Raw genomic sequence first — 72089 nt, forward strand, 5'->3', positions numbered from 1 at the left:
TCTCCTCTCCTTCCTTCCCCTCCCTTTCTCTCTCCTCCTGTCTCCTTTCCTTCTCATTTCTGACTCTAATTGTGGCTATCCTGCTTCTCATGCACCACTGTATGTAGAGTGAGATGGGGGTGAATCACTCAACTTGTCTCTTCTTGGTCGTTTGGCCATGAGGAGTCATATTAGGATCTGATGGAGGGTGCTGCCTAGTGCCATAGGTTCTGGACTTCTGGTGACCTGCAGTGACTGGGCAGATCTTTACAGTGGAGAGGGTCTGTGCGTTCTGTCTGATTAGAAGAGAATACATAAATGTATGGGGAAGACTGTGGCAGAAACTGTTAAGTTAACATCCAACATCTGGATCTTCTCTTTTCCCACAGTAATAGGATCCCTGGTGTTTAGGTGGCTCAGGGTGGTGCAAAATAAAGACCATATTTCTCAGCATCATTTGAGGGCTGCTTTAGTCATGTGATGAATTCTGACCAATAGGATGTGGTGTTTTGGGGAGTGCAATGCCCACGGATTGTACTGAAAGAGTGCAGGGGTGCCTTATGCCCTCTGGGTTCTTGCGGGCTGGAATGCGAGCATAATGGCTGAGGTTTCAGGGGTCACTGTAGATCACACTTATCACTGATGTTCAGGACGTGAGCCTGCATAGCCGAGCAAATGCACAGATGGAGCTTGGGTCCCTGACTCTGTGGAGCACCCTACCAACCCTTAATGGCTACCCCAAGGCCTTTAAACATCAGGGAGAAACACACTTCTGCTTTCTTCAAGCCATTATTACACTGGAGTTTTCAGTTACCCCAGCTGAATGAAATCCTCGCTGACAGAGCAAGCAAGCCTTGATGCAGAAAGAGTGGCCAGGAATCTATTGCCCCGGTAGGGAACTGAAAATGAGAGCCTGAACTAAGGCAATAGCAGTTGAGATGGTGAGGACAATATGCTAATGAGGTCGAGAGGTAGCACAGACTGGATTTAATTAGTAATTGGACAAGGAGATGACAGGTAAAGTAAAAGTAGAGCATTATACCTGGGTTTCTAGCTTGGATGGTGTGGAGGAGCAATGGGCATGGTTAAGAGTCCTCAGAAGGAATCTACAAAGTCAAAGAAATCCAAAGATAGAAACTTGAAGAACACAAACAATTTAAGGAGTGAACAGCAGAAGAGACCAGTAGGTAGAGGTGTCACCAGGACCACCTGGTTGAGAGATTAATAATGTCAGTCGTGAGAAATCAAATCTCATGAGGAATGAAATCCCTGGGGATCTTTTCATAAAAATCACCATGACATGGTAGACACGAAAGCTGGGTGGCTTAGAAGCCAATGTGAATCAAAGAGATGGACAAATTACCTGGGGTTGTATTTTACTTATTTTTTATTTAATATTTTAGAGACAAAGTCTCACTCTGTCACCCAGGTTGGGGTACAGTGGTGTGATCATAGCTCACTGCTGCCTTGAACTCCTGGGCTCCAGCAATCCTCCTACCTTAGCCTCCTGAGTAGCTGGGACTACAAGTGTGCACCACCACATCCGGCTAATCTTTAAATTTTTTGTAGAAACAGGGTCTTGCTGTGTGCCCAGGCTGGTCTTGAATTCCTGGCCTCAAGCTATCCTCCTGCCTTGGCCTCCCAAAGAGCTGGAATTACATGCGTGAGCCCCGCTCCTGGTCCAACATGGTTCATGAGCCTGGAATGTTGAGGGTGCCTAGCACCAGACATGTTCATCCCAGAGCTGCTCTGCACGGGACGTCTGGCTTCACAACAGTTTTTGTCTGGTGGCCCAGATTCTCAGCCATGTTTTTCTCAAGTGCTGACTCTGGGAGGTTGGAATTAGTTTCTTTCAGGCATTCTCAATTCACTCTGCCTCCAAGATTCAGAATTATTTCATCTGATGAACTGTGACCATCTCAGCATGAGGACTCTAAGGAGTGTAAATGTCATTTGTGGTCTGGTTTCTATCTTGGCATCTGTTATGGTCTGCATGTCTGTGTTACCCCAAAATTCATATGGGATGATGTGGGACTTTGGGAGGTAATTAGGGTTAGATGAGGTCAAGAAAGTAGAGCCCTTATGATGCAACTGGTGTCCTTAGAAGAAGAAATAGGTCTTTCTCTCTCTCTCCACACACACACACCAAGGAAAGGCTCTGTGAGGACACAGCAAGTTGTCCACAGGCCAGCAAGAGAGCCCTCACCAGAAAATGAATCAGCTGGCACCTTGATCTTGAACTCCCAGCTTCCAGAATTCTGAGAATTAAATTTCTGTTGTTTAAAGTACTCAGTTTGTGGCATTTTGTTATGGTGGCCCCAATGGACTAAGACAGCATCACAATGTAAAACTACACACACACACACACACACAAACACACACACAAACACACACACACACACACGGCATGACACACATTTTTACCCAGCAAAACTCCATCTTACACCAAGAATTCTTCTCTGCTTTGGAGCAGCTCAGTGAGTACAAGATGCTGGAAGATGCGCCCTGCAGGGCAGAATGCCCAGGCATGGGGCACAGCCCTGGCCCTGTGTCCTTCCGTTTCCTCAGGCTGGCTTAGGTGTTGGGCTCTTGGTCACGGCTTCATTAGGACTAAATTTTGGATGGAAAAGGGCATGACACACATGCCAAGAGCACTCCTTGCTCCCCAGGGCATTAAATCACCTTGTTATTTAGTGCCCTCTAGAATCCACTAATTTACATGTGGTCTCTTCTCATAGAAGCATCTCAAGTAAATCTGAATTTGTTTAGACAATTTTATGGGTATTGTAAAACCACAATTGAATTTCAGGCCTTTGTCGCAGTCCAGCCAAGATGCATTCCAATTAGAAATAATTGCTATTAATGCTGTTATGATGTGGGCGATGCCTGCAGTGCTCCTGGACCTTTGTTGTACTGAATCCCTGAAGAGTCTGAGCTTTATTCTTTAACTAAATAGACAGGACCCTAGAAGATACGCTTCTGGAATTGTAATATTACAGCAATATTGTGCTTCTCTCTTAATTAACCTTGTTAACCAAGGATTTGGAACATCAGTGGGTGACTCTAAGAGGGCCTTTGATCCTCTCAGTACACATCTACAGTGGAATAAGATGTCACTCTGTGATAAAACGCCTTTATTCTTTGGCATACACCAAATACCTTCATCCTTCTTTGAGTAATGATTGACAGTCTCGTTTAATGAAATAACATTTGTCAAATACTTAATTTGCTGCCGGGCACAGTAAATGTTAGTTATGATTGTTATAATATTATCATAAAACAAGTTGTTTTTTTTTTAAGGCTTTCTGAATGGAAAGGAAATACAGGTCAGGGCTGTCATGTTTGTGCAGGCCACTCAAGGTAAATCAGACCACAGTGGATTCCAGAGTTTATGCTCCCTGAGACCGCTGCCCCTATGAGAGCATTTTACCCCCAAGATAGTAAAATTCTCAATTCTTTAGACTTTTACAGGGTCTCCCAAGGTACTGCTCATCCCTTCCTTGCTCCCCACAGAGGGAAGAGACAAAGGCTGCTGTTTCTCTTGCAAGGCTGCCCCCACCAGCCTGAGAAGGAGTTCTAGGGATATGGTAATTAACATATTTTTCTTAATCTTGCTTTTATAGTTAATCTCCAAAGCATGAAAGCACTTTGCCAGTTGATTAAACTGTAAGAATACAATAGATCCAAAGTGAGGGCAGCACTGATGAATATAAATGCATAAAATTGCCCATTCTGCAGGAAAATGCCTCAACCTGAATCCCAACTTGAAATACTAAGTTGAACACTTAACATTAATTGCACAAATATATTTTTTGGATCAATAGATAGCAAAAAACCTAACTTGGTAGAATTTCATCTTCAAAGTAAGAAGCAACCACTCTTTGATCTCTTCTAGGAAACAAAAGTGATTCTATCTAAGAGTTTGGTCTAGGATCACTGCCTATGAGGGGGCTTCAGGGAATGCCCAGTAAGGCTCTTGGGCACAATAGCGCTGGATGGGCCTTTAGCCAGACTGCCACTCTGTCTGCGTATCCAGGGCATTCAGAAGTATTTGTGTAGCTGTTTTGGAAAGAAGGGCACTGGAGGCGGGCCTTTTCTACATTAGGTGGTACAGGTTCAAAAAGGCCAGAGAGGATAGCAAGGGGGTAGGAATCCAGAGCTGTGTATCCTCTGGAAAGAGGGCATTCTGGCTGGATACCCACATGTCCTCTTCCCCCTCAGCCCTGCTCCCCAAGGCAGGTCAACCTCAGCCGATGGCTCCATTTGAGCCACCTCCCCAACGACCAAAGCTCAGGGCAGCTCGTGGCCATGGCTTATCACTTTCTTACATCTGTGGTAATGGAAATGACAAAAATGGGCTGTCTTTATTTTTGGAAAAAAATAGAAAAAGAAAAAACCAAAACTCAACCACATAGGTGATAGCAACATTATTTTCAAACACATTGGTTGAAAATTCTAGTCCAGATAACAGAATAGGAGTGGTACTTGTGGTCTCCAGATATATTCCACTGTCAGACAAAAATACTTTTCTTCATTGAAGTATGCATTATGTAACATTGTGTATCAGATGACCTTAGCCATAGAGTTGGTCTTTAGAGCTTCTTCTTTTGGTCAACAAACCCATCCACTGCATGAAGGATGCCCAAATAGTCAGCTATAAGCAGTGCTGTCTTGAGGGGCAAAAAGCTAAAGAGAACACAAGAATAAACTTCCTTTATTATCATTCATGAAAGCCTCTTTACCACCTCTACTGAAAAGCAGTGTCACCTCTTGTGGCAGATGAAGTCACTCACTCATGCACACACTATGCAGCCTGAGTGCTACCTGCCTCAGGGTCACTGGGCCTTGTTCACTATATCGGAGGACACTTGCCCAGGGCCTTGACAGGTCTTGTGGCTTAAGTTATTCAATTCACTTCTCATTTCGGTTTCCAAAGCATCACTCCACTGTACAATGACACAGAGGAAGCAGTGGAGTCTTGTCATGTAGGCATGGGCTTTGGGGGCAGATGAGCCTGGCTGGAATCCTACCTCTGTCATTTGCAGTGCCACCTTAGGCAATCGACTCAGCTCATAGACCTCAGTTTCCTCAACTGTAAAATGAGGTCATCAGTCTGCCTTTCTGGCACTACTGTGAGGATGAGATGCAATAGCTCCTCAAACCTTGGGCAAGACCCAACTAACACTGTCCATCTTCTCCATCCATGCCTGCCCCTCTGCAAAGCCATATACATGCATGATCATCATCCCAACAGAGCACTCTGCTCCACTGGCCTTTGCATTCAATACTGCAGAGCAAGGAAACAAAGCAGGCACAGGAAACCTGAGACTTATCCTAAGGTGGGGGTAAAGGAAAGGACCCCATGATCCTTGTTCCCGTTTGGGCACCTCAAGATCTCCAGGTGGTTCATCCCTTCCACAGCTTCAAGTCTCTGGTCAAGTACTACCTTCTTTATGAGACTCCCTCCACCCACCAAACACCATTCTTAAAATTAAATCTCACCGGCTGGGCGCAGTGGCTCACGCCTGTAATCCCAGCACTTTAGGAGGCTGAAGTGGGCAGATCACAAGGTCAGGAGTTTGAGAACAGCCTGGCCAATATGGTGAAACCCCATCTCTACTAAAAATACGAAAATTAGCCAGGTGTGGGGGCGCATGCCTGTAATCCTAGCTACTCAGGCGGCTGAGGCAGGAGAATTGCTTGAACCCGGAAGGTGGGGGTTGCAGTGAGGCATGATCGCGCCACTGCACTCCAGCCTGGGCAACAGAGCAAGAGCCCATCTCAAAAAAAAAAAAAAATTAAATCTCACTTAGATGTGGTGGCACATGCTTGTAATCCCAGTGCTTTGGGAGGCTGAGGTGGGAGGATTGCTTGAAGCCAGGAATTTGAGACCAGCGTGGGCAACATAGCAAGACCCTATCTCTAAAAAAATAAAAATAAATTAGCTGAGCATAATGGTGCACAACTATAGTCCCAGCTATTTGGGAGGCTGAGGTGGGAGGATGGCTTGAGCCTGGGAGTTTGAGGCTGCTGTGGGCTATGATCACGCCACTGCACTCTAGCCTGGGTGACAGAACAAGACCTTGTCTCCAAAAAAAATTAAAGAAGTAAAATAAAAAAAAAAAACAACGTAAATCTTGGCTGGGCGTGGTGGCTCACGCTTGTAATCCCAAAACTTTGGGAGGCTGAGGTTGAGAGTTCAAGACCAGCCTGGCCAATGTGGTGAAACCCCATCTCTACTAAAAATACAAAAATTAGCCCGGCATGGTGATGGGCACCTATAATCCCAGCTACTCGGGAGGCTGAGACAGGAGAATCACTTGAACCTGGGAAGGAGGGGGTTGCAGTGAGCCAAGATTGTGCCATTGCACTCCAGCCTGGGTGATGAGCGAAACTCCATCTTTAAAAAAAAAAAAAAGAAAAAAAAAGTAAAATTGAACTTGCACCCATCTACCTCCCACTGTGGGGTTTCCTTTTTTCGCTTTCCTGCTTTATATTTCTTCAGAGCACTTATGGTCTTTTCTTTTACCTTACTTTTTTGTTTGTTTCTTTTCTGCCCCCTCACCCTACAGGAAGTGATTTCCACATGGGCAGGGACCACTGTTTGTCTTGTTCTTTGTTGTAACCCTAAGCGCAGATCCTTGGATGGTGGGTGATTCATGACACACACAGCACTCTCTGAATATTTGCTGAATGAATGTTTGGTGGAGTGTTTGATGTGATTGCCTTTACTGAGCTTCTTCACCTTGCCTTTAGCTTACTCAGCAGTTATCTAGCCCTCTCTCAAAACATGTCCCATAACTAGTATGTCATAAAACTAAACATAATCTCCACAGTCATTCAAAGTGGAAAAATTAAGTTCCGCGTTCTTACCATTGGCATTACTATACTATAATCTGCTATCTATTAAGCAAAAAGAACTTAGTGTGTTGTGAATGCACACCCTGCCCAAAAAACATTGCATTACATGAATCTACAAGCTACGACAAACATTGTCTCTACATTGTAAATGAAGAAGCCAAGACCTGGAGAATAAAGGGCATGCTCAGAGTCACAGACTTAGTGTATAGTGGGATCATAAGCCTGAATTTCGAATTGCTTGTCAAGGATCCCTTTGCTCTGTCCCACATAGCCTCAGTCAGGCACTCTGACCCATCCTGTGCCAGGTGAAGCCTGGAAAAATGATAGTATGCAAGAATGACATTTGGTTCATTGCACAAAGTAGATATAATTAGCTAATGAGAAAAGAAATTTCTGTACACAGGATGGGCAATGGCTGCTGGCCATGTAGTGGATGTGAGGTATAATATCTATCTTCAAATAACTAGGAATTGTCATTGGCAAGACTGATGGAATTGCACATGGAGCTGGGGGAGAAGCACAAACCAATGAGGGGAAGTTCAAATGAGGCAGATTTCAACTCAAGGTGCTTCCTCACATAGCAGAAAGCCCAGTGAGGAAAGATTTAATTAGATGACCTGTTACAGTCTAGAAAATGAATTGAGATAATAGGAATCAGCAGCTCACCACTATCCTTGTAACTGGGTCAAATGTTCATTCAGTGCCTATGAATTTCAGCACTGAAACTCCATGGAGAGCAGGGAAGGGTGCACAAGAATGCTTTTTGTACTTCTTCTTTTTTTTCTTTTGAGGTGGAGTTTTTGCTCTTGTTGCCCAAGCTGGAGGGCAATGGCGTGATCTCAGCTCACTGCAAACTCTGCCTTCCTGTTTCAAGCGATTCTCCTGCCTCAGCCTCCTGAGTAGCTGGGATTACAGGTGTGCGCCACCATGTACTTTTTTTATTTTTTAAGAGACAGGGTCTCACTCTGTTGCCAAGATGGAGTGCAGTGGTCTGGTCATGGCCCACTGCAGCCTCAAACCCCTGGGTTCAAGCAATCCTCCTGCCTCAGCCTCCTGACTAGCTGGGACTATAGCTATATACCAGCCTCAAACTCCTGGGCTCAACCAATCTTCCCGCCTCAGGCTCCTAAGTAGCTGGGACTACAGGCGTGCACCACCATGCCTAGCTTATTTATTATTTTTGGAGAGGTGGGGTCTTGCTTTGTTTCCCAGGCTAGTCTTGAACTCCTGGCCTCAAGCAATCCTCTCACCTTGGACTCCCAAAGTGCTGGGATTACAAATGTGAGCCGCTGCTCCCAGCCTGTTCTTTTGCTTTTAAGAGGTGGTTTTAAGTTTTTTCCCTCAAATTCTTTAACCATCCTAAGAGCTCAAATTTATTATATATTGCTAATTGTATCCATACGACAAATTTCTATAGCACTTGGCTTACTGTCTAGCCTTGACTTTTCGACCCTGTACTTGAGGAGGCATGGATACAATATCTATTCCAACAGGATTATTTTATCATGAGCACAAGAAAATCTCTCCTAAAAAAATCATTTCAATCTTTCCATCTATCAGTACATCCACTTCTTTTTCAGAATAATTCGATACTAAGGTGGCAGGAAGGGTTAGACCCCATTTTCTTCACTCACGGTGGGCACTGCAACTGTGTAAATTTGGTATTGTGTCAGCAATGGGCACAATGATAGGACTAACAGGACTTAATAGAATTAAATTAATGAATTTTAATTTATCAGGTATTTTTAAAGTGGCTTCTCCTAGTGGGATTTGGAGTAAACTGTAGACTGGCATGTTAGGGAAGTAATAGAAGCTGATGTAATTACCTTTTAAGAAACATCATGAAGTATAACAACCTTGGTATATACAAGTACATTTTTTCTTGTAGAATAGCTTCTACTATTTTTTCAACTGCATATTTTGGTTCCAGAATTGGCAACAGAGAAGGACAGCTAGGATATAAAATGACAACAATTAAAAAAAACCCCAAAGGCCAAATTCACAAATAAAGATAATTTTTCAAATTAGGGATAAAAGGTTTTAAGACGTTATCACTTATTTCTTTCCCTTTCAAATTTTATTTATTTTTATATTTACTCCTTTATTATCAATGTGTCAATGCGGTAAGTAGTAACATAACTAAAATATGAAATGAAAAATGATTATTAATACACTGATATTACAATATACATATACGTGAAACCATATTAAACAAATATTCCAAATATTTGTAAGGCAAGTTGTTGAAAACACATTGCCTGTAGTCTCCATGAGATACAGAATTGGGCATCTGTGACTGCTACGGACTGGGTATTTGTGTCCCCCCAAAAATTCACGTTGAAGCCTAAACTCCCAATGTGATGGCATTTGGAGGTGGGGCCTTTGAGGTGTAGCTAGGTCACCAGTGTGGAGCCCTCATGAATGGGATTAGTGCCTGTCTGAGAAGAGCCTATCAGCACTTTGGTCTTGGACTTCTAGCCCCCAGAACTGTGAGAAAGGCATTTTTCTTGTTTAAGCCACCTAGTGTATGATACTTCATTATAGCAGCTCCTTCTATATGACCAAGACAATGTCTCTCCAATTATTTCTAGTCCTCCTGGAATCAGAGAGGGAGCAGAATGGGATTGGATGGCAGGAAGGAGATGTGGCCCTGAGAGCCTGGGAAATGGAGGAGCAGATCCAGGGCCTGGGGGGCTGAGAGACACTGCCTTGATAAACCATTCCCATTCAGCTTGGTATCCTTCACACAAACACATACTAAGAAAGACAGAATTCTAAAACCATTTATAAATCATACTGAATCCCAGAACAATCTATTTTAAACAACTTTAAAAAAAAGAGCAAAATAAAATAGCAAAACATTTTTAAGAGTGTAGATTCAAAAAAAAAAAAAAAAAGAAATTAAAAAAAAAATAAGAAATTAAAGGACATACTTACCCTGTAGTACAACCTTCAAACATTCCAGTTTTTATAAAAAAGGGGCACACAATCGTGGTTTCGATCCCCTTTTGTTTTTGGACAAATGTTTCTATAAATACAGATTCAGCAAACCCAAAGGCTGCAAATTTACTTGCACAATAATCTGAAAAAGACAAAGCATGATAATGTATATTCCAAAGTTTTAAAATGGCATTACATTAAGGTTTACCCGTAACGCTAACAGCGACAGAAAATAAGACAATTTCAGAGTTCTCCTTTTGTGTAATCTTGGTCTACTCCCACTGCAAGAAGTGAGCAGGGAGTGGGAAGGGACATGGTTTACTGAAGATCAGGGTCAGTTGACAGTGACCAAGTAGAGCCCAGCACAAGAAGGGTTGCAGAGATCCTGTCTCAGGTCACACTGCTGGACTTTACTTACAACTCAATGCATTGTGAGCCCCTGTGCTAGTTCTTACATGGGGCCTTGTCCCAAAAAATTGCAATCCCATTGGGCATGAAGACATTCAAAAGAAGAAATAAAACACTAACTGATATAGGAATCTAGGCAAGAGAGGCCAGCATGGGTTGTGATTCTCAGATCAAGTTTTCTTCCAACTATAACACTTTCCTTCACTTCCAGAAAAAAAAAACAAAAAAAAAACACAAAGGGCTTGGTAGCTTCAACCTCCACCTCTTAAATACCTTGAAAATGTAGGGTGAGGGCAGACGGAGGAGTGGAAAGTGGCATTTGTGTCCATTTTGAGCTTTTTGTCTTTAATCATACTTGTTTTAACAAAACATCTGACTATTCAGTTGACTAAGTGAAAAAGTTTGGAGAAGAAATGGCATTGAGGTGCATTAACACTTTCTTTTGCCCCACACATTCAGAGGAGGCATATTTAAACTTGCTATGTTACGGTGCAGCTACTGCAACTGGCAAGAGCCAGTTTATAAGTGCCAGGCATGGGGTTGTCCAGCCCTAGTGCTGTCCAGACAGTGGGTCAGAGGCTAAGGACTGGGAAGGGGGACGAGGAGTCCAGAGCAGCTTCTAGGGTCATTGGAGTCATCAGGTATAAATGCAGCTAAGTCCCTTGACCCCTGAGATTCTGATGAGCAGATATGGCCCATGACCCAAGGAATCTGCATGCGAAACTGGCACCCCTGGTGGTTCTGATGCAGGGGGGTAAAGACTCACATGGTGGGAAATACAAAAGGCTTATACTTGTTTCTAAGATGAGCTGCGGGTGCGAGAGTCCTGTATCTCAAGACAGGAATGTTCTGTCTGAAAAGGATTGATAAGGAGCTGTAAATATACCTGAATGATTTCAACGGCCCATGACAACAGATATATAAGAGGGAGGTAAGAATAATACCTGATAAGTTCTAAGAAGGAGAGAGGAAGGGAAGTCCTGGGTCATAAGGAGGATAGACTGGTGATATTTGGGGTGACTGGTGGTCCTGAAAAACCTATTCATGTAATAGATATACTGAGCTAAGACTGGTTTTGTGAATCTTGAACTACGCCACTTTGCTTCCATAGCATTAGGAACCACCCAACTGGCAAACTGGCTTATCTATTATCCGAATGTTGCTGCTACAGTTCTGTTGGATGAGTTTTAGCAATCCTTGTAAGCCAGGACCTGGGACATTTCCTCTAGGGGATGCTGCGGTAGGTTAGGTCAAGGTTTCTGTTCCTTCTAGAGCCAGCTCCCAAGTTGGGCCTCCTTGGTTGAGGGTCTTGAAGGATCTCTTTGCCCCCTCCCCACTGCTACTGTCAAGTCAGTTGGCTGTTGCAAGGGAGATGAAAATGCCCACCACTTGCTGCAGGTCTTCAACCAGTGGAAAAACAAAGCAGTTAACTTTAGGTTTCTTGAGGTGTAGAAACTTTATCCAAACTCACAGCAGTGGGGAGACCACTTAAAGGAAACTTCAGGAGAAGACAGGGTCATCCTCCTTACCATCCTGTGACAGTGTCAGTGTGAAGTTTGGGGGGACAGTTGTTATGTTGATCACTTGTGCAAAAAATTTATCAGTGAGGCCTCTCTCTCTTTTAAACACAGGGGACTGCATAAGACCTAATGATTCCAAAGGGCATAGTCCAATTTCATGTAAGCCTATCTGATGGGCAGTTTTGCTACATGATGAAGTTATCAACCACTTATTGACTATACTTTTTAGTTTATTATCCTTTATCTTAAGGCATCAAGTCAGTGCTAATTATTCAGAGCTATTAAGTAAGTTAAAGTTATAGGGAATTTTGCAATTGTAAATTGCTATGTTTTTCTTACCTGCCAGCCCATTTATTCCAGCTAATCCAGCTGAACTTGAAATGCAAACCAAATGTCCATGGTCATTAGCAATCATAGCAGGTAGAAAGGCTTTATAAGTCTAAGAATACAAAGGAAAACTTTTAATGTTTAACGCCACATTGTATAATTTTCTCAGATATTTATATACTCATTGTGATTAAAAAATCTTTTTTTTTCAGCCTGTAAAATATCTGAAGGTATGGCGATATAAAAACTTAAACATCTAGAAAGTAATCATTTTAACTTATTTAACCTGTTAAATCAGTTTTTTATGGCAATTCCAGTATTATTAAAATAATTTATTCAGACATGTTTTTGCTCATATTTGACTTTTTTTTTTAGTTTTATTTTTATTTATTATTATTATACTTTAGGTATATCTCCCAATGCTATCCCTCCCCCCTCCCCCCACCCCACAACAGTCCCCAGAGTGTGATGTTCCCCTTCCTGTGTCCATGTATTCTCATTGTTCACTTCCCACCTATGAGTGAGAATATGTGGTGTCTGGTTTTTTGTTCTTGCGGTAGTTTACTGAGAATGATGATTTCCAATTTCACCCATGTCCCTAGAAAGGACATGAACTCATCATTTTTTATGGCTGCATAGTATTCCATGGTGTATATGTGCCACATTTTCTTAATCCAGTCTATCATTGTTGGACATTTGGGTTGGTTCCAAGTCTTTGCTATGGTGAATAGTGCCGCAATAAACATACGTGTGCATGTCTTTATAGCAGCATGATTTATAGTCCTTTGGGTATATACCCAGTAATGGGATGGCTGGGTCAAATGGTATTTCCAATTCTAGATCCCTGAGGAATCGCCACACTGACTTCCACAATGGTTGAACTAGTTTACATTCCCACCAACAGTGTAAAAGTGTTCCTATTTCTCCACATCCTCTCCAGCACCTGTTGTTTCCTGATTTTTTAATGATTGCCATTCTAACTGGTGTGAGATAGTATCTCATTGTGGTTTTGATTTGCATTACACCTTATACAAAAATCAATTCAAGATGGATTAAAGACTTAAACGTTAGACCTAAAACCATAAAAACCCTAGAAGAAAACCTAGGCATTACCATTCAGGACAAAGGCATGGGCAAGGACTTCATGTCTAAAACACCAAAAGCAATGGCAACAAAAGCCAAAATTGACAAATGGGATCTAATTAAACTCAAGAGCTTCTGCACAGCAAAAGAAACTACCATCAGAGTGAACAGGCAACCTACAAAATGGGAGAAAATTTTTGCAACCTACTCATCTGACAAAGGGCTAATATTCAGAATCTACAATGAACTCCAACAAATTTACAAGAAAAAAACAACCAACCCCATCAAAAAGTGGGCGAAGGACATGAACAGACACTTCTCAAAAGAAGACATTTATGCAGCCAAAAAACACATGAAAAAATGCTCACCATCACTGGCCATCAGAGAAATGCATATTTGACTTTTAACGACACAATATTAAGACAAGAAATGAAGGAGTAAATCTTTGTTGTGACAGCTACAACCCCAAACCTTACAAACATGATGCTTTAGATTTAGATTGCCTTCTCTCTCCTTAGCTTGATTTTGAGTTTCAAATTTTCCCTGAACATTGTTCACAGGACATCTGGCTGTTGACTTCAATTTTAAAAGAGCACTTTGTTTTAAACTCATCTCTTATTTTTGTTTCATTTCGTAAAACAGAATATCTATTAGAAAGAGGGCACATCTGTATACGGTCCAACACCTTCACCCTTGATTGGGGGCCTGGAGAAAGAAGGTAAAAGAGACAGAAATGAGCTTTTAAGGAAGACATCTTCTGCAACAAAGGAGTAACTAATCACACCAAAGACAAGGAGGTGAGAAAAGGGATCTCTTACAAAGGCCAAACCTCACTTGTTTGCCTGCATTGCAATAAGTCTCAGAGAGAAACTAACAGGTAGAGAGAGGTGGGAAATCAAAACAAAGCAAAAGGAAGCAGTGCAGCGAACAATCTGGGGTCTGCCATGAGTTGGGACACTTCTCAGTAGGGACACTGCCTTTGAGAGCCCAGCCTTCAGGTAGCTCTCGGATGCTCTAGCAGTTAAGTCACTGTCTTTGTGCCTGGCATGTGCAGATGCTCAAAGAATGTACATGAGCTTGCCCAGAAGAAGTAAAGGGAGTGAGATGACATGAGGAGTGGTAGGAGCCAGGGAAACACCAGCATTGAAGGAGGAGGAGGAGGATGAGGAAGAGGAGGTAGAAGAGAAGTTGGAGTTGGAGGAAGAAGAAGAAGGAGGAAGGAGGAGGAGGGAGGAAGGAGGAGGAGGAAGAAGAAAGAAGAAGGAAGAAGAAGAAAAGAAGAAAAGAGAGAGAGAGACAGACAGACACCACGAAGGCACCTGGAGAAAAACAGAGAGGTAGGAAAAGAACACAAAGCCAGGCTGAGCGCAGTGGCTCACACCTGTAATCCCAGCACTTTGGGAGGCTGAGGCAGGCGGATCACAAGGGCAAGAGATGGAGACCAGCCTGGCCAACATGGCAAAACCCTGTCTCTACTAAGAGTACAAAAATTAGCTGGGTGTGGTGGCGTGCGCCTGTAGTCCCAGATACCTGGGGAGGCTGAGGTAGGAGAATTGCTTGAACCCGGGAGGTGGAGGTTGCAGTGAGCCGAGATCGCTCCACTGCACTCCAGCCTGGCAGCAAAGTGAGACTCTATCTCAAAAAAAAAAAAAAAAAAGAACACAAAGCTATGGGAGTGGAGACTTTCAGGGACCATGGTCTTTATCTTCATTCCAACTGTATATGAGTATAAGCAAGCATCAAGGAGAGGGACATTTGGGACAAGATAAATCATTTGCAGTAGTTCCTGTAGGAACATGGTAGCCACTAAATTCTGAATCTTTCCATTTTTCTCCTGAAAACTTTACAAAACACCAAGAATAGCACCAGCACCATTACATTTTTGGTGGAAATAGGGGACAGAAAATCTACAAATTTCAAATTACATTTGAAGGCTGCTAAAGAAGAGTTGGGTGGAAAGGTGTGAGGAGAATGGAGGAGGAGCTCGGAAATCTCCAGCAAAGACTCCCAGGAGAGAGCCTTGCCCAGGAATGACGAGCTATGAGCAGGGCTGGAACCAAACAGGTCAAACGTCCTGTGATCCCAGCACTGTGGGAGGCCGAGGCAGGTGGAACACTTGAGGCCAGGAGTTCAAGACCAGCCTGGCCAACATGGTGAAACCCTGTCTCTACTAAAAACACAAAAAATTTGTTGGGTGTGGTGGCACGCACCTGTAATCCCAGCTACTCAGGTGGTTGAGGCATGAGAATCGCTTGAATCCGGGAGGTTGGAGGTTGCAGTGAGCTGAGATCGTACCACTGAACTCCAGCCTGGGAGACAGAATGAGACTCTGTCTCAAAAAATTAAAATAAAATGATAAAGTAAAATAAAAATACAACTTTTAATAAAAGCTGGGAGAGGCAGCAAGAGGGTGAATGCATAGTGTGGGGAGGCCTGAGATGGCTGGTCTCAGCAAAGGCCAGAAACATGCAACTTCTGGAATTGACTGGGTGGCTTTAGAAGTCAGGACTGTGCTTTTAGCGCTGGTAGCAGGTGGTAACCCGGGTTACCAGTGGAACCTCTAATTTCTCTGGTTGGGTACTAACTAAGGTGACTATAGGTTTTGGTTTGCCCATAACAGACCTGATTAACACTTGCTCATTAATAATGCTGAATTTCACTTCCAAAAGTGTCCCAGCTTAGGCAAATTACAAAACTACCCTGGTCCTGTCTAAGTGCAGTTGCTCGCTATGTAGCCTGGAGCAAATCTTTTAAGTTCTATGATCCCTTATGTCACCGAGCTGTTTTAAGGAAAATATGTGAGCCACCTGGAGTATTTCCTAACATTTGCAGCTAATCAATACATGGTAGCAGGCCCATGAGGACAGTTCTGTCGTTGTAGAATTCCCTAAACAGAGGTCCTGGGGGCTGTAGATTAAGTGGCATCAGAAAAGGACAACTGTTCTGGGGACTGTTGTGGGGTGGAGGGAGGGGGGAGGGATAGCACTGGGAGATATACCTAATGCTAGATGATGAGTTAGTGGGTGCAGTGCACCAGCATGGCACATGTATACATATGTAACTAACCTGCACATTGCGCACATGTACCCTAAAACCTAAAGTATAATAATAAATAAATAAATAAATAAATAAATAAATAAATTGATTAATTAAAAAAAAAAGACAACTGTGTAGACCAGGACAAGTCCAAAACTGAGAAGTCTCTGCTTTACTAAGAGGCTAATAATATTGTAAAAGAGCAAGAGGAAAGTACTTCTAAATGCCAGAGTAATTTTACATTTATGATGAGAAGAAACAATTATTACCCATAAATGTGCTTTGAAATTCACATCAAATGACTTTTCCATAAGCTCATCTGGACAGTCAAGGAACTTTTTGCCTGTTACAATTCCGGCATTGTTGATTAGGATGGAAACATCGCCGACTTCTTTTTTAACCTGAATTGAATAAGAGCAACACCACCAATGTAGTAATTCCTTATATGATCTAGGTTGTATTTTCCCAGAGTTTTATGTTTTTTTATCTTGGTTAATTCATACTGAGTTTATGCACTCTAAAAATACAGCTTGGGGCCAGGCGCAGTGGCTCACACCTGTAATCCCAGCACTCTGGCAGGCCGAGGCAGGGGGGTGACTTGAGGACAGGAGTTTGAGACCAGCCTGGCCAACATGGCAAAATCCTGTCTCTATTAAAATTACAAAAATTGGCCAGGCATGGTGACGGGTGCCTCTAGCCCCAGCTACTCGGGAGGCTGAGGCAGGAGAATTGCTTAAACCAGGGAGGTGGAGGTTGTAGTGAGCCAAGATCACACCACTGCACTCCAGCCTGGGTGACAGGGTGAGACTGCGTCTAAATAAATAAATAAATAAATAAATAAATAAATAAATAAATAAACAAATAAATACAGTTTGGTTTATTTCCATTGCTGAGTCTACAATGCACCACAGATCAAGTTTATTTTTTTATTTTATTTTATTTTTTTGAGATGGAGTCTCGCTCTGTCAACCAGGCTGGAGTGCAGTGGCACGATCTCAGCTCAGTGCAAGCTCCACCTCCTGGGTTCACACCATTCTCCCGCCTCAGCCTCCCAAGTAGCTGGGACTACAGGTGCCCGCCACCACACCCAGCTAATTTTTTAATATTTTTAGTAGAGATGGGTTTTCACCGTGTTAGCCAGGATGGTCTTGATCTCCTGACCTCGTGATCCACCCGCCTTGGCCTCCCAAAGTGCTGGGATTACAGGCATGAGTCACTGCGCCCGGCCTCCAGAGATCAAGTTTTGATGTGCTTTTCCCATTTTTCTCTTCTTAAGAGGAGTCCATGTTCAAAATGCTACTTTCTGTTTACAGTTAGAGCTGCTCTTCTACTCAGTGGTTAGTCTTTGTTCTGTGCTCTGTATGTGGCATTTCATTTTAATCAATATGATGGGACATAAGAATAGCTTCATTATAGCCAAATGTGACATAGATCAAGACCTCGCACACATGGAGAAGGGGCTGGATTAGGGAATAAATGGAGGAAAAGAGAAAATACAGTCATAAATCACTTAACAATGGAGATACATTCTGAGAAGTGCATTGTTAGGTGACTTGGTTGCTGTGTGAAGACCACAGAGTGTACTTAAACCTAGATGTGTGCCTACTACACATCTTAGGCCATATGGTAGAGCCTATTGCTCCTAGGCTACCCACCTGTACAGTGTGTTACTACACTGAACACTGTAGGCAACTGTTAACACATTGGTTAAGTATTTGTGTATCTAAACATAGAACATTGGGACAGTAAAAATACTGTAATAATCTGTCCCATAATGTGGGACCACCATTTTGTATATGGTCCATCATTGACCAAAATGTCATTATATGGTGCATGACTGTATATATTTTAAACACACAGCACAGATTAGAATCTGCCTGTCCTGTTTTCATCAACTGGCTGGTTTTCTTCTTTCCAAGGATGGACTTCCTGAACTCAAGGCTAAGCTATGGCCTAGGGATACAAGCTTTCAAAGTTATTGGAGACTCATCAGAGACAAAACGCTGTCATATCACTCTGAAAGCTTTCTCTTTGATTGCTCGTCTAAGGGCTACTTCTTAAAAATTCTCTGGTATTGGCTGGGCGTGGTAGCTCACACCTGTAATCCTAGCACTTTGGGAGGCCGAGGCGGGTGGATCACAAGGTCAAGAGATGGAGACCATCCTGGCCAACATGGTGAAACCCTGTCTCTACTAAAAATACAAAAATTAGCTGGGCCTGGTAGCGTGCACCTGTAGTCCCAGCTACTTGGGAGGCTGAGGCAGGAATACCACTTGAACCCGGGAGGTGGAGGTTGCAGTGAGCCAAGATCATGCCACTGCACTCCAGCCTGGAGACAGAGCAAGACTCTGTCTCAAAAAAAAAAAAAAAAAAAAAAAATTATCTGGTACTTTACTTTCTATCCAGAATAAAAAGTGGAAATGGTGGGTTTATAAGGATAGGGAGTAATTTCCTTCCCCTGAATTCAGAGGAGCACATAAGTAATTCCCTCCAAGATCCCACAGTGCTAAAACCTGAATAATAAGCTAGTAATATGACATGTTTGGCTATTTCTGAAGTCAAGCACCTGGGACAGAACTAAATCACAGTTACAGGGGAAAGGGAAGTAATTATTTATAGAGTGCTTCATACTAGTTTATCCCATAGCTAACAATCTTCATTGTTTGAATATCAACCAGTTATTGCTTAAGGCTGGCCAGATAAATTGTAGTCCGTGTAAGTCAACATGCCAGGTGATCAGTGCTTAACTTCTAAGTAGCTGAATTTGTGAGATCAGCTGTGCTTGGAAGAGTGGGCCCAGCGTAGGCCCGAGCAAACTTGTCAGGTGTGGATCTCCAGCCTGTACTGGGCAGCCTGTGTTTGGAGATGGTGGTGGCAGAGAGGTAAAATGTAAAGACAAACTTGAAAGTCATAAACTTATCTGCCAGGGACCTGCAAACCTTAGCAAGGAAATCCTGGTTGAGCCTAGAAGCTAAGGAGCAACTTCACAATGTAGTCAGCCTGCTCACGGCAGGCTTGGTTGGTTCTTCCCTTCTCAATAAGTTGGGCAATTCTGGGAGGCACAAAGTGTCCCGGGAGAGTGATGAGTGAAGTACTCAAGCCAATGTGAGGGCACAAAAATCCTTAGGCCGGGCACAGTGGCTCATGCCTGTAATCCCAGCACTTTGGGAGGGTGAGGTAGGTGGATCACCTGAGGTCGGGAGTTCGACCAGCCTGACCAACATGGAGAAACCCCGTCTCTACTAAAAATACAAAACAATTAGCCAGGCATGGTGGCACACGCCTGTAATCCCAGCTACTCGGGAGGCTGAGGCAAGAGAATCGCTCGAACCCAGGAGACAGAGGTTGCGGTGAGCCGAGATGGTGCCATTGCACTCCAGTCTGGGCAACAAGAGTGAAACTGCATCTCAAAAAAAAAAAAAAAAATTCCTTGTGAAGGACGGGCACATGCCTCTATGACGGTAAGAAAATCCCTACCATCTTCATGTTGGAGCTTTGGTTTCCTGAAAGCTTTATGTGTGTATCTGTATAAACCCCAAAGAAGAAAATGTAGCTGAGTCTTTAGGATTAATAAAAGATTCTGATTGTCTTATGACTACTTAAGAGCAATACACATTCAAACGTACGGTACTGTGGTGGAGTGGACACAGCCTAAATTTAAAATCAGACAGAATATGGATTCAAATCCTGCTTCCATCACACACTAGGTCTGTGACCCCTGGACAGGTTATTTAATGTCTCTGTATCTCGATTCTTTATCCTTAAAGAAGGATGCCTCTATCCCTCCATTAACTTATACAGTAATAGGGGCCGGTATGGTCAGTGCAGTGTAATGTTAGAAGCAGGTACTCAGGTGTCAATAGACGCAAGTGGCAGCTATAGTCTTGCTGCTTACTAACTGTGTTTCTTAGGGCAGCTACATACCTGCCCTAAGCCTTAGTCTCTTTACTTGTGAAATGGGGATAATAATGGGTTTTACTTTATAAGGTTATAATACATACATGGTAGTTAGTACAGTGTCTTGCATATAATAAGAATTCAAAAATCCCAATTCCCATTCTCCCATAATCTTGTTTACATTAAAGGGACACTGGAGACAGGCTAATAGGCACTGAGAAATGCAAGTGAAAAAGAGCGTGATGTATGTCAAATTATAATAGTAAACACACAAGTTACCTGATCGGCTACTCTATACACTTCTTCCTTTTGGCTGCAATCGCAGGTATAGGCATGCACTCTTGTGGCCCCAGCTTCCTGAGCCATCTTACATGTTTCCTCATTCCCCTCCTTATTGATATCCCAGAGAACAAGAACAGATCCCAGCCGGGCAAACCGCAAGGCTAAGAGCCTTCCGAGTCCACTTCCAGCACCTGTGATGAGGACTATTTCACCAGCAACGTTCTTCCGTGGCTTTGGGAGTAAGGCAAAAATCATAGCCTCCAGAAGACTAAACAGTGATTTTCCTAAGAAAGTGAACAGTTTCTTTGATGATTGCAGGTTGAAAGACATGTTCTGGCTGACACCTACGAAGAAAGACAGATTCACATGAAGACTTATTTGTCCATTTCCTCTGAGTTGTTTACTCCACGGAGCTCCTATTTTCTGAAACAGTGAGAGTAACTGAGATTTGTGATTTAAACAGCTCTCCTGGTAGCAGACTCCGAATTCAGAAAGGGGGAGGAGGAAGCCACAGGGACTATACTTATTCAGCTTTCTTACTTGGCCCCAAGCTCAGCATGTTATCTGCATGCCTGCTATGTGCAGTACACAACAGAAATGTTTGTTAACCAGGAACTGTAACCACCACACCCAAATGTAACACAAAGAATAAGTTCATTATTCCTCATAGTTAGCCTTTCTTCATAATAATCATGAATCCTGTTGGCTGATTTTATGTTCAAAGTCTTGACCACATCACAATGTTTATAACATCATTACTACCTCTCCGGCTTTGTTTCTCTCCTTTGATGTTTGTGCTTTCTCATTTGCATTCTCGTTAATTTTGCATTACTATTTAAAATCTGAGATTTGAGAGGAAAATGTAAAGTCCTATTTGTAGAAAGCATTTCACAGGAAGTAACCAGATGTTCTAGACCTTTTCCGACAGATTTGCAATCAGCACCAGATAGCCCTTCCCTAGGCTCTGAGGTCCCGGCGCCAGCAGCTCTATATCACTTACCACTCTGTGTGATTAAAGGTCACAGGGCAGGCAGACCCGGACTCCCGCCCTGCACTGCCTCTGCCTACCTGTGAACCCCATGGGGGGGCTTCTTGGCCTTACACTGGGCCTTGGTCTCTTCATCTATATTGGTCCTGTGGCATAGGGTGTTTTTGCAGATGAAATGAGAATGTTCCACGTATGACCACAATGCCAGGCTTATAGTCAGTGCTTTACAGATGTTATCACATTTCTCAGATTCATAGTGCTGCCCACCAAGAAGGCATCCACTAGGTCTGCTGAATGAATAAAAGGCCTCCCCTTGACAAACTCATACAGAGCTTAGTGCTTACATCCTGCTACCAGTTACTCACACTCTAGTGTGAATAAGTATATAAGATGTGCTTTACTAACCACTAGCTGAGAAAGAAGGGAAGGCCTTATTTCCTTCAGGATGAGAACAGAAGACATATTTAGCAGAGAGCATACTGTGCTAGGGGTGGGAGCCTTCTCTGAATGGGGTGTTTAATTGAGAGGCTCAGACAAAGGCACAGGCGTGAGGAGATGGGAGGGGAGTAATGAAAAAACAGCAGGTCTTCACAGTTTGGCTGAAGTCAGCCTAGTTACGGTTAATGAGTAAGGGTGGATAGATTCATCTACAGGAGGACTTGGTGTGTGGTCACACCCTTAGGAAATGTCAAGAGTCGATGAGATCCAGGCTGTTGTTCCTGGCTTATTGTACAGATGAGACTGAGGATCTGAGAGGAGATGTATGTGACTTGTTCCGGGTCTCTGTGCTGGTTAGCTGGTGCGGGCCAGATTGGTTCATGTGTTGTGTTTATTGAGTATCCACCCTGTGCTGGTTCTATCTGGGCACTGGGGCTGAGGGGATGGGCAGCCTCTCATAATCTCTGTGCAGGTGAGCCAAGTAATCTAGTTGAAGAGACGTATTCAGCAAATAAATAGATCGTTATTCTATTATTCTATTATTCAGCAAATAAATAGCCACAGTGTTATAAAGAAAAGTGCAGTGTGCTATAGAGAGGATGATGGGAGAGCTGATTCAGATTGGGCTTGGGAGAGGAAGCAACAGAGGTCTGCTGGAAAGTGACCCTTTGAGTGGATATCCAAATGATGATGGTGGGAGGTAGGGATATTGAGCAGTAGCTTTCCTGGCAGAGGGATAAAATAGTTTGTTTTAAGGCAGGTTTGACCTGTGTGTCCGGGGCTGTCCAGAGAATAAGAATGCTTGCTCTAAGGAACATGGATGCTCTGGTCAAATGAAGAACGTTTTCATCCATGCTTCGATGAAATAGACCTCAAACTCTCTGTGATCTTTGCTCTGATTTACATTCACAGAGTAACTTTTGGATGATTGATCAGGCCTCCCAGGCACTGCAGAACTTGAAAAGAAGGTGTCCTGAAAGAGGACTCTCATATCAAATACACAGTCATGGAGCCTGTAGCTGTGGATCTGCAAGGATGAGGGTCAGACTGTGCACACAGCAATGGGAAACCCTAGGCACCCTTCTCAGACAGCAGCCTGGGCATCGCCAACTTTGGAAAATCCACACCAGGAGTAGCTGGTCAGACCACCACACTCCCTTTTATATCACTACTTGAATTCACATAGAGGGACAGAGGTCTACTTCTCCCATCACAGGGCTCCAGCACCTCAGCAGTGGCCAGAAGTCTCAACATTGACCTGGGTGACGTGAACGCTCTTAATGTCAGGACATTCTAGATTTCAGTGTTCCACTGTCTCAATGTTGGCTTGATGCAAGACCTAAAATATGTCCATCTTTTAACCCTGTCTTGGCAGATGCTTACTAGATTTCTAAGAGCTTATCAGCCTGAGTTACCCCCCCCCCCAGTTGAAGTTTAGGGTGCCTGCTGGGTACCCACATAGGCAATGAGGTCTAGAGATTAAAGTTGGGGTTGGAATTCCAGATATATCACTGATTTTCCCTGCAACTTTGGTAGAAATGATTTAATCTCTTGTGCCTCAGTTTCCTCCTCTAAAAAGGGAGTTTCTAATAGTGCATAGGAATACTTACCACACAGAGGAGCTGTGAGAATTAAACCAGTTTATATAGGTAAAGTATTAAGGAGCATTATGTGGTCACTACTAGCTTGTGTGAAACCTTTGAACAAATTAGAAAAAAAAAAAAAGGCATTGCCCTGCACAAAGTCCTCTGCGGGGTGCACGGGGTTGGGGAGGGGGTGCAAGAGGAGCTGTTTGGATTTCAACACCTGCCAGCTTACATGTCTCCCCCTCTGCTCGCTCCTCAATCCTCATAATAATGTGGCACAGCCATAAAACATCGAGGCCTTTCTAGAACAGTGCCAGGCACAGAATGACAGCAAAATAATTAATGGCTACAACTTCCACTGGTGTTCCTGTTAAGCATATGAATTAATAATCCCTGGCTATATCAATGAAATATGGTTATAGTATACTTACAAACAAGAGTGAATGTACAGTTCCATTTTACTGCAAAGACTTTCCTAGAATGTTACGGAGCGTATACAATTTAATCTGGCAGAAGGCTTCTAGGTGTCCCTATCTCGGGGCCTACCCAATCCAAACAGGCGCCCTCGCCTTCCCAGGCCAGTGCTCGGCAGCAAGTCGGCTCTGGTGAGGGCACCCGAACTAAACGGGAGGGCAGACAGACTGACAATCACAGCTTGGGTTGAAAGGGGTGATACGGGGGGGGGGGTGGTGATAGGGCCCGGGAGGTGGATGCACTGAGCAGCAGAGATCAGGGAACCTGGGCAGAACGGACCGAAGAAGAGAGTCCAGGGAGGCATCCTGCCCTCTGCTCCGGGTGGGGAGGGAGGCTGGCAGCTCACCCCCGGGGACGAGGGGTCTGCGTTAGCCGTAGCCACGGGAGTCTGGGCTTCGGGGACGCTGCTGCCGTGCGCTACCCAGTGGAGCTGCGTTCTCACTAGCTCGCGGGTGGGTCCTGCCGCGGCTTGGCGACCCGCGCCCCCTTGCGCGCGACCCAGCGTGCAACCAGCCCAAAGGGCCGCCTCGCCCGACCCCCGCCAGCGCGACCTCCTCCGGGAGCCAGCACACAGGACCGACGACCTCGGCAACTCACCCAGGACACTCTCCCTAGCTGCCCGCGGAGAAGCTGGCCTCGTCTGCCCCAGGCACCCGAGTCCCTGACTCCGAGCTCAGTGAGGTTCAGGTGTTTATCCAGGCGCCGCCCAAGTCCAAAGGCGGGACGGCCGCGGCAGCGCCGAGGGTGGGGCCGGCCGTACCCCCAGCGCGCGACGTGGGCAGCACTCCTATCTTCTTTTTTTGGACCTGCAGATTTAAGAAGCTGGAAATTCGGTGGTGGAAACTGGATGCGTGCGCCGGATTTCTCTGAGGCTTAACGTTTCAATGCCTAGACTGTACCCCGATTATTAGATGGGAATTTCTGGGTTGGCAGGGGCCTAGGCATTAGCTAGAAAAGTTTCCTAGGTATTTGCAAGGCACAACCCCGAGGTTGGGAACCCTGGAATTAGAGAACAGAGCAGTGTAGGCGTCCATGGGGGAGGGGCCAGGTCGTGTGTCTGGAGCCTGCAGTGCGAGGAGTTCTCCAGCAGCAACTGATTGGTGCACGTGGGATCCTAAGTCAACAGCTACCTTGCCCCTTGGAGGTAAAGGATGTGGGCGTGGGCTCGGAAGTCCCCGGGAAGTGGGTGGGGTGCACGCAGGGGCGGGAGTGGTGCGGCGCTGGCAGGCGGCCTAGGAGCAGAGGGCGAGGAAATTTGTTCTAACAAGATGAAGCTGAGAAATGAGGCTAGCGTAAGAGTCACCAGGCACTCTGACCCAATCAAGATATATTAAGCATCTGGGTGTACAGCGATCCAGAAGATACAGCGATGATATATCTGTCAAGAAAAAAAAAGGATAAACATTCATTAATAAATCAATAAAAGAGTTAATATAAGCACAAGACACCACTGAGGTGCTAATAATAGAGGGTGAACTTTTCTGGGGGCAATGAGGAGCAGAAATGACAATAAATTATGGGATGTTGAAAGAAAAACAGGGGAGTCAGGATGAGATTGGGTTTGAAATTTATCCCGGGGCTGAGTAGGACAGGAAAAGTGGTGAGGGGTCGAAGAGCAGCCTTAGCCAGCCCATATCTGGGACAGATCTGGAGTAGAGGAACTGCACATTTGTTCTTTATTTGGGTGACAGAGGAAACAGGCAGGTCGTATAAGCTTGGAAAAGTAGGTTCAGGGGAAACCCTCGACTGTCTTTTCAGTACTTAAGAGGTTACTTGTGTGCTTTAGGCAGCAGCAGCGAGCTGTGGCAAGCTATGCGAGGCATGTGGGAAGGTGAGTGGGGTAAATGTGTGTGCATTGGTTTCAGGTCAGCCGTCACCACACAGCGACACTGCTGTGTGGGGCTCTGGGGAGTTGCAGGGCTTCTGAGGGAGAATGGAGACACATTCATGAACAGTGCGGGTGATAGACATGCACCCCAGGTGCCTCCAGAGTCCACAACCAGCCTGCAGGAGGAGAGGCAGTTGGACTCAAAGGGCCTTCCAGAATGGGCTAAGGTGTGGAGGTGAGCAGCACCTGGGAGTGAGAGTGGACTGAGGCAGAGAAACGTCGGGTAATGGGCCCTTGATGGTGCAGCCTGCCTGCAAGAGTTCAGATGAGTGGACACTGGGAAACACCAGCCTCCTATTATCTTCATGGCTTCTCTGAGCAGAATCCTGGGCTGTCACTCTTCTTTCTGGTCAGAAGCCCTGGGTGGACCTCAAGAAAGAAATTTGGAGCATTAGTAGAAATCTCATCAGTACAAAAGATGAGAGTGAGTAGTGGGGGATGCAGCGGTGATGCAGTGAAAGAAGCCAGAGGCCCTGCTGGTTGGAAAGGGTCCTGCTTTGACTTGCTGTGGGGGAAACTCAGAGGACTGACCATAATCCTAAAAGCTGGGAAAGGATTTCTAAAGGGTCTCTTTTAGCAAAGGCTAGGAATGGACAGTTTATGATAGAACATGTGTCATGGGCTAATAAACATGAAAAAGTGGTTTACTCTTATTCTCAATGTCTTTGATCTTAGGGCCAAAGAGATGCATATTAAAACATTTCTTGTCTTACAAATTGAAAGTTGTTTTTAAAAGAATGACTTCATATGGGGGTATAAATTATGCATTTCTGGAAAACAAATATGTATCAGGAATTAGAAAGGGATATATCCTCTGACCCAATTCCACCTTTATCTTTACCAAATACCCAGATATTGTCTGTGGCCTTTCAGGAAGGGAAACTGGGTCACTGAGAGTCAGGGATGGGAAAGAGACTTTCCACTCCACTGAATCATGTGAAGTAGTACCTTTTTAGGAAACAAGTATATTAATAAAAATAAATTGATCTTTAATTCCTAAGAAGTATGTGCAGATGGAGTACTCTACAGCCATCTTTATAAAATGATGTTTTTCAAGGGTATGAAGTACACTTCACAGAATATGAGTTTAAAAAACACAGTACAAGACTAAATATATTTGCTATGATCCTAATTTCTGTGAAAATTTTCTGTACATGCATTAGAAACACTGGAAGTGAGTTCACCAACATCTTAACGTTTTTTGTAATATAGTAGTGGAATGTTGGTTGAATTTAATTTATTTCTTTGTATCTTTTTTATTTTCCAAATTTTCCATTATGTGTATATCTTTATCTCATAATAAAAATGTTTCTGTGCCCACACATACACAGATGCTTCCATTCCAGATAGCACAGTGAGCATATGCATTCATATCCTATTTTCTTCCAAAATTCCATTGAAATAAAAGAGAAAATATAAAAATGCAAATAAACACGTTAGTGCTAGAAAAAAGAAAGGCGCTACCAGTGAGGGTTGAGTTCGTTAAGCAGGTGGATCCTATTTCCAGAAACCAGAGCAAAAGATACCTTAAGCTATGACACACGGAAGATACTGCAAAAATGAGTCATTCTTCCCAACAGAAAGCCTGAGTAACCACAATTCAGTAAACAAACACAGAGTGTAAATAGGACACGGGACACTCAGATGGAATAAGAGTGTTAATATAAAAAACAAAACTCTGAAGGTATTGAAATACAATATTGAAAAATTGTTTTGAAATTTGGGACTAGGCAAGGAAATATCATAAGCAAAGTAAGATGATAAACAACAGACTAGGAGAAAATAGTTTTGCATAAAGAGTTGACCATTGATAATTGGCCATAATATATAGCATTTCTATAAACTGAAATAAGACAGTGGAAAAAATTGATAAAGAAATTTATAGGGAAATAAATAGAAATTACTGAAAATGCCTAAAAAGATGCTAAATTTCACTCATATTCAGGAAAAGGAAATTGGAAAAGGAATAACCTTTTTTTCATTCATTAATATCCACATATTAAAAAGTCAGATAAGAATTCAGGATTGGGGCTGGGCATGGTGGCTCATGCCTGTAATCCCAACACTTTGGGAGGCCAAGGCAGGCAGATCACCTGAGGTCAGGAGTTCAAGACCAGCCTGGCTAACATGGTAAAAACCCGTCTCTACTAAAAAATACCAAAATTAGCCGTGGGTGGTGGCGGGCGCTTGTAATCCCAGCTACTCACTAGTCTGAGGCAGGGAGAATTGCTTGAACCCGGGGGGCGGAGGTTGCAGTGAGCAGAGATTGCGCCATTGCACTCTAGCCTGGGTGACAGAGCAAGACTCCATCTTGGAGAAAAAAAAAAAAAAAAGAATTCAGGATTGGCAAGGGTGTGGGAACACAGGCATTCTCACACAATGTGGGGGTATTTGTCTTTGAGTCTTTTATGGACAGTAATTGGGCAGCAGCTATCATAACTTTTGACTGCTATTTCACATCTAGGAATCTATCACATAAGAATGTTGACACTTCCAGCACTCTGGGAGGCCGAAGCAGGTGGATAAAGAGGTCAGGAGATCGAGACCATCCTGGCTAACATGGTGAAACTCCATCTCTACTAAAAATACAAAAAATTAGCTGGGTGTGGTGGCACGCACCTGTAGTCCCAGCTACTCAAGAGGCTGAGGCAGGAGAATCGCTTGAACCCAGCAGGCAGAGGTTGCAGTGAGCCAAGATCATGCCACTGCACTCCAGCCTGGGTGACAGAGTGAGACTCTGTCTCAAAAAAAAAAAAAAATTGACCCTTTTTTATTGAAGATTGTGATAGCAAAAAATGAGAAGCTACTTGAATGCGCAGCTATTCCATTAATCATGATATAGTCATGTAATAGAATTCTCTGAAGCTGAAAAAAAGAATGAAGTTAGAAATATATTTACTGGCAGGGAGAAATCTCCAGGCTGTGGTCAGTGAAAAAATACAGAATTATTCCACTGAAATTAAATTGATGATTACTGTGCATTGTGCATGTGCATGTGTGTTCACATATGTGTAAAACAGATGGAAACGCACAGAAGAATGGATCTGGAAGGCTACACACCAAACCGTTGGCAGTAGTTACCTCTGGAGGGGTACAGAATTGAGTAAGGGGCAAGGAGAGTCGCCTCCGTTATGATAAATATTTCTGTATTGTTTGTTTATAAATGGCATGCAATATTTTGTTATATTAAAAACAAAGATGAAAAAATGCCTACTTTTAAAAGACTCATTTAAAGAACATGTTGTCTTTGGGGATTACTTGGTAAAATAGTAGAATAAGTACAGTCAGCAGATGATACTTTCACAAATATATATGTTTAACCAAAATGCATTATTTGGCAGAAGGAGATTGTGAAATCCTCAGAGAAGTACATGATTAGTGTAAAGGTAGACTTATTTGTTCAATGACAGGAAGAGAGTAGTGTTAGGCTGGAACAGAAGTAGTAAACAAACATGTGAAAGAGTAGGATGAATAATATATACTGATAATAAATCCAAGAGTTGAAGGAGAAAGGGGACATGTGCCCTGTCACTTTGTTGGGGAAAGTAACTGTATACCAAAGAAATGCAAAAGTTTCAGAAAGCCAAGACTCAAGGAAGACAGTGATAGGACTGGGCACATGACTGAATTTCCCTGTTTACTACATTTTTCAGAACAACTGGGCATGAAGCCCGACACTCCTCGTTCCATCTCTCGCCGAAAAGACAAAAGAGTGTGTTGTTTTATGTTTGTTCTTGCTCTTCTATTTATCCTATGGTCATTATCACCTCTAACAAGTTTTTTTTCCCCTGAATAATCATAGCTACCACTCATTTATGTAGATTTGACCTGGCTTGTTGTGCCAAGGTTACTTACAGCCAGAGACTTATGGGCCCAGATAAATTTTCTCCTCTTTTCATTTTCATTCTGCTTTTCTCATCAGGAATTTCTCTTCCTTTCTGATTCTCTCTGTGATCAGTGGAAATACTATTTGTGAAGGGCATTTTTTTGCTTATACAGTTATAGACAAAAAAGCTTTTGGTGGATATATGATTAGGATGAGGAGTATGACAGGCATGCTCTCTCCCTTACTCTGTTTTACTGAAGTATAATTTATATGCTATAATGTACCCATTTTAAGTGTATAGTCTGTGTTGTAGTAAATTTACAGAGTTGTGCAGTTGTGCATTACTTCATTCCAGTTTCAGAATGCTTCCATCACACCTGGGAATATTTTTAACAAAATATTTGACTTAGATTTATTGGAGAGTGGAGGTAGCCCCACTCATGGCCCCCATGGCCCTAACCCATGTGGTAACAAACTTGTGGTTAGGTATTCTCCAAGGATTCCCACCTCTCATTTTTATTTTTTATTTAGATCTAAAGATGATAAGTAAGTTGCTCCATTGTTTTCTCTAGAACCCTCCTTCCTGCCCTCACTCACCACCATTTTTCAGGTCAAGCCTCTGACAGTGCAACCTTTCTGGGATTCTGGTGTCATGTGGTTTTCCAGTCCATCCTCTTGGTTTCATGTTTTTATCTGTTCTCCCCATCACATGAGCATCTGGGATAATGAATATACTCCCTGTCACTACCTCCTGACAGTGAGGAGGTGTGTCCTATATGGATGGCAATCTGGCATTAGCTGATAATGCCTTAACTTTCAGGATTAACTCTCAGGAATTTTAGTTTCTTATTATCTAGGGTACAGATCTTACTTCTTTCCCCAACAGTTCATTGATTACTTTAGAGGATTAAACAAAAATTTTTATGCATAATTTTTAGATCTATACTGAAACACTTTCTCTGAACATCTAGTAATTCCTACAGCCAGAAATGGCTGTCATCATAGTCATCTTTGTAAACATTTTCTTTGAGTTTTTGTTTTATTTTTTATAGAGACACTTCTTATTCTGCAAAACTTTTTCACCTAGCTGGAAACTATGAAAAAAAATTAGCAGAGGGCCTATCCAGTTACCAAATACAATAAAGCTATGGTTAGAAATTAGTTCTGAGTTGAAAGAGGCTTTAGTAATTTAGGGTCCACTTCATTTGAATGACTTGTACAAAGTGCTAATTTTGGCATTATTTGTAATGGCCCAAAACTGGACGAATACCCAAATAACTTGTATATTTCCACAATGGAATACTATACAGCAATGAAAAGGGATGGACTACTGCTACATACAATTTGTAGATGACTCTCACAAACATAATACTGAGCAAAAAAAAAAAAAAGAATGACACACCTAAGTACATACTATGTGATTGCACTTACATAAAGTTCAAAAACAGCAATACTAATCCATGTGATAAAGTCATAAGAGTGGTTACCTTTGAGGAGTCGTGATCAAGAGAGGGTAAATGGGAAGTTTCTGAGGTGGCATCCATGTTCTACATCTTGACCTGGGCAGTGGTTACACAGTTATGGTCACTATCTAAAAACATATCTAGCTATATACACTTCTATGCATTTTTTTGAATGTATGTTCTATTTCAATAAAAGTTCCTGTATTCCAAGTCCTTCCACCCTCCCAACTGTGAACTAAAGAAAAAATCAGGCTTTCAAACAGTTAAAGTTCATTTTGTTCAGTCTTACTGAGGATTGCAACCTGGGAGTGTTTTACAGAGGGTTTCTACGTGGCTCCAAACCAGTGTTTCAGTCCACAGCTTGTATATCAGGTGGTGGAGATTCTGCGTGTGCTATGAACTTACATTACAGCAAAATTTCATCAAAGTTTGGGTTCAAGAGGACATCCGGTTATAGATTACAGAGGTGTAACCATCAATCCTGTCAGATATCATGTACAGAAAGAGTCAAAGGCTAGGACAATTGAACTTATCTTTTTTTTTTTTTTTTTCCTTGAGCTACTATATTCATTTTCTTTTTTTTTTCCCCATAAGTTATTGGGGTACAGGTGGTATTTGGTTGCATGAGTAAGTTTTTTCGTGGTGATTTGTGAGAATTTGGTGCACCCATTACCCGAGCATTATACACTCCACCATATTTGTAGTCTTTTATCCCTCACCCCCGTCCCACTCTTCCTCCCAAGTCCCCAAAGTCCATTGTATCATTCTAATGCCTTTGTGTCCTCATAGCTTGGGTCCCACATATCAGTGAGAACATACAATATTCGGTTTTCCATTCCTGAGTTACTTCACTTACAATAATAGTCTCGAATCTCATCGAGGTCAAAGGAAATGCTGTTAATTCATTCCTTTTTATGGCTGTGTAGAATTCCATTATATATATAAATGTATATGTATAAATATATAAATATATATATATATCACAGTTTCTTTATCCACTCATTGATTGATGGCCATTTGGGTTGGTTCCACAATTTTGCAATTGTGAATTGTGCTGCTATAAACATGCATGTAAAAGTACCTTTTTTGAATAATGAGTTCTTTTTCTCCGGGCAGATACCCAGTAGTGGGATTTCCGGATCAAATGGTAGTTCTACTTTTAGTTCTTTAAGGAATCTCCACACTCTTTTCCATAGTGGTTGTACTAGTTTACATTCCCATCAGCAGTGCAGAAGTGTTCCATGTTCACTGCATCTACTCCAACATCTACTGTTTTTTGATTTTTTGATTACGGCCATTCTTGCAGGAGTGAGGTGGTATCACATTGTGGTTTTGATTTGCATTTCCCTGATCATTAGTGATGTTGACCATTTTTTTCATATGTTTGTTGGCCATTTGTATATCTTCTTTTGAAAATTGTCTATTCATGCTCTTAGCTTACTTTTTGATGGAATTGTTTTTTTCTTACTCATTTGTTTGAGTTCATTGTAGATTCTGGATATTAGTCCTTTGTCAAAATATAGGTTGTGAAGATTTTCTCACGTTCTGGGGTTGTCTGTTTACTCTGCTGACTGTTCCTTTTGCAGTGCAAAAGCTCTTTAGTTTTATTAGGTCCCAGTTATTTACCTTTGTTTTTACTGCATTTGCTTTTAGGTTCTTGGTCATGAAATCCTTGCCTAAGCCAATGTCTAGAAGGGGTTTTCCAATGTTACCTTCTAGAATTTTTATAGTTTCAGGTCTTAGGTTTAAGTTCTTAATCCATCTTGAGTCGATTTTTATATAAGCTGAGAGATGAGGATCCAGTTTCACTCTTCTACATGTGGCTAGCCAATTATCCCAGCATCATTTGTTGAAAAGGGTGTCCTTTCCACACTTTATGTTTTTGTTTGCTTTGTTGAAGACCAGTTGGCTGTTAAGTATTTGGGTTTATTTCTGGGCTCTGTTCCATTGGTCTATGTGCCATTTTTATATCAGTACCATGGTGTTTTGGTGACTATAGCCTTATAGCAAGTTTGAAATCAGGTAGAGTGATGCTTCCAGATTTGTTCTTTTCACTTAGCCTTGCTTTGCTTATTCAGGCTCTTTTTTGGTTCCATATGAATCTTAGATTTGTTTTTTCTAATTCTGTGAAAAATGATGGTAGTATTTTGATGGGGATTGCATTGAATTTGTGGATGGCTTTTGGCAGTACGGTCATTTTCACAATATTGATTCTACTCATCTGTGAGCATGGGATGTGTTTCCATTTCTTTGTGTCATCTATGATTTCTTTCAGCAGTGTTTTGTAGTTTTCCTTGTAGAGGTCTTTTGCCTCCTTGGTTAGGTATATTCCTAAGTGTTTATTTATTTATTTATTTTGTAGCTATTGTAAAATGGGTTGAGTTCTTGATCTGATTCTCTGCTTGGTTGCTGTTGGTGTATAGAAGAGCTACTGATTTGTGTATATTAATCTTGTATCCAGAAACTTTGCTGAATTCTTTTATCAGTTCTAGGAGCTTTCTGGAGGAATCCTTAGGGTTTTTCAAGGTAAATGATCATGTCGTCAGTGATTCTTTTTATGTGGTGTATCACATTCATTGACTTGCTTATGTTAAACCATTGCTGCATCCCTGATATGAAACCAGTTGATCATGGTGGATTATCTTTTTGATATGTCATTGGATTAAGTTAGCTAGTATTTTGTTAAGGACTTTAGTATCTATGTTCATCAAGGATATTGGTCTGTAGTTTTCTTTTTTGGTTGTGTCCTTTCCTGGTTTTGGTATTAGGGTGGTGCTGGCTTCATAGAATGAATTAGGGAGGTTCCTTCCTTCTCTGTCTTGTGGAATAGTGTCAAAAGGATTGGTCCCAATTCTTCTTTGAATGTCTAGTAGAGTTGTGCTGTGAATCCGTCTGGTCTAGAACTATTTTTTATTGGTAATTTCTTAATTACCATTTCAATTTTGCTGCTTGTTATTGGTCTGTTCAGGCTATCTAATTATTCCTGATTTAAGCTAGGAGAGTTGTATTTTTCCAAGAATTTATCCATCTCTTCTAGGTTTTCTAGTTTATGTGCATAAAGGTGTTCATAATAACCTTGACGGATCTTTTGTATTTCAGTGGTGTCAGTTGTAATATCTCCTGTTTCATTTGTTAGTGAGGTTATTTGGATTTTCTCTCTTCTTTTCTTGGTTAATCTTGGTAATGGTCTATCAATTTTATTTATCTTTTCAAAGAATCAGCTTTTTGATTCATATATCTTTTGTATTTTTTTCTGTTTCAATTTCCGTTAGTTCTGCTATGATCTTGGTTATTTCCTTTCTTCTGCTGGGCTTGGGTTTGGCTTGTTCTTGTTTCTCTAGTTCCTTGAGGTGTGACCTTAGATTGTCTGTTCATGCTCTTTCAGACTGTTTGATATAGGTGTTTAGGGCTATGAGCTTTCCTCTTAGAACTGCCTTTGCTGTATTCCAGAGGTTTTGATAGATTGTGTCATTATTGTCATTCATTTCAAAGAATTTTTCAGTTTCCATCTTGATTTTGTTTTTGACCCAATGCTCATTCACGAGCAGGTTATTTAATTTCCATGTTTTTACATGGTTTTGAAGTTTCCTTTTAGAGTTGATTTCCAGTTTTATTCCACTGTGTTCTGAGAGAGTGCTTGATATAATTTCAATTTTCTTAAATTTATTGAGGCTAATTTAATGGCCTATCATATGGTCTATTTTGGAGAGAAAGTTCCAGGCACTGTTGAATAGAATGTGTATTCTGTGGTTGTTGGGTGAAATGTTCTGTATGCATCTATTAAGTCAATTTGTTCCAAGGTTAGTTTAAATTCATTGTTTCTTTGCTGACTTTCTGTCTTGATGTCCTGTCTAGTGCTGTCAATGGAGTATTGAAGTCCACCACTATTCCCGTGTTGCTGTGTATCTCATTTCTTAGGTCTATTAGTAATTGTTTTATACATTTGGGAGCTCCAGTGTTAAGTGCATATATGTTTAGGATTGTGATATTTTACCCTTTACCATTATATAATGTGCCTCTTTGTCTCTTTTAACTGCTGTTGCATTAAAGTTTGTTTTGTCTGATATAAGGATAGCTACCCCTGCTCGATTTTGGTGTCCATTTACATGAAATGCCTTTTTCTACCCCTTTACTTTAAGTTTATGTGAGTCCTTATGTGTTAGGTGAGTCTCCTGAAGGCAGCAGATAGTTGGTTGGTGACTTCTTATTCATTCTGTGGTTCTGTACCTTTTAAGTGGAGCATTTAGGCCATTTACATTCAATGTTAGTGTTGAAATGTGAGGTACTGTTGCATTCATCGTGCTACTTGTTGCCTGTGTACTTAGACTATTTTTTTTTGTTTTTTTTTGCTTTTGCTTTTTAACTTGTATATTGTTTTATAGGTTCTGTGTGATTTATGCTTTAAAGAGATTCTGTTTTGATGTGTTTCCAGGATTTGTTTCAAGATTTAGAGCTCTTTTTAGCAGTTCTTGTAGTGGTGGCTTATCTGAAAACAACGGTGTCTTTCCTTCATATTTGATGCTTAGTTTCACTGGATACAAAATCCCTGGGTGATAATTGTTTTGTTTGAGGAGACTGAAGATAGGTCCCCAATCCCTTCTAGCTTGTAGGGTTTCTGTTGAGAAGTCTGCTGTTAATCTGATAGACTTTCCTTTATAAGTTACCTGGTGCTTCTGTCTCATAGCTTTTAAGATTCTTTCCTTTGTCTTAACTTTGGATAACCTGATTATAATGTGCCTAGGTGAAGATCTTTTTGCAATGAATTTCCCATGTGTTCTTTGTGCTTCTTGTATTTGCACGTCTAGGTGTCTCTGGCAAGGCAGGGGAAGATTTCCTCGATTATTCCCCCAAATACATTTTCCAAGCTTTCAGAATTCTCTTCTTCCTGAGGAACACTGATTATTCTTAGGTTTGGTCATTTAACATAATCCCAGACTTCTTGGAAGCTTTGTTCACATTTTCTTATTCTGTTTTCTTTGTCTTTGTTGGATTGGGTTAATTCAAAGACTTTGTCTTTGAGCTCTGAATTTCTTTCTTCTACTTGTTCAATTCTGTTGCTGAGACTTTCCAGAGCATTTCGCATTTCTAAAAGTGTGTCCAAAGTTTCCTGAATTTTTGACTGTTTTTTCTTTTTTTGTTTTTTAGACAGTCTTGCTCTGTCACCCAGGCTGGAGTGCAGTGGCACAGTCTTGGCTCACTGCAACCTCTGCCTCCTGAATTCAAGGGATTCTCCTGCCTCAGTCTCCTGGATACCTGGGACTACAGGTGCCCGCCACCACGCCTGGCTAATTTTTTTGTATATTTAATAGAGATGGGGTTTCACCATGTTGGCCAGGCTGATCTCCAACTCCTGACCTCAGGTGATCCACCTGCCTCAGCCTCCCAAAGTTCTGGGATTACAGGAGTGAGCCACTGCGTCTGGCCGGCTGTTTTTTCTTTAAGCTATCTATTTCCTTGAATATTTTTCCCTTCACTTCTTGTATCATTTTTTGGATTTCCTTGCACTGGGCTTTGCCTTTCTCTGGTCCCTCCCTGGTTAGCTTAATAACTAACCTCCTGAATTCTTTTTCAGGTAAATCAGGGATTTCATCTTGGTTTGGATCCATTGCTGGTGAACTAGTGTGATTTTTTTGGGGGTGTTGAAGAGTCTTGTTTTGTCATATTACCAGGTTTGGTTTTCTGGTTCCTTCTCATATGGGTAGGCTTTGTCAGAGGGAAGATCTAGGGCTGAAGGCTGTTGCTCAGATTCTTTTGTCCCACAGGGTGTTCCCTTGATGTAGTACTCTTCCCCTTTTCCTATGGAAGTGGCTTCCTGTGAGCTGAACTGCAGTGCTTGTTGTCTCTCTTCTCGGTCTAGCCACTCAGTGAATCTACCCATCTCCGGGCTGGTACTGGAGGTTATCTGCCAGAGTCCTGTGGTATGAACCATCTATGGGTCTTTCAGCTGTGGATACCAGCACCTGTTCTGGTGGTGGTGGTGGGGGAAGATGCAATGGACTCCGTGAGGGTCCTTAGCTTTGGTGTTTAATGCTGTATTTTTATTTATTTATTTATTTATTTTTGAGACGGAACCTTGCTCTGTTGCCCAGGCTTGAGTGCAGTGGCGTGATCTTGGCTCACTGCAACCTCCACCTCCCGGGTTCACACCATTCTCCTGCCTCAGCCTCCTGAGTAGCTGGGACTACAGGTGCCTGCCACCACGTGCAGCTAATTTTTTGTATTTTTAGTACAGGCAGGGTGTCACCGTGTTAGCCAGGATGGTCTCGATCTCTTGACCTCATGATCCACCCACCTTGGCCTCCCAAAGTGCTGGAATTACAAGTGTGAGCCACTGTGCCCAGCCCTAATGCTTTATTTTTGTGCTGGTTGGCCTACTGCCAGGAGGTAGCATTTTCCAGAAAGCATCCTCTGCAGTAGTATGGAGAGGGACTGAGATTATACACCCTTTGTCATCCGATACCAGGGTGGATAGGGAAGGACCATCAGGTGGGGGCGGGGCTAGGCATGTCTGAACTCAGACTCCCCTTGGGTGGGTCTTGCTGTGGCTGCTGTGGGGGATGGGGGGAGTTGCGTACCTAGGAGAATTATGGCTGCCCCTGGAGTCATGCAGGTTGTCAGGGAAGTGGGGGAAAGCCGGCAGTCACAGGCCTCAGCCAGTTCCCATGCAAACCAAAGGACCCGACTCACTCCCACAGTGCCCCCACCAACATCCCCAAGTTTGTTTCCAGGCAGAGGGGGAGACCACTTTGAAAACTTGCTGGAGGCTATCTGCCTCCCAGCTGTGAAAGAAGAGCTTTAGCTCTTCCTCCCTCCTGTGAAGTCTGAACTCTGGAGTTCTGGCTAGGAGGCTTCCCACCCCATTCAAATTGTTACAAAGTTCAGCTAGAGAACTCCTTCCTATGGAATTTTACCCCCTGCTCCTCTGGCCACCCTCCTGATGGATCCTGTGATGCCAGGCAAAAATGGGCTGCTTGGGGACCCAGTGAGCTCCCAGTGAGAGGTGAAGCCAGCTGGGCTTCTGGGTTGGGTGGGGACTTGGAGAACTTTTCTGTCTAGCTAAAGGATTGTAAACACACCAATTAGTGCCCTGTGTCTAGCTAAAGGTTTATAAATGCACCAAGCAGCACTCTGTAAAAACGCACGAATCAGCCCTCTGTGTCTAGCTAAAGGTTTGTAAATGCACCAATCAGCACTCTGTAAAAATGCACCAATCAGTGCTCTGTGTCTAGCTAAAGGTTTGTAAATGCACCAATCAGCACTCTGTAAAAACACACCAATCAGCACTCTGTAAAATGGACCAATCAGTGCTCTGTAAAATGGACCAGTCAGCAGGATGTGGGTGAGGCCAAATAAGGGAATAAAAGCTGGCCACCCAAGCCAGCAGTGGCAACCCCTTCGGGTCCCCTTGCATGCTGTGGAAGCTTTATTCTTTTGCTCTTCACAGTAAATCTTGCTGCTGCTCACTCTTTGGGTCTGCACTACCTTTATGAACTGTACCACTCACTGCGAAGGTCTGGGGCTTCACTCTTGAAGTCAGTGAGACCACAAACCCACTAGAAGGAAGAAACAACTCTGGACATGCCACCTTTAAGAGCTGTAACACTCACTGTGAAGGTCTGTGGTTTGACTCCTGAAGTCAGCAAGACCACAAACCCACCAGAAGGAAGAAACTCTGGACACATCTGAACATCAGAAGGAGCAAACTCTGGACACACCATCTTTAAGAACTGTAACATACTCACCACGAGGGTCTGCGGCTTCATTCTTGAAGTCAACGAGACCAAGAACCCACCGGAAGGAACCCATTCTGGACACACCAGGACCTTTTTGCTGCTTCCCCTACCCCTGTATTTCACTTGGCTCTCTAACTTGACTCAGCTCTAGGTAAAGTTGGAAACTTTTCCCACAAACAGACCTTCAGCTTCTCCAGTGGGGGTGTGTCGGTTCGGGAGAGGAGGGTCTCTCTTTCCCACTTTGCAGTTGGGGCACTCACAGTATTTAGGGTGTCTCCTGGGTCCTGCAGGAGCAGTCCACTTCCTTCAGAGGGTCTGTGGGTCCTCTTGGCATTGTGGTTTGTTATCACAGTTGATCTGGAGCTAAAATTCACAGTGCAAGCCTCCGCATGCTGCTGTGTACAGAGCTGCAATCTAGTCCTGCCTCCTGTCTGCCATGATGCTCGAAATCCACCAAACTTATCTTTTTTAAAAAATGCAGTGATTTAGGCAAGACGTGGAAACCTGTGCTCTTTTCTGCTTATTGTCTTTGAGGCATTTTTCATGGGCTGTGCTCAGCCAGAGCCAGGGCTTTGTGAGGCTATGCTGACAAGCTGAATGAGTAAACATGGCCTCTTTATGACAAGGGCTATGTGGCTGGCCAGAGGCAGAGGTATGCTACTTTGCCTCACACCACCCGCCCCTGCTGTGCTCCCACGGAGGAGTGCCTCACATGTAGTGGGAGCCTCTGGTACCAAGACAGGCAGCCTTTGTTTTTAGACTGAGTAGATTTCTCAAAAGTTTAACAGCAGGCTCACGTTCTGAAGATGGAGTCATTCACAGAGAACTTCCATGCTATCAGATGTATAATTATGGCTTTCTCACATATCATGCCACAACTTTATCTTTACGACTTGAAAAATGACAGTAGTCACTGGAGAATCACTTCTTTAGATTTGCCAGTGGGAAGAAGGACTGTCCTCCCCAGAGTGGGGCCAATGATATCTGGTCCCTACCAGGACCAGCAGCTGGTGTACCTGACCTCTCTTTCTCTGCTGAGGGCCTTTCTTTCCCCTCTCTCTGCCCCCACCCAGGAGCTACTCTTGTGTGAGTTTATTGCCCAGCCTGGCTTCTCCCGGAACATGTCTGTTCCATAGTAGTGGGGTTTCAAGGATGGATGGGGAAGAAAGAAGAGGAGAGGACCACGAGATAGCAATTACATTGAACTCTGGCTCAGCGGGAACTGAGGAGGAAGCTGAACTGCTGACTGTGGCCAAAGACTGGCAGGCAACACCATCATGTGATCTCCTTTGTCTGCAGATATAGTGAATCTGTCCAGGTAGTCCAGTTATGTCACTGTGTGCTGGGGAAAGTGCAGGTGAGTGAAAGTCACATGGAAGTAATGTAACACATTTTGACCTTTTATAGGGTGTTAGACCTGGGCAGGATTTTGGAAATCCACAAGCCATGTGGTTTTACAGAAGTAACTTGGGAGATGTGGGACCCTCACTGCCAAGTTAACTGGATGAGTCCTGGGTGGAATGTTCTCTGTATCAGGGAGTAGCAAGGGTTATGAGCTTAGCCTTCAGAATCTGCGTGAGCTGGATGGCAGTTGTGTAGCCTTGTGTTTGAGACCTAGTTCTTCCCCTTGTTGGCAATGTAACCTTAGATTAGGTCACACAAACCAATGACCGTGGAAAAGACTACACAACCTTATGTTTCAGACCTAGTTCAACCCTGCTGCTGCTTGACCTCTTGGAGCTTCACTTTTCTCTGTAGAGTAGGCATGACAACACATATCTATTCCAGTTGTTCCAGGAAATTTGAAAGTTTCTTCTCAAAATAAAAAATTACAAAAAATTTTCTGTGGTATTTTATTTCCCTGGTTATTTTGAGGAATAAATTATTATTACTATTATTTTTTATTATACTTTAAGTTCTAGGGTACATGTGCACAACGTGCAGGCTTGTAACATATGTATACGTGTGCCATGTCGGTGTGCTGCACCCATTAACTCGTCATTTCCATTAGGTATATATCCTAATGCTATCCCTCCCCACACCCCCCACCCCATGATAGGCCCCAGTGTGTGATGTTCCCCATCCTGTGTCCAAATGTTCTCATTGTTCAATTCCCAGCTATGAGTGAGAACATGCGGTGTTTGGTTTTCTGTCCTTGCAAGAGATTGCTGAGAATGATGGTTTCCAGCTTCATCCATGTCCCTACAAAGGACACAAACTCATCCTTTTTTATGGCTGCATAGTATTCCATAATGTATACGTGCCACATTTTCTTAATCCAGTCTGTCATTGATGGACATTTGGATTGGTTCCAAGTCTTTGCTATTGTGAATAGTGCCACAATAAACATACGTGTGCATGCGTCTTTATAGCAACATGGTTTATAATCCTTTGGGTATATATCCAGTAATGGGATGGCTGGGTCAAATGGTATTTGTAGTTCTAGATCCTTGAGGAATCGCCACACTGTCTTCTACAATGGTTGAACTAGTTTACAGTCCCACCAACAGTGTAAAAGTGTTCCTATTTCTCCACATCCTCTCCAGCACCTGTTGTTTCCTGATATTTTATGATCGCCATTCTAACTGATGTGAGATGTTATCTCATTGTGGTTTTGATTTGCATTTCTCTGATGGTCAGTGATGATGAGCATTCTTCCATGTGTCTGTTGGCTGGATAAATGTCTTCTTTTGAGAAGTGTCTGTTCATGTCCTTCACCCACTTTTTGATGGGGTTGTTTGATTTTTTCTTGTAAATGTGTTTAAGTTCTTCATAGATTCTAGATATTAGCCCTTTGTCAGATGGGTAGATTGTAAAAATTTTCTCCAATTCTGTAGGTTGCCTGTTCACTCTGACGGTAGTTTCTTTTGCTGTGCAGAAGCTCTTTAGTTTAATTAGATTCCATTTGTCAATTTGGCTTTTGTTGCCATTGCTTTTGGTGTTTTAGTCATGAAGTCCTTGCCAATGCCTATGTCCTGAAAGGTATTGCCTAGGTTTTCTTCTAGGGTTTTTATGGTTTTAGGTCTAACATTTATGTCTTTAATCCATCTTGAATTAATTTTTGTATAAGGTGTAAGGAAGGGATCCAGTTTCAGCTTTCTACATATGGCTAGCCAGTTTTCCCAGCACCATTTATTAAATAGGGAATCCTTTCCCCATTTCTTGTTTTTGTCAGGTTTGTCAAAGATCAGATGGATGTAGATGTGTGGTATTACTTCTGAGGGCTCTGTTCTGTTCCATTGGTCTATATATCTGTTTTGATACCAGTACCATGCTGTTTTGGTTACTGTAGCCTTGTAGTATAGTTTGAAGTCAGGTAGCGTGATGCCTCCAGCTTTGTTCTTTTGGCTTAGGATTGTCTTGGCAATGTGGGCTCTTTTTTGGTTCCATATGAACTTGAAAGTACTTTTTTCCAATTCTGTGAAGAAAGTCATTGGTAGCTTGATGGGGATGGCATTGAATCTGTAAATTACCTTGGGCAGTATGGCCATTTTCACGATATTGATTCTTCCTATCCATGAGCATAGAATGTTCTTCCATTTGTTTGTGTCCTCTTTTATTTCATTGAGCAGTGGTTTGTAGTTCTCCTTGAAGAGGTCCTTCACATCCCTTGTAAGTTGGATTCCTAGATATTTTATTCTCTTTGAAGCAATTGTGAATGGGAGTTCACTCATGATTTGGCTCTCTGTTTGTCTGTTTTTGGTGTATAAGAATGCTTGTGATTTTTGCACATTGATTTTGTATCCTGAGACTTTGCTGAAGTTGCTTATCAGCTTGAGGAGATTTTGGGCTGAGATGAGGGGGTTTTCTATATATACAATCATGTCATCTGCAAACAGGGACAATTTGATTTCCTCTTTCCTAATTGAATACCCTTTATTTCTTTCTCCTGCTTGATTGTCCTGGCCAGATCTTCCAACACTATGTTGAATAGGAGTGGTGAGAGAGGGCATCCCTGTCTTGTGCCAGTTTTCAAAGGGAATGCTTCCAGTTTTTGCCCATTCAGTATGATATTGGTTGTTGGTTTGTCATAGATAGCTCTTATTATTTTGAGATACGTCCCATGAATACCTAGTTTATTGAGAGTTTTTAGCATGAAGGGCTGTTGAATTTTGTTGAAGGCCTTTTCTGCATCTGTTGAGATAATCATGTGGTTTTTGTCTTTGGTTGTGTTTATATGCTGGATTACATTGATTGATTTGCTTATGTTGAACCAGCCCTGTATTGCAGGGATGAAGCTCACTTGATCATGGTGGATAAGCTTTTTGATGTGCTGCTGGATTCTGTTTGCCAGTATTTAATTGAGGATTTTTGCATCAATGTTCATTAGGAATATTGGTCTAAAATTCTCTTTTTTTGTGTGTCTCTGCCAGGCTTTGGTATCAGGATGATGCTGGCCTCATAAAATGAGTTAGGGAGAATTCCCTGTTTTTCTATTGATTGGAATAGTTTCAGAAGGAGTGGTACCAGCTCCTGTTTGTACCTCTGGTGGAATTCTATTGTGAATCCATCTGGTCCTGGGCTTTTTTTGGGTGGTAGGCTATTAATTATTGCCTCAATTTCAGAGCCTGTTGTTGGTCTATTCAGAGATTCAACTTCTTCCTGGTTTAGTCTTGGGAGGGCGTATGTGTCCAGAAATTTATCCATTTCTTCCAGATTTTCTAGTTTTTTGCGTAGAGGTGTTAATAGTATTCTCTGATGGTAGTTTGTATTTCTGCGGGATCAGTGGTGATATTCCCTTTATCATTTTTTATTGCGTCTCTTTGATTCTTCTCTCTTTTCTTCTTTATTAGTCTTGCTAGCGGTCTATCAATTTTGTTGATCTTTTCAAAAAACCAGCTCCTGGATTCATTGATTTTTTGAAGGGTTTTTTTCTGTCTCTATTTCCTTCAGTTCTGCTCTGATCTTTGTTATTTCTTGCCGTCTGCTAGCTTTTGAATGTTTTTGCTCTTGCTTCTCTAGTTCTTTTAATTGTGATGTTGGGGTGTCAATTTTAGATCTTTCCTGCTTTCTCTTGTGGGCATTTAGTGCTATGAATTTCCCTCTACACACTGCTTTGAATGTGTCCCCGAGATTCTGGTACATTGTGTCTTTGTTCTCATTGGTTTCAAAGAACATCTTTATTTCTGCCTTCATTTCTTTATGTACCCAGTAGTCATTCAGGAGCATGTTGTTCAGTTTCCATGTAGTTGAGCGGTTTTGAATGAGTTTCTTAATCATGAGTTCTAGTTTGATTGCACTGTGGTCTGAGAGACAGTTTGTTATAATTTCTGTTCTTTTTCATTTGCTGAGGAGTGCTTTACTTCTAATTATGTGGTCAATTTTGGAATAAGTGTGATGGGGTGCTGAGAATAATGTATATTCTGTTGATTTGGGGTGGAGAGTTCTGTAGATGTCTATTAGGTCTGCTTGGTGCAGAACTGAGTTCAATTCCTGGATATCCTTGTTAACTTTGTGTCTCATTGAGCTGTCCAGTGTTGACAGTGGGGTGTTAAAGTCTCCAATTATTATTGTGTGGAAGTCTAAGTCTCTTTGTAGGTCTCTAAGGACTTGCTTTATGAATCTGGGTGCTCCTGTATTGGGTGCATATATATTTAGGATAGTTAGCTGTTCTTGTTGAATTGATCCCTTTATCATTATGTAATGACCTTCTTTGTCTCTTTGGATCTTTGTTGGTTTAGTGTGTTTTATCAGAGATGAGGTTTGCAACCCCTGCTTTTTTTATTTTCCATTTGCTTGGTAGATCTTCCTCCATCCCTTTATTTTGAGCCTATGTGTGTCTCTGCACATGAGATGGGTCTCCTGAATACAGCACACTGATGGGTCTTGACTCTTTATCCAATTTGTCAGTCTGTGTCTTTTAATTGGAGCATTTAGCCCATTTCCATTTAAGGTTAACATTGTTATGTGTGAATTTGATCCTGTCATTATGATGTTAGCTGGTTATTTTGCTCATTAGTTGATGTAGTTTCTTCCTAGCACTGATGGTCTTTACAATTTTACATATTTTTGCAGTGACTGTACCAGTTGTTCCTTTCCATGTTTAGTGCTTCCTTCAGGAGCTCTTGTAAGGCAGGCCTGGTGGTGACAGAATCTCTCAGCATTTGCTTGTCTGTAAAGGATTTTATTTCTCCTTCACTTATGAAGCTTAGTTTGGCTGGATATGTAATTCTGGGTTGAAAATTCTTTTCTTTGAAAATTCTTTTCTTTAAGAATGTTGAATATTGGCCCCCACTCTCTTCTGGCTTACAGGGTTCCTGTGGAGAGATCCGCTGTTAGTCTGATGGGCTTCCCTCTGTGGGTAACCCAAGCTTTCTCTCTGGCTGTCCTCGACATTTTTTCCTTCATTTCAACTTTGGTGAATCTGACAATTATGTGTCTTGGAGTTGCTCTTGTGAAGGAGTATCCTTGTGGTGCTCTCTGTATTTCCTGAATTTGAATGTTGGCCTGCCTTGCTAGGTTGGGGACGTTCTCCTGGATAATATCATGCAGAGTCAGAGTGTTTTCCAACTTGGTTCCATTCTCCCTGTCACTTTCAGGTACACCAATTATACGTAGATTTGGTCTTTTCACATAGTCCCATATTTCTTGGAGGCTTTGTTCATTTCTTTTTACTGTTTTTTCTGTAAACTTCTCTTCTCTCTTTATTTCATTCATTTGATCTTCAGTCACTGACAGCCTTTCTTCCACTTGGTCAAATTGGCTACTGAAGCTTGTGCATGCATCACATAGATTTTGTGCCATAGTTTTCAGCTCCATCAGGTCATTTAAGGTCTTCTCTAGGCTGTTTATTGTGTTTAGCCATTCATCTAATCTTTTTTCAAGGTTTTTAGCCTCTTTGCTATGGGTTCGAATATCCTACTTTAGCTTGGAGAAGTTTGTTTTACCAGTCATCTGAAGCCTTCTTCTCTCAACTCGTCAAAGTCATTCTCCGTCCAGGTTTGTTCCATTGCTGATGAGGAGCTGCATTCCTTTGGAGCAGAACAGGTGCTGTGATTTTTAGAATTTTCAGCTTTTCTGCTCTGGTTTCTCCCCATCTTTGTGGTTTTATCTACCTTTGGTCTTTGATGATGGTGATGTACAGATGGAGTTTTGGTGTGCATGTCTTTTCTGTTTGTTAGTTTTCCTTCTAACAGTCAGGACCCTCAGCTGCAGTTCTGTTGGAGTTTGCTAGAAGTCCATTCCAGACCCTGTTTGCCTGGGTATCACCAGCAGAGGCTGCAGAACAGCAAATATTGCAGAACAGCAAATGTTGCTGCGTGATCCTTCCTCTGGAAGCTTTGTCTCATAGGGGCACCCTGCCATATGTCAGTCAGCCCCTACTAGGAGGTGCCTCCCAGTTAGGCTATTCGGGTGTCAGGGACCCACTTGAGGACGCAGTCTGTCTGTTCTCAGATGTCAACCTGTGTGCTGGGAGAACCACTACTCTCCTCAAAGCTGTCAGGGATGTTTAAGTCTGCAGATGTTTCTTCTGCCTTTTGTTCAGCTATGCCCTGCCCCCAGAGGTAGAGTCTACAGAGGCAGGCAGGCCTCCTTGAGCTGTGGTGGGCTCCACCCAGTTTGAACTTCCTGGCCGCTTTGTTTACCTACTCAAGCCTCAGCAATGGTGGATACCCCTCCCCCAGGCTCACTGCTGACTTGCAGTTTGATCTCATACTGCTGTGCTAGCAGTGAGCAAGGCTCCATGGGTGTGGAACCCCCTCCATGGGTGTGGAACCCTCCGAGCCAGGCAAGGGATATGATCTCCTGGAGTGCCGTTTGCTAAGACTGTTGGAAATGTTCAGTATTAGGGTGGGAGTGTCCCAATTTTCCGGGTACCATCTGTCACCGCTTCCCTTGCCTAGGAAAGGGAATTTCCCAACCCTTTGTGCTTTCCTGGTGAGGTGATGCCCCACCTTGCTTTGGCTCATGCTCCATGGGCTGCACCCACTGTGCAACAAGCCGCAGTGATAGGAACCCGGTACCTCAGTTGGAAATGCAGAAATCACCCATCTTCTGCGTCAGTCACACTGGGAGCTGTAGACTGGAGCTGTTCTTATTCAGCCATCTTGGAATCTGGCATTGTGAGGAATAAATTATGATAAAGAAAAATATTCTTAGCTAACACTTACTGAGTACTTGTAAGGCATCAGGAAAATTTTTAAGTTCTTTACACGTATTAACCAATTAGTTTTATTGCAGATGAGGAACATGAAGCCCAGAGAAGTTAACCTGCCCAGACTTACCATTAGCAATTAGCACCAGGATTGTATTCTAAACAAGGCCACAATTTCAATCATGAGGCTCTCCTGCCTGTTTTCATGGGTAATAACATATTGAGCTCTGCAATTTATTGAGCACTTACTATGCTCAAGGCACTGTGCTAAGAGATTTACATGGATTGTTGTAAAGTCATTTCTACGGCGATTGAGTTGTGGCATGTTATTATTTGCATTTTACAGATAAGAAAGCTAGGGCTTAGCAACCTCAGTAATAGTTACCTAGTTGATAATTGGGATTCTGAATTTGAATAAGGGAGTTTGACTCCACCATATGGCCTTTCTTATGGAAGTTCCAGCACAGTATGTGACACATAGGGATAGGGCCAGCTTCAGGGACCTTCAGGGCCACACCCGGTCTTGTGCTCAGAAGGACCTTATGCTTGGTTGAATGTTTTGCCTTTATTGTATTAACATTACACATAATTTATCTTTGAACTTGTGTTTTTTAAGAGAAGTTCGATGGGATAATGGAGCCTGGGCATGAGCACAGAAGATGTGCCTGGTGGCAGTGTGCACACAGGGTTGGTCCAGGAGCAGACCACACATGAGTGGGCTCAGGCTCCAGGCAGAGCAAGGAGTACACGTATAGTAGTTGGTTCTATATGCAGATGCATGCCTTGGGGGAGTCTAGAGTGCTGCAGAGCCCCAAGGAGAGGGTTAAACCTGTAAGTGGGCCCAGATTGGTGCTGCTATGGTGGTAGCAGCAGCAGAATCAGCCATGGCAGTGGCTGTATCCACAGGAGAGAGAACAGTTTCACATGGGGGCAGCACCAAGACCCGCAGTGAAAGGCTGGCTTTCCTGTCATCTCCAGAGTCTGTCCCTGAGGTATCTACACAAGCATTAACTCTCCCATCTGAGCACCAGAATAGGAATGGCCTGTGTTTAGGCAGTAAGCTTTGTGGTAAGTCATTACAAAATAAGATTGTAAGCGTGGACATTTCAATAAAGCATATCAAAGATTTATTAGAATATTTAGAATTTCTGTTTTTGAGAACTGCCACATTACAAAGCAAATATTCACAGGCTTAGAAATAGAAATTATATCTTAAGATCATTGTATTGGATGGAAAAAACACTATTTTCATTTGAAGCTTCACATGAGCCAGTAATTAGTAAAGAAGACAATTTTAAAATTAGTTTTTTCCTTGTCACTGAAGGTAAGTGACAGAATTCATAAACAGGTATTTTGAATTATGTACAAATCATAAAGCCACTTTGGGTTCCTTGTGTGGCATTCACAAGTCAAAGGAAACATTAAAATGCCATTGTATGAATTTGCGTGTTTATTTATTTATTTAGAGATGAGTCTCACTCACGCCCAGGCTGGAGCGCAGTGGCGCGACCTCAGCTCACTGCAACCTCTGCCTCCTTGGTTCAAGTGATTCTCCTGCCTCAGCCTCCTGAGTAGCTGGGATTACAGGCACCTACCACCATGCCCAACTAAATTTTTGCATTTCTAGTAGAGATAGGGTTTCACCACGTCAGCCAGGCTGGTCTGGAACTCCTGACCTCAAACGATCCACCCACCTCAACCTCCCAAAGTGCTGGGATTACAGGCATGAGCCACAGCGCCTGGTCTGAATTTGTGTTTAATATCATAGTTACATGTAATTGATGTGTATGAGGAGTTATATCTTAGAAAAATTATTCCATGAGATTCATCAGCTGTAGATGTACTAAAATTTATGTTTTGAAATAATTTGTCAGAAATACATCTCAATATTATTAGAGTCTATAACATACTCTTGACAGTCACGTCGGCAGAAAGTTCCCTCTCAAAATTAAAAATTATTAAAAATTTTCTTCAATCTTTTACTTGCCTAGAGTGACAAATGTTTCTTTCAATTATATTGATTGAAAATGAAGTGACAAAAGATACAGATTTTGATGACCTAAAAAATGAAGTTGCAAAAAAAAAGTGAGAAAAATCTCATGACTAATCAAGTTATCACATTGATAAATTATTACTTAATGCATTATATAAAATTATTAAAGCAAGAAAATTTTTTGGGTAATTTTTAAGTTTCTGTTGGTACCCATGTATGAGAATTATCCCTAGTATATTATATTAGTAATATAATATTTTTAAAAGAAAAAGCTTTATATTTTAGGACCTTTTATGGCACTTTTTTCCTGCTTTTTGAACAAAGGGCTCCACATTTTAATTTTGCAATGGCCCTGCTCTTCCTGTTCCAGCTTTGCACAGCTGTTCTCTCAACTCTTAGGTCCTTTGTCACTGACTGACTGCCTTGAAGCTGACGGTGACCAGAGCCCCCTGAGAAACCCCATCTCCTGCTTCTGACCCAGGGGTGCTTGCTAGAGGCATCTTTTCTTCATTTTAAGAAGGATTATGTATAGTCCATGATTTACTTTCCTCATCATTTTCTTTGATTTGCCTCCAGTGTGTGTGTGTGTGTGTGTGTGTGTATATATGTGTGTGTGTGTGTGTATATATGTATATATGTATATATATTTGTGTATATATGTGTGTGTGTGTATATATATGTACACACACACACACACACGTATATTTTTTTGCCTCCATGTGATCCAAGTATGGGTGGCTTTTATGGGCCAAACTACTTCTATCCTGGCTGCACTTAAAGGCCATACTTAGCACTTTATATCAATAGCATCACTCAAAACAGATTTATCTCCACAGGGCACTAACTGAAAAATTTTGAGAATAGATGAGAAAGATAATCCATATCCCATAACACACAGCAGAAACACAATGAAATTCCCATGTTACGGTTTGTCCTTCCCCTGAAAGTTTATCTTTTATCTAGCTAGTGTATCACTATCTTTTTAATCCACACAGTCTCTCAAGAACCCTTCTAATGTCCTAAACAATTCAAATTTATCCTTAAGGTTGTACACTTGAGTAAATCAAAGGCCAAAAGTGAGCCAAGGATTGCCTGCTGTTCTCATTCCTGCCTTTTGGATCAGGGAGGGCTCATTCTGTCTTCTGAGAAGTTTCTCAAATTCCTCCTAGAAAAAGAATGTTTCACCCTAGGTACAATTCTTGTAAGAAAAGATATTCTTTATTTTCTATTTGACCTCCCCTTTTTTCATTGTTTTTTCCCCAAATTCTGCAAAGTTACCTTCAGACTCTTTTATTTTCCTTTTCTCCTACTCAGTTTTATTTGTGAGTCAAAAGTACATTTAGTAATTTCACAGGTATTTATGCTTTACACTTAGTTTCTCAATAAAGATTTATTGCAAGAACAAGCTTTAAATAATTATATTATTCTCAGAGATTTTTAGGATTGGAAGGGATCCAGGTAATTTAGTCATTAACCTTAGATTTTCAGAAATGGAAAACTCCATTAATACCCAAAACAGTCATTTTTATTTTGGGAAGTGATTATTAGAAAGTTCTTTCTTATGTTAAGCCAAAATCTGCCCTCTTCCCAGTATTAAAGTAAAGAAAAGGCTTAGTTTTAAAAATAAACTCAGGCAAAAGAAAGTGCTCTCATTTTTCAAAGCCCCTGGGAGATTGTAGGAGTCTCTTTCGGAGTCATTGCAAACTTCTCTTTTATTGGTTAAAAATTTTTTTTCAAGCATTTGATTTTTAAATGCCTAATTCATTATTAAACACTGTTTTCACATATTTTAATGCTTAAAATTTTTGACTATTTTCTATTGCACTGGGTTGGGAAGACTTTTGTATGGTGAGACTAACTACTAGTTATAATATTCTTGTAATGCAAAGTGAATCTTTACTTCCCTAAACTGACATGCCCATGAAGTGTTTTAAGTACAGATTGCTAGTAAGGTGGAGTCTACACATGAAAAGTGTTATAACCACAGGCTTTTTAAGAACTGGGTGGAAGGAAATAATTGAAGTGATCACATTGTAGGCCCGCTCAATTCAATGTTGTTGCTTTGTTAGATTTCAGGACTGTATGCGAAGATTTAGAAAAAAAGTTACATGGAAAGCTACTATAAACTCTGAAATTTCGAAGATATCTAAATAGGAAGAGAAATACAAAACCCACTAGGGAGACTTTTTAGGTTCAACTCAATCTTCAGACTCAGAAGACAAGCTGAGCAGGAGCCCACTAAGAGGGTGGGAGAAGGAGCTGCAGGTGTCAGCGGGCAATGGCAGACATTTCTCCCACTTGCTCTTGGTAGAACTTGCATAGTCCATGTGAGTCCGGAATTGGTTCCTTCCAGTGGGTTCTTGGTCTTGCTGACTTCAAGAATGAAGCCACGGACACTTGCAGTGAGTGTTACAGTTCTTAAAATGGTGTGTCCAGAGTTTGTTCCTTCAGATGTTCAGATGTGTCAGGAGTTTCTTCCTTCCAGTGGGTTTGTGGTCTCGCTGACTTCAGTAGTGAAGCCACAGACCTTTGCAGTGAGTGTTACAGCTCCTAAAGATGGCATGTCCAGAGTTGTTTCTTCCTCCCGGTGGGTTCGTGGTCTCACTGATTTTAGGAGTGAAGCTGCAGACCTTCACAATGAGTGTTACAGCTCATAAAGGTAGTGCGGACCCAAAGAGTGAGCAGCAGCAAGATTTATTGTGAAAAGTGAAAGAACAAGGCTTACATAGTGTGGAAGGGGAGCCAAGCAGGTTGCTGCTGCTGGCTCAGGTGGCCAGCTTTTATTTCCTTATTTGGCCCCACCCACATCCTGCTGATTGGTCCATTTTACAGAGTGCTGACTGGTGCGTTCACAATCCTTTAGTTAGACACAGAACCCTGATTGGTGCATTTTTACAGAGTGCTGATTGGTGTGTTTACAATCCTTTAGCTAGACACAGAGTCCCAATTGGTGCATTTTTACAGAGTGCTGACTGGTGCATTTACAATCCTCTAGCTAGACAGAAAAGTTCTCCAAGTCACCACTGGACCCAGGAAGTCCAGCTGGCTTCACCTCTCACATGCAGCAGTCAACACAGAGGTCCGGACACGTTTTCTCCTCAGAAATGATTCTTCACTTCCCCAAACTGGCATGCTCATGAAGTGTTTTAAGTGGAGAGAGGTTCAGTATAGAGAGACGTGCACAAAGCAAGTAGGTGCCTGCTTTCATGCTCCCACGGAGCCAATAACCTACAGGCACAACTTCCAAGTTCCCAGTTTTCCTGTCCCAGAGAAGCCCAAAGTATAGTGTTCCTCCCCATCAAATGTTTGTAGTTACTTTATAACTCCTCCCAGTCAACTGCGGTCACCGACAAGGGGTCCTTTTTATCATAAATAATGTTGCTTAAAAACATATTTGACATTTGGTGCCTACTGTGTTACCAGAAAGTAACAAAGCTGGGAAGTTAACCTAAGAGAAAACTCATGCAGAAAAACGAAAGATTTTAAACCCTTTATGCATAATATGTAAATAAATGAAAGCTAACAGAGGAGCAGACTGTGCAATTTCTAAATAAAGTAAATCTAATGGATGAAAAATCAGAGTTCCAACAGTATTAACCAGGAAATAGGCAAGACCAAATCATACCAAATGTCCTCATATGGCTAACAGCTATCAGAAAGATTTTACACCTTATTTGATGACTGTTTTATTCACCACTATATTTCTAGTGCCACAGGTAATAGGTAGTCAGTAAATATGCATTGCATGAATGATAAGTAAATGAATAAAAGACTATTCTTAGGATAGACAATTAAAAATAAAGCAGTCCCTGTCCCTGATGACCCAGTGGCAGAGCTACTGTGTACCCATGTGCAACCCCAGAGGCCTGGGGACCATCCCCACTGGGACTCACTGCCATTGCCAGTGACCTCACATTCTCTAGCAGTGGAACCACCTCACACTTGCATTTGTTCCCCTGCAGCCTGAGGATTGGCTTGCCTAGCATCCCTGCCCCCAGTAAAGCTGCATCCTAGCCTCCACAAACAATTGCAGCCTGGGCCATCTGGGCACTTGCAGGAACTGATGATGTTGATTACAGCCAAAGAAATTATATGGAGACTATACTATTGCACCTACAAAGAACCCAAACCAAAGCCCCCTATGTAATTGACACTATAGAACACTTTTCTACAGGAAAAGTCTTTCTCTGTGAAAGTTACTGCAAAAATTTTAAAAAGTGACTGTTTTACTGGATGTACAGATATCAACATAGGGAAAAAAGAAATATGAAAATGCAAGGAAACATGGCATCTTCAAAGGAACACGATAATTTCTAGTACAGACCCCCTAAAAGTGAAATAAAATGCCTGAAAAGGAATTCAAAATAATGATCTTAAGGAAACTCAGAGAAACATAAGATAGGACAGGTAAGCAATTCACCGAAATTATAGAAACAATTCATGATCCGAATGAGAAATTCAACAAAGAGGTAGATATCATAAAAAAGAACCAAACACAAATCTTAGAACTGAAGAATTCAATGAGTGAAATAAAAAATACAATTGAGGTCAGACATGGTGGCTAATCCCTATAATCCCAGCACTTTGGGAGACTCACACTGCTTGAGAACTGCTTGAGGTCAGGAGCTTGAGACCAGCCTGGGCAACAAAGCAAGATCCAGTTTCTACAAAAATTAAAAAAAAAATTAGCCTGGTATGATTGCACAGACCTCTAATCTCAGATACTTGGGGAGCTAAGGTGGGAGGATCACTTGAGTCCAGGGTTTTGAGGCTGCAATGTGTTATGATTGTGCCACTGTACTCCAGCCTGGGCAACAGATCAAGACACTGTCTCAAAAAAAAAAAAACAAAATGAAACGACAAAAATGCAATTAAGCACGGCAACAGTAGATTAAATCAAGCAGAAGAAAAAATTTCTGAACTTGAAGATAGGTCTTTTGAAAGAAGACAGACAAAAATTTTTTAAAAATAGGAATGAAAAGAGCATGCAGGACACGCAGGGCACCATAAAAAAACCCATCACATTATGGAATTTCTATAACAGATGGGAAACCCATTTAATGAAATAATAGCCAAAAACTTCCCCAGTCTTGGAAGAGATATGGACATCTACATACTGGAAGTTGAAAGATCAAACTGAAAAGATCCTCTCTGAGGCACATTATAATCGAACTGTCAAAAGTCAAAGACAATTTGAAAAACAGCAAGAGAAAAACATCAAGTCATATGTAAGGGAATTTCCATTATACTAAAAGCAAACTTCTCAGCAGAACCTGATAGGTCAGGAGCGAATGATAGGAGATATTCAAAGTGCTGAAAGAAAAAAAAACCCTGCCACTCAAGAATACTACACCTAGCAAAGCTATCCTTCCGAAATGAAGGAGAGATAAAAATCTTTCTCAGGCAAGCAAAAGCTGAGGGAATTCATTACCACTATAATGACCCTGTAAGAAATGCTTAAGGGAGTCCTCCATATGGAAGCAGAAGGAAACGATCTACCATCATGAAACACACAAAAGTATAAAACTCACTGGTAGATCAGATACACAAATAATTTTTTTTAAAAAGGGATAAAATATTATCACTATAGAAAACCACCAAACTGCAAAGGTAAACAACAAGAGAAGAAGAAAGGGAAAAACGATACACAAAACAACCAGGAAAAAATTATCAAAATGACAAGAGTAAGTCCTTACCTATCAATAACAACTTTGTAAATGGGTTAAATTCCCCCCAATTACAAGATAAAGACTGTATGAATGGATTAAAAAACCAAAACCCAACAAAATGCTGCATACAAGAAACTCACTTCAACTATGAAGACACACATAGACTAAAAGTGAAGGGATGGAAAAAGATATTCCACACAAACAGAAACCAAAAACAAGCAAGAGTTATACCAGATAAAAGAGACTTTAAGAAAAAAAAAAACCCACAAAAACAAACAAATGAAAAAACATACAAAAAGACAAAGAAAATCATTATGTAATGATAAAGAGATCAATAAAACAGGAGGATACAACAATTGTAAATATTATTGCACCCAACACTGGAGCACCCAGATACATAAAGCAAATATTATTAGAGATAAAAGGAGAGATAGACCCCAATATGATAATAGTTGGGGACTTCAACACCTTACTCTCAGCATTAGACAGGTCATCTAAATAGAATTCAAGAAAGAGAGACTTGAGTTAAACTGTACTCTAGACCAAATGGCGCTAACAAACATTTACAGAACCTTGCCTCTAACAGCTACAGAATACACAATCTTCTCATCAGCATATGGAGCCTTCTCCAGGATAGACCATATGTTAGGCCACAAAACTAGTTTTAACAGATTTTCTTTTTTTCTTCCAACTTTTAGTTTCAAGGGGTACATGCGTGAACAAATTTTCAAAAATCAAAATCATATGAAGCATCTTTTCTGACCATAATAGAATAAAATTAGAAATCAATAACAATACCTATGTAACAAACCTGCATGTTGTGCACATGTACACTAGAACTTAAAGTATAATAAAAAAAGAAGAAAAAAAGAAATCAATACCAAGAGGAACTTTGAAAACTATACAAACACGTGAAAATTAAACAATATGCTCCTGAAAGAACAATGGGTCAATAAAGAAATTCAGAAGTCAATGAAAACATTTCATGAAAGATGAAAATTGAAACACAATGTACTAAAACATATGGGAGTCTGGGCGCAGTGGCTCACACCTCTAATCCTAGCACTTTGGGAGGCCGAAGTGTGCAGATCACCTGAGGTCAGGGGTTTGAGACCAGCCTGGTGAACATGGTGAAAACCCATCTCTAATAAAAATACAAAAATTAGCCGGGCATGGTGGCATGCACCTGTAGTCCCAGCTACTCAGGAGGCTGAGGCAGGACAATCACTTGAACCTGGGAGGTGGAGGTTGAAGTAAGCCAAGATTGAACCATTGCACTCCAGTCTAGGCAACAAGAGAGAAACTATGTCTAAAAAACAACAACAACAACAAAAAACCCAGCAACAACAAAAACAACAACAACAGCAAGAAAAACACCAAATATATGGGATATATTTGTACAGCAAAAGCAGTACAGCAAAAGCAGTACTAAGAGGTTAATTTATAGCAATAAATGCCCACATCAAAAAGGTAGAAAAATTTTAAATAAATGATCCAATGAATCACCTCAAGGAACTAGAAAAGAGAAAATAACCCAAACTCCAAATTAATGGAAGGAAAGAAACAATAAAGATCAGAACATAAACAAAATAGAGACCAAAAAGACAATAAAAGGGATCAACAAAACAAAGTTGATTTTTGAAAAGATAAAATTAACAATCCATCAATAGTCTAATAGCAAGGCTGACTAAAAAAAAAAAAGAAGGCACAAATAAGCCAGAAGCAAAAAAGGAGGAATGCAGCTGATACCACAGATATACAAAGGATCATGAGAGAATATTGTTAAAAACTATACACCAACAAATTGATAAATTTAGAGGAAAGGCATAAATTCCTTGATGTACACAACCTACCAAGAGTCAACCAAAAATAAATAGAAAACTTGGAGACCAATAATGAGTAATGATAATGAATCAGTGGTAACATTTCTCCTAACAGAGAAAAGCTCAGGACCTCATGGTTTTACTGCTGAATGCTACCAAAATTATAAAGAAGGACTAATACCAATTCTCAAACTATTCCAGAAAATTGAAGGGAAGGGAATTCTTCCTAATTCATTCTATAAGGCAGCATTACCTTGACACCAGAATCAGTGTTTGGTTCAGTGTTTTTTTTAATCTATCTATCATCTGTCTATCTATCTATCTGTATATGTATGTATATATGACATTGTAGATATAAATATAGAGGTATAGTATATATATTTTATAAATATATAAAATGTTATATATAAATATTTTCTTTATAGTAGTAGTATTCTATATATAGTGGTATAATAGTATTCCATGCTGAAAAGAAAAAAAAATATATATATATATAAACATTTTCTTTATCCCGTCCTTTATTGATGGATACTTAGGTCGATTCCATATCTTTGCTATTGTGAATAGTGCTGTGAAAAACATAGAAATGCAAATATCTTTTTCGTATAATGATTTCTTTCCTTTGGATATATGCCCAGTAATGAGATTGGTGGATCAAACAGTAGTTTTATTTTTCAGTTCTATGAGAAATCCCCATATTATTTTCAACAAATATTGTACCAATTTACTTTCCCACCAACAGTGTGTGTTTCTTTTTCTCCACATCTTCACCAACGTCTTGTTTTTTTTTTTTGACTTTTTTCAGTTATTTTATTTTCTTTTTTATTTTTTCCTTTTTTTAAATTATACTTTAAGTTTTAGGGCACATGTGCACAACGTGCAGGTTTGTTACATATGTATACATGTGCCATATTGGTGTGCTGCACCCATTAACTCGTCATTTAACATTAGGCATATCTCTGAATGCTATCCCTCCACCCTCCCCCCACCCCACAACAGGACCTGGTGTGTGATGTTCCCCTTCCTGTGTCCATGTGTTCTCATTGTTCAATTCCCACCTATGAGTGAGAATATGCGGTGTTTGGTTTTTTGTCCTTGCGATAGTTTGCTGAGAATGATGGTTTCCAGCTTCATCCATGTCCCTACAAAGGACATGAACTCATCCTTTTTTATGGCTGCATAGTATTCCATGGTGTATATGTGCCACATTTTCTTAATCTAGTCTGTCGTTGTTGGACATTTGGGTTGGTTCCAAGTCTTTGCTATTGTGAATAGTGCCGTAATTAACATACGTGTGCATGTGTCTTTATAGCAGCATGATTTATAATCCTTTGGGTATATATCCAATAATGGGATGGCTGGGTCAAATGGTATTTCCAGTTCTAGATCCCTGAGGAATCACTACACTGACTTCCACAATGGTTGAACTAGTTTACATTCCCACCAACAGTGTAAAAGTGTTCCTATTTTTCCACATCCTCTCCAGCACCTGTTGTTTCCTGACTTTTTAATGATCACCATTCTAACTGGTGTGAAATGGTATCTCACTGTGGTTTTGATTTGCATTTCTCTGATGGCCAGTGATGATGAACATTTTTTCATATGCCTTTTGGCTGCATAAATGTCTTCTTTTGAGAAGTGTCTGTTCATATCCTTTGCCCACTTGTAGATTGTTTGCTTTTTTCTTGTAAATTTTTTGGAGTCCATTGTAGATTCTGGATATTAGCCCTTTGTCAGATGAGTAGACAGCAAAAATTTTCTCCCATTTTGTAGGTTGCCTGTTCACTCTGCTGGTAGTTTCTTTTGTTGTGCAGAAGCTCTTTAGTTTAATTAGATCCCATTTGTCAATTTTGGCTTTTGTTGCCATTGCTTTTGGTGTTTCAGACATGAAGTCCTTGTCCATGCCTATGTCCTGAATGGTATTGCTTAGGTTTTCTTCTAGGGTTTTTATGGTTTTAGGTCTAACACATTAAGTCTTTATTCCATCTTGAATTAATTTTTGTATAAGGTGTAAGGAAGGGATCTTTTGATAAAATTCAACAACCCTTCATGCTAAAAACTCTCAATAAATTAGGTATTGATGGGATGTATCTCAAAATAATAAGAGCTATCTATGACAAACCCACAGCCAATATCATACTGAATGGACAAAAACTGGAATCATTCGCTTTGTAAACTGGCCCAAGACAGGGATGCCCTCTCTTACCACTCCTATTCAACATAGCGTTGGAAGTTCTGGCCAGGGCAATCAGGCAAGAGAAGGAAATAAAGGGCATTCAATTAGGAACAGAGGAAGTCAAATTGTCTCTGTTTGCAGATGACATGATTGTATATCTAGAAAACCCCATTGTCTCAGCCCAAAATCTCCTTAAGCTGATAAGCAACTTCAGCAAAGTCTCAGGATGCAAAATCAGTTTGCAAAAATCGCAAGCATTCTTATACACCAATAACAGACAAACAGAGAGCCAAAACATGAGTGAACTCCCATTCTCAATTGCTTCAAAGAGAATAAAATACCTAGGAATCCAACTTACAAGGGATGTGAAGGACCTCTTCAAGGAGAACTACAAACTACTTCTCAATGAAATAAAAGAGGATACAAACAAATGGTAGAACATTCCATGCTCATGGATAGGAAGAATCAATATCGTGAAAATGGCCATACTGCCCAAACTAATTTATAGATTCAATGCCATCCCCATCAATCTATCAATGACTTCACAGAATTGGAAAAAACTACTTTAAAGTTCATATAGAACCAAAAAAGAGCCCACATTGCCAAGACAATCCTAAGCCAAAAGAACAAAGCTGGAGGCAATACGCTACCTGACTTCAAACTATACTACAAGGCTACAGTAACCAAAACAGCATGGTTACCAAAACAGAGATATAGACCAATGGAACAGAACAGAGCCCTCCGAAATAATGCCACATATCTACAACTATCTGATCTTTGACAAACCTGACAAAAACAAGAAATGGGGAAAGGATTCCCTATTTAATAAATGGTTCTGGTTAAACTGGCTAGCCATTTTTTTTGACTTTTTAGTAATAGCCATTCTAACTGGTGTAAGATAGTATCTCATTGTGGTTTTAATTTGTATTTCTCTGATGATTAATCATCTTGATCATTTTTTTATTTGTTTGTTGACCATTTGTATGTCTTCTTTTGAAAAATGTCTATTCATGTCCCTTGCTCAGTTTTTAATGAGGTTATTTTTTCCTGTTGAGCTATTTGAGTTCCTTATATATTCTGGATATTAGCTTTTCTTTGGATGCATAGTATGCAAATACTTTTTTCCCATTCTGTAGGTTGTCTGTTTACTTTGTTGATTGTTTCCTTTGTTGTGCAGAAGGTTTTTAGTTTAAGTCCCATTTGTCTATTTTTGTTTTTGTTATATTTTCTTTTGAGGAATTGGTCATAAATTCTTTTCCTAGGCCAATGTCCAAAAGAGTTTTTCCTGTTTTCTTCTAGGGTTTTTATAATTTCAGGTCTTACATTTAGGTTTTTAATCCATCTTGAGTTAATTTTTGTATATGGTGAGAAGTATGGGTTAAGTTTCATTCTTCTGCATATAGTTATCAAATTTTCTCAGCACCATTTAGGAAACAGAGTGTCTTTTTCCCAGTTTATATTTTTGTTGATTTTGTCAAAGACCAGTTGGTGAAAGTTGTGTGGCTTTATTTTGGGGTTCTTTATTTTGCTCCATTGATCTACGCATCTATTTCTATATGAGTACCATGCTGTTTTGGTTGCTATAGCCTTGTATTTTAATTTGAAGTCAGGTACTGCAGTGATTTCAGCTTTGTTCTTTTTGCTTAGGATTGCTTTGGAAATGTGGGTTTTTTTTTTTTTTGGGAGGGGTTCCATATGAATTTTAGGATTGTTTTCTCTAATTCTATGAAAAATAACATTGATAATTTCATAGGGATTTTGATGAATCTGTAGAATGCTTTGGTTAGCATTGATCATTTTAACAATGTTGATTTTTCCACTCTATGAGCATGGGATGTTTTCCCCTTGGTTTGTGTCATCTACATTTTTTTCACCATTGTTTTGTAGTTTTCCTTATAGAGATCTTTCACCTCCTTGGTTGAATATATTTCTAGGTTTTTTTTTTTTTTTTTTTTTTTTTTTGGTAGCTATTGTAAATAGGATTGCCTTATTGATTTGGTCCTTGACTAGATCATTATTGTTATATAGAAACCCTGCTGAATTCTGTATGTTAATTTTGTATTCTGCTACTTTAATGAGTTTATCAGTTCCAAAGGTTTTTGGTAGAGTCTTTAGGGTTTTCCAGATATAAGATTATATCATCAGTGAACAGGGATAATTTGACTTCCTCTTTTCCAGTTCGTATGCCATTTATTTTTTTCTCTTACTTGATTACTCTGGCAAGGACTTCCAGTACTATGTTGAATAGTGGTAAAAGTGAGCACCCTTGTCTTGTTCCAATTCTTAGAGGGAATGCTTTCAATTTTTACCTGTTTAGTATGATGTTGGCTGTGTGTTTGTCATAGATGACTCTTATTATTTTGAGGTATATTCCTTCTATGTCTAGTTTGTTGAGGATTTTTGTCATGAAGGGATGCTGAATTTTATCAAATGCTTTTCTGTTTCTATTAAGAAGATTATATGGTTTTTGTCATTAATTCTGTTTATGTGATGTATCACATTTATTTATTTGTCTATATTGAACCATCCTTGCATCCCTGGGTTAAATCTACCTGATTATAGTGTATTATCTTTTTGATGTTCTGTTGGATTTGATTTGCTAGTATTTTGTTAAGGAATTTTGTGTCTATTTCATTAGGTATATTGTTCTGTAATTTTCTTTTTTGTTGTGTCTTTCTCTGGTTTTGGTATCAAGGAGATCCTGGCCTCATGGAATGAATTAGGGAGAATTCCCCCTGTTATGATTTTTTGGAATAGTTTCAGGAGCATTGGTATTAGTTCTTTGTATGTTTGGTAGAATTCAGTTGTGAATCTATCTTGTCCTAGGCTTTTTATTGTTGGGAGATATTTTATTACTGATTTAATCTTGCTACTAATTATTGGTCTTTTAAGAAGTTCTGTTTCTTCTTAGTTCAATCTTAGGAGGTTGTATGTTTTCAGGAATTAATTTCCTCTGGGTTTTCCAGTTTGTGAGCATATACTTGTTCATGATAGTCTCTGATGATCTTTTGTATTTCTGTGGTATCAGTTCTCATGTCACCATCATCCTTTCTGATTATGTTTATTTGGATTTTCTCTCTTCCTTTCTTAGCTAGTCTAGCTAGTGGTTTATCTATTATCTTTAACTTTTTGAATACCAGCTTTTCATTTTATTGATGTTTTGTACTTTTTTTTGTCTCTATTCTATTCAGTTGTGCTCTGATCTTTATTATTTCTTTCCTTCTTCTGACTTTGGGCATTGTTTATTCTTGTTTTTCTAGTTCCTTGAGATGTGATGTTAGGTTTTTAATTTGTGATATTTATACTGGCTTGATGTAGCCATTTAATGCCCTAAACTTTGTTTTTAGCATTGCTTTTGCTGTATCCACAGGTTTTGGTATGTCCTGTTTTCATTTTCATTAGTTTCAAAAAACTGTTGAGTTTTCATTTTAATTCTTGACCCAGTAATCATTTAGGAGCATTCTGTTTAATTTCGATATATGCGTATAGTTTCCAAAGCTCCTCTTTGTATTGATTTCTAGCTTTATTCCACTGTGGTCTGAGAATATACTTCCTATGACTTTGATTTTTAAAAATTTGTTAAGACTTACTTTGTGGCCTAACAGGTGGTCTGTCTTGGAGAATTTTCCATGTGATGGTGGATAGAATGTATATTCTGTAGTTGTTGGGTAGAATGTTCTGTAAAATGTCTATTAAGTCCATTTGTCCTAATGTACAATTTAAGTCCAATGTTTCTTTGTTAATTTTTTCTCTAGATGATCTGTCTAGTGTTGTGAGTGAAGTCCCCCACTACTACTGTATTGCTGTCTGTCTCTTTCTTTAGGTCTAGCAATACTTGTTTTGCTAGGTTGCTGCTGGTTTTTATTATCTTCTTTATGTGTTGTCAATTTTTTTTCCAACATTTATTTTAGGTTCAAGGGGTACTTATGCAGCTTTGTTACATGAGTAAATTGCATGTCCCTTGGGTTTGGTCACCCGGGTAATCAGCATAGTACCTGAGAGGTAGTTTTTTATTTCTTACCCTCCTTCCACCCTCCATCCTTAAATAGGCTCCAGTGCCTATTCTTTCCTTCTTCATGTCCACGTGTACTCAATGTTTGGCTCCCACTTATAAATAAGGAAGTTTTCTGTTCCTGCATTAATGTGCTTAGGATAATGGCCTCCAGCTCCATCCATGTTGCTGCAAAAGACATAATCTCATTTTTTTAATATCTGTGTAGTATTTCAAGGTGTACATGCACCACGTTTTCTTTATCCAATCCACCACAGATGGCCATCTAAGTTGATTCTATGTCTTTGCTATTGTGAATAGTGCTGTGATGAACATACATGGTATGTGTCCTTATGGTAGAAAAATTTATATTCCTATTGGTATATACCCAGTAATAGGATTTCTGGATCAAATGGTATTTCTATTGTAAGTTCTTTCAGAAGTCTCCAGACTGCTTTTCACAGTGGCTGAACCAACTTATCTTCCCACCAAAAGTGCATAAGTATTCCGCTTTCTCTGCAATCTCTCCAACATCTGTTGATTTTTGGCTTTTTAATAATAGTCTGACTGGTGTGAGATGGTGTCTCATTGTGGTTTTTATTTGCATTTACTTAATGATTTGTTTGTGTCATCCCTGATTTCTTTCAGCAGTGTTTTATAATACTCATTGTAGCGATTTTTCACCTCCCTGATCAGCTGTATTCCAAGGTATTCTTTTTGTGTCCATTTTGAATGGGATTGTGTTTTTGATTTGCTCTCAGCTTTGACATTATTTGTGTATAGAAATGTTACTAATTTTCATACATTGATTTTTTTTATCCTGAAACTTTGCTGAAGTTTATCAGATCTAGGAGACTTTGAGAAGAGACTGTGGGGTTTTCTATATGTAGTATTATATCTTCTGCGAATAAAGATAGTTTGACTTTCTCTCTTTCTATTTGGATGCCTTTTATTTCTTTCTCTTGCCTGGTTGCTCTGGCTATGACTTCTAGTACTGTGCTGAATTGGAGTGTTGAGATTGGGCATCCTTGTCTTATTCTGATTACCAAGGGGAATGCTTCCAGCTTTTGCCCATTCAGTATGATGTTGGGCATCAAAATAATAAGATAGCTCTTATTATTTTTGATATATATACCTTTGATGCCTAGTCTGTTGAGGGTTTTTGACATGAAAGGATGTTGAATTTTGTCAAAAGCTTTTTCTGCATTTATTGAGATGATCATGCAGTTTTTGTTCTGTGTATGTGATGATTAACATTTATTGATTTGTGTGTGTTGAACCAACCTTGCATCCCAGGGATAAAGCCTACTTGATTGTAGTGGATTAGCTTTTTAATATGCTGCTGGATTAGTTTACTAGTATTTTGTTGATGATTTTTGCATCTGCGGTCATCAGGGATATTGGTCTGAAATTTTCTTTTTTTATTTTGTCTCTGCCTGGCTTTCGTATCTGAGTAATGCTGGCCTCATAGGATGAGTTAGAGAGGAGTCTCTCCTTCTCAGTTTTTTGGAATAGTTTCAGTAGGATTGGTACCAGCTCTTCTTTGTATGTCTGGTAAAAATTTGGCTGTAAATCTCAGTGGCCCAGGATTTTTCTGGGTGTTAGATTTTTCATTACTTATTCAATTTCAGAACTTGTTACTGGTCTTTTTAGGGTTTCAATTTCTCCCTAGTTCAATCTTGGGAGGTTGTATGTTTCCAGGAATGTATCCATTTCTTCTAGGTTTTCTAGTTTGTGTGCATAGAGGTGTTTGTAACAGTCTCTGAGGGTTTTAAAAAATTTATTTCTGTGGGGTCAATGGTAACGTTCCCTTTGTCATTTCTGATTGTGTTTATTTGGATCTTCTTTATTAGTCTAGCTAGAGGTATATCAATCTTATTAATTCTTTCAGTGATCCAAGTTTTGGTTTTGTTGATCTTTTTTATGCCTTTTCTCATCTCCATTTTGTTCAATTAAGCTCTGATTTTGGTTCTTTTCTTTTGCTACCTTTGGGGTTGGTTTGCTCTTATTTTTCAAATTCCTCTATGTGTGATGTTATGTTGTTAATGTGAGATCTTTTGACTTTTTAAAATTATACTTTAAGTTTTAGGGTACATGTGCACAACCTGCAGGTTTGTTACATATGTATACATGTGCCATGCTGGTATGCTGCACCCATTAACTCATCATTTAGCATTAGGTATATCTCCTAATGTTATCCCTCCCCCTTCCCCCCACCCAAAAACCGTCCCCAGTGTGTGATGTTCCGCTTCCTGTGTCTATGTGTTCTCATTGTTCAATTCCCACCTATGAGTGAGAACAAGCAGTGTTTGGTTTTTTGTCCTTGTTAGAGTTTGCTGAGAATGATGGTTTCCAGCTTCATCCATGTCCCTACAAAGGACATGAACTCATCATTTTTTATGGCTGCATAGTATTCAATGCTGTATATGTGCCACATTTTCTTAATCCAGTCTATCATTGTTGGACATTTGGGTTGGGTCCTAGTCTTTGCTATTGTGAATAGTGCCACAATAAACATACGTGTGCATGTGTCTTTATAGCACCATGATTCATAATCCTTTGGGTATATAACCAGTAATGGGATGGCTGGGTCAAATGATATTTCCAGTTCTAGATCCCTGAGGAATTGCCACACCAACTTCCACAATGGTTGAACCAGTTTACAGTCCCACCAACAGTATAAAAGTGTTCGTATTTCTCTACATCCCCTCCAACACCTGTTTTTTCCTGACTTTTTAATGATTGCCATTCTAACTGGTGTGAGATGGTATCCCATTGTGGTTTTGATTTGCATTTCTTTGATGGCCAGTGATGATGAGCATTTTCCCATGTGTTTTTTGGCTGCATAAATGTCTTCTTTTGAGAAGTGTCTGTTCATATCCTTCGCCCAGTTTTTGATGGGGTTGTTTGTTTTTTCTTGTAAATTTGTTTGAGTTCATTGTAGATTCTGGATATTAGCCCTTTGTCAGATGAGTAGGTTGCAAAAATTTTCTCCCATTCTGTACATTGCCTGTTCAGTCTGATGGTAGTTTCTTTTGCTGTGCAGAAGCTCTTGAGTTTAATTAGATCCCATTTGTCAATTTTGGCTTTTGTTGCCATTGCTTTTGGTGTTTTAGACATGAAGTCCTTGCCAATGCTTATGTCCTGAAAGGTATTGCCTAGGTTTTCTTCTAGGGTTTTTATGGTTTTAGGTCTAACATGTAAGTCTTTAATCCATCCTGAATTAATTTTTGTATAAGGTGTAAGGAAGGGATCCAGTTTCAGCTTTCTACATATGGCTAGCCAGTTTTCCCAGCACCATTTATTAAATAGGGAATCTTTCCTCATTGCTTGTTTTTGTCAGGTTTGTCAAAGATCAGATGGTTGTAGATATGTGGCATTATTTCTGAGGGCTCTGTTCTGTTCCATTGGTCTATATATCTGTTTTGGTACCAGTACCATGATGTTTTGGTTACTGTAGCCTTGTAGTATAGTTTGAAGTCAGGTAGTGTGATGCCTCCAGCTTTGTTCTTTTGGCTTAGGGTTGTCTTGGCAATGCAGGCTCTTTATTGATTCCATATGAACGTTAAAGTAGTTTTTTTCCAATTCTGTGAAGAAACTCATTGGTAGCTTGATGGGGATGGCATTGAATCTGTAAATTACCTTGGGCAGTATGGACATTTTCACGATATTGATTCTTCCTACTCATGAGCATGGAATGTTCTTCCATTTGTTTGTGTCCTCTTTTATTTCATTGAGTAGTAGTCTGTAGTTCTCCTTGAAGAGGTCCTTCACATCCCTTGTAAGTTGGATTCCTAGGTATTTTATTCTCTTTGAAGCAATTGTGAATGGGAGTTCACTCATGTTTTGGCTCTCTGTTTGTCTGTTATTGGTGTATAAGAATGCTTGTGATTTTTGTACATTGATTTTGTATCCTGAGACTTTGCTGAAGTTGCTTATCAGCTTGAGGAGATTTTGGGCTTAGATGATGGGGTTTTCTAGATATACAATCATGTTATCTGCAAACAGGGACAATTTGACTTCATTTTTTCCTAATTGAATGCCCTTTATTTCCTTCTCTTGCCTGATTGCCCTGGCCAGAACTTCCAACACTATGTTGAATAGGAGTGGTGAGAGAGGGCATCCCTGTCTTGTGCCAGTTTACAAAGGGAATGATTCCAGTTTTTGTCCATTCAGTATGATATTGGCTGTGGGTTTGTCATAGATAGCTCTTATTATTTTGAGATACGTCCCATCAATACCTAATTTATTGAGAGTTTTTAGTTTGGAGAGTTTTTCATATGAAGGCCTTTTCTGCATCTATTGAGATAATGATGTGGTTTTTGTCTTTGGTTCTGTTTATAAGCTGGATTACGTTTATTGATTTTCATATGTTGAACCAGCCTTGCATCCCAGGGATGAAGCCCACTTGACCATGGTGGATAAGCTTTTTGATGTGCTGCTGGATTTGGTTTGCCAGTATTTTATCGAGGATTTTTGCATCAATGTTCATCAAGGATATTGGTCTAAAATTCTCTTTTTTTGTTATGTCTCTGCCAGGCTTTGGTATCAGGATGATGCTGACCTCATAAAATGAGTTAGGGAGGATTCCCTCTTTTTGTATTGATTGGAATAGTTTCAGAAGGAATGGTACCCTCATCCTTGTACCTCTGGTAGAATTCGGCTGTGAATCCATCTGGTCCTGTGAATCCATCTGGTTGGTAAGCTATTAATTTTTGCCTCAATTTCAGAGCCTGTTTTTGGTCTATTCAGAGATTCCACTTGTTACTGGTTTAGTCTTGGGAGAGTGTATGTGTCGAGGAATTTATCCATTTTTTCAAGATTTTCAAGTTTATTTGCATAGACGTGTTTATAGTATTTTCTGATGGTAGTTTGTATTTCTGTGGGATCAGTGGTGATATCCCCTTTGCCATTTTTTATTCATCCATTTGATTCTTCTCTCTTTTCTTCTTTATTAGTCTTGCTATTGGTCTATCAATTTTGTTGATCTTTTAAAAAAAACCAGCTTCTGGATTCATTGATTTTTTGAAGGGTTTTTTATGTCTCTATTTCCTTCAGTTCTGCTCTGATCTTAGTTATTTCTTGCCTTCTGCTAGCTTTTGAATGTTTTTGCTCTTGCTTCTCTAGTTCTTTTAATTGTGATGTTGGGGTGTCAATTTTAGATCTTTCCTGCTTTCTCTTGTGGGCATTTAGTGCTATAAATTTCCCTCTACACACTGCTTTGAATGTGTCCCAGTGATTCTGGTATGTTGTGTCTTTGTTCTCATTGGTTTCAAAGAACATCTTTATTTCTGCCTTCATTTCGTTATGTACCCAGTAGTCATTCAGGAGCAGGTTGTTCAGTTTCCATGTAGTTGAGTGGTTTTGAGTGAGTTTCTTAATCCTGAGTTCTAGTTTGATTGCACTGTGGTCTGAGAGACAGTTTGTTATAATTTCTGTTCTTTTACATTTGCTGAGGAGTGCTTTAATTCCAACTATGTGGTCAATTTTGGAATAGGTGTGGTGTGGTGGTGAAAAGAATGTATATTCCATTGATTTGGGGTGGAGAGTTCTATAGATGTCTATTAGGTCCACTTGGTGCAGAGCTGAGTTCGGTTCCTGGTTATCCTTGTTAACTTTGTGTCTCGTTGATCTGTCTAATGTTGACAGTGGGGTGTTAAAGTCTCCCATTATTATTGTGTGGGAGTACAAGTCTATTTGTAGGTCACTAAGGACTTGTTTTATGAATCTGGGTGCTCCTGTATTGGGTTCATATATATTTAGGATAGTTAGCTCTTCTTTTTGAATTGATCCCTTTACCATTATATAATGGCCTTCTTTGTCTCTTTTGATCTTTGTTGGTTTAAAGTCTGTTTTATCCAAGACTAGGATTGCAACCCCTGCTTTTTTTTTTTGTCTTCCATTTGCTTGGTAGATCTTCCTCCATCCCTTTATTTTGAGCCTATGTGTGTCTCTGCACATGGGATGGGTTTCCTGAATACAGCACACTGATGGGTCTTGACTCTTTATCCAATTTGTCAGTCTGTGCCTTTTAATTGGAGCATTTAGCCCATTTCCATTTAAGGTTAGTATTGTTATGTGTGAATGTGATCCTGTCATTATGATGTTAGTGGGTTATTTTGCTCATTAGTTGATGCAGTTTCTTCCTAGCCTTGATGGTCTTTACAATTTGGCATGTTTTTGCAGTGGCTGGTACTGGTTTTTCCTTTCCATGCTTAGTGCTTCCTTCAGGAGCTCTTGTAAGGCAGGCCTGGTGATGACAAAATCTCTCAGCATTTGGTTATCTGTGAAGTATTTTATTTCTCCTTCACTTATGAAGCTTAGTTTGGCTGGATATGAAATTCTGGGTTGAAAATTCTTTTCTTTAAGAATGTTGAATATTGGCCCCCACTCTCTTCTGGCTTGTAGAGTTTCTGCCGAGAGATCAGCGGTTAGTCTGATGGGCTTCCCTTTGTGGGTAACCCGTCCTTTCTCTCTGGCTGCCCTTAACATTTTTTCCTTCATTTCGACTTTGGTGAATCTGACAATTATGTGTCTTGGAGTTGCTCTTGTCAAGGAGTATCTTTGTGGCATTCTCTGTATTTCCTGAATTTGAATGTTGGCCTGCCTTGCTAGATTGCAGAATTTCTCCTGGATAATATCCTGCAGAGTATTTTCCAACTTGGTTCCATTCTCCCCGTCACTTTCAAGTACACCAATTATACGTAGATTTGGTCTTTTCACATAGTCCCATATTTCTTGGAGGCTTTGTTCATTTCTTTTTATTGTTTTTTCTCTATACTTCTCTTCACACTTCATTTCATTCATTTCGTCTTCCATCACTGATACCCTTTTTTCCAGTTGATCTCATGGGTTACTGAAGCTTGTGCATTTGTCATGTAGTTCTCATGCTGTGGTTTTCAGCTCCATCCGGTCCTTTAAGGACTTCTCTGCATTGGTTATTCTAGTTAGCCATTCATCTAATCTTTTTTCGAAGTTTTTAATTTCTTTGCCATTGGTTCGAACTTCCTCCTTTAGCTTGGAGTAGTTTGATCTTCTGAAGCCTTCCTCTCTCAACTCATCAAAGTCATTCTCCATCCAGCTTTGTTCCATTGCTGGTGAGGAGCTGCGTTCCTCTGGAGGAGGAGGGTTGCTCTGATTTTTAGAGTTTCCGGTTTTTCTGCTCTGTTTTTTCCCCATCTTTGTGGTTTTATCTACCTTTGGTCTTTGATGATGGTGACATATAGATGGGGTTTTGGTGTGGATGTCCTTTCTGTTAGTTTTCCTTCTAACAGTCAGTACCCTCAGCTGCAGGTCTGTTGGAGTTTACTGGAGGTCCACTCCAGACCCTGTTTGCCTGGGTATCAGCAGCGGTGGCTGCAGAACAGCGGATATTGGTGAACCACAAATGCTGCTGCCTGATCGTTCCTCTGGAAGTTTTGTCTCAGAGGAGTACCCGGCTGTGTGAGGTTTCAGTCCACCCCTACTGGGGGATGCCTCCCATTTCGGCTATTCGGTGGTCAGACCACTTGAGGAAGCAGTCTGCCCATTCTCAGATCTCAAGCTACGTGCTGGGAGAGCCACTACTCTCTTCCAAGCTGTCAGACAGGGACATTTGAGTCTGCAGAAGTTATTGCTGTCTTTTGTTTGTCTGTGCCCTGCCCCCAGAGGTGGAGCCTACAGAGGCAGGCAGGCCTCCTTGAGCTGTGGTGGGCTCTACCCAGTTCGAGCCTCGTGGCTGCTTTGTTTACCTACTCAAGCCTGAGCAATGGCAGGCACCCCTCCAGCAGCCTCGCTGCTGCCTTGAAGTTTGATTCAGACTGCTGTGCTAGCAATGAGTGAGGCTCCATGGGCGTAGGACCCTCCGAGCCAGGTGCGGGATATAATCTCCTCATGTGCTGTTTGATAAGCCCATTGGAAAAGTGCAGTATTAGCCTGGAAGTGACCCAATTTTCCAGGTGCTGTCTGTCACCCCTTTCTTTGACTAGGAAAGGGAATTCCCTGACCTCTTGCACTTCCCGGGTGAGGCGATGCCTCGCCCTGCTTTGGCTCATGCATGGTGCACTGCACCCACTGTCCTGCACCCACTGTCCAGCACTCCCCTGTGAGATCAACCCAGTGCCTCAGTTGGAAATGCAGTAATCACCCACCTTCTGTGTCGCTCAGGCTGGGAGCTGTAGACTGGAGCTGTTCCTAATCCGGCATCATGGCTCCACCCATCTTTTGACTTTTTTATGTGGATGTTGAGCACTATAAACATTCCTCTTAAGATTGCTTTAGCTGTGTCCTGGAGACTTGGGTATGTTGTATGTTTGTTTTCATTCATTTTATAGTGAAGTTGGTTAGTTGCTCCAAATTTTACTGGACTCAGCCATGAAACAAAAGGATGAGCTGCGGCATTATGTCTCCTTGCTCCAGAAGCATATAACTTAGCCTCAGTTTCTAGGGGTGCCCTGGATAAGAGTCTTCTTTTCTGTAGATAAAGTGCTGAAATTGCTGAAAATCAGACACAAGCTCTTATCATATAAGTGGCTAATCTGCAACAAAATGTGCACACTCAGCCTTGCGAGGTGTCTACTGTTAAAGTGACATCAATGAGTCAGGTTTGGTCTATTTCTGTAATCCTATATTTCTCAAAGGTTTTTTTCATTAACAAAATAGTTTTTCTTTACTTTTTTCTGACTGAGTTAATTCAAATAACCAGTCTTTGAGCCCTGAGAGCCTTTCCTCAGCTTGCTCATTTTGCTGTTAGTACTTTCGATTGTGTTATGAAATTATTGCAGTGAGGTTTTCAGTTCTATAAGCTTGGTTTTGTTCTTTCTTAAAATGGCTATTTCATCTTCTATCTCTTGAATAGTTTTACTGGATATTTTGGAATGGGTTTCAATTTTCCCCTGAAACTCAATGATGTTTATTGCTATCCCGATTCTGAATTTTATGTCTGTCATTTCAGCCATTTCCTTCTGGTTAAGAACCCCTTGCTGGGGAACTAGTGTGATCATTTGGAGGTAATGAGACACTCTGGTTTTTAGAGTTGTCAGAATTCTTGCACTCGTTTTTTCTTATCTGTGTGGACTGATGTTCCATTAACTGTGGTGTAATTTGAGTATAGTCATTGACTTTGATTCTAGATACTTTCAGAGGGTGAAGACTTTGTCTAAGACCTTTATTTGTGGTTGAATTCTTGTTCTTGGTTTCATGGAAGGTATATTAGCAAAGCATTTTTGGTGTTGAAGCTTGGGCTGTGATCTAGTACATGGCACTTGAGCATAATGGCTGGTAAGTAAGTTCTTGTTTAGCCACGTGGCTCCTCTGTATTTCTTTGAATTTGTAGCCATGCCCCCTCTCAGTATTCTGAGAGTTTGGGCTCCTTTCCCACTTGAGGGCTGGAAGATCTTGGCTTAGGACTTTCTGGAATGAGATAAGGCTCTTTCTTCCCTCCCCAGCTTGGGGCCAGCAGGTACAAGAACCTTGACAGTCACAATAGCAGGGGACCTTTCACTTTTCTCTTGGGACTCAACTTCAGAGAAACACTGAGCTGCTGTTAATTGGAAAGATAGGTCTGGGATGGGGCAATTGTTGTGGGCCCAAGCCTGGGGGCTCCACCTGGTGATGAGCCAAAAGGATTGGGGAC

The 72089-nt window shown here is 40.9% G+C and overlaps 1 protein-coding gene across 3 annotated transcripts; it reads right to left on the reverse strand.

Moving 5' to 3' along the window:
- Nucleotides 1-4391: 4391 nt before the first annotated feature.
- LOC100450496 (short chain dehydrogenase/reductase family 16C member 5) lies at nucleotides 4392-39287 on the reverse strand. Of its 3 annotated transcripts, XM_063726657.1 has the most exons (10): nucleotides 38912-39287; nucleotides 31021-31092; nucleotides 25894-26076; nucleotides 24417-25197; nucleotides 20331-20677; nucleotides 16424-16555; nucleotides 12048-12147; nucleotides 9778-9922; nucleotides 8667-8792; nucleotides 4392-4665 (listed from the first exon to the last, which is right to left on the reverse strand). In XM_063726657.1, exons 5-10 carry the CDS (start codon nucleotides 20661-20663, stop codon nucleotides 4572-4574), a joined length of 930 nt encoding a protein of 309 aa, XP_063582727.1. In that variant the 5' UTR covers nucleotides 20664-20677; nucleotides 24417-25197; nucleotides 25894-26076; nucleotides 31021-31092; nucleotides 38912-39287; the 3' UTR covers nucleotides 4392-4571. The 3 variants fall into 3 exon arrangements, with proteins under 3 accessions (XP_063582727.1, XP_002819145.2, XP_054417610.2); XM_002819099.6 differs by lacking the exon at nucleotides 31021-31092 and having other exon boundaries at nucleotides 38990-39287; XM_054561635.2 differs by lacking the exon at nucleotides 31021-31092.
- Between the last annotated feature and the right edge of the window lie 32802 nt (nucleotides 39288-72089).

This window comes from Pongo abelii, chromosome 7 (assembly GCF_028885655.2).
Source record: "Pongo abelii isolate AG06213 chromosome 7, NHGRI_mPonAbe1-v2.0_pri, whole genome shotgun sequence".
Taxonomy (NCBI): Eukaryota; Metazoa; Chordata; class Mammalia; order Primates; family Hominidae; genus Pongo; species Pongo abelii.

Coding starts and splice junctions, on each gene's coding strand:
- LOC100450496 (XM_002819099.6), bottom strand. CDS start 20,663: ATGTCTTTCAACCTGCAATCATCAAAGAAACTGTTCACTTTCTTAGGA. Junction 12,148..16,423: donor ATTTCAAAGCACATTTATGG/GTAATAATTGTT, acceptor TTGTATTCTTAG/ACTTATAAAGCCTTTCTACC. Junction 8,793..9,777: donor TTTGAAGGTTGTACTACAGG/GTAAGTATGTCC, acceptor TTTATATCCTAG/CTGTCCTTCTCTGTTGCCAA.